General features: G+C 34.7%; 2 protein-coding genes across 2 annotated transcripts; both read left to right on the top strand.

The window, feature by feature from the left end:
* The first annotated feature begins 26302 nt into the window (after positions 1–26302).
* On the top strand, positions 26303–50338 carry Crisp1 (cysteine rich secretory protein 1). The gene is made up of 8 exons (XM_046427328.1): positions 26303–26368; positions 29071–29073; positions 31236–31364; positions 35210–35300; positions 36700–36848; positions 41923–42020; positions 44111–44199; positions 50271–50338. The coding sequence occupies exons 1-8, from the start codon at positions 26303–26305 to the stop codon at positions 50336–50338; spliced, it is 693 nt and encodes a 230-aa protein (XP_046283284.1).
* Positions 50339–68143: 17805 nt separating this feature from the next.
* LOC124081153 (phosphoglycerate kinase 1-like) lies at positions 68144–69417 on the top strand. Its single transcript, XM_046427329.2, has one exon. The coding sequence runs from the start codon at positions 68164–68166 to the stop codon at positions 69415–69417; it is 1254 nt and encodes a 417-aa protein (XP_046283285.1). The 5' UTR covers positions 68144–68163.
* The last annotated feature ends 2672 nt before the right edge of the window (positions 69418–72089 follow it).

Genomic DNA, 72089 nt, shown 5'->3' on the forward strand with positions numbered 1-72089 from the left:
TACATACATCAGGACCTAAAAGGGTGAGGGTATAAGAGAGAGAGAGAGAGAGAGAGAGAGAGAGAGAGAGAGAGAGAGTAGTTTAAGAAAATTTGAGATTTGACTATTCAGTGTACAATTTGTCAACAAAAGACACGTACTCGGAGTGCTATCAATGACTTTATCTTGCAAACTATTTTACTCCATAAAATTGCTTACTCCATTCTATATTTTTTTCACAATATTTCACAAAAATATTTAAAACTTCACCAACCAGTATTTGACACGCAAAAAAATTGAAGCCCTAAAAAAGATTATAATATCACATTTCATCACTTTATTGAATCAGTAAAAAATAAGCCTAAATTAGTAATATCAACATTCAGAACAAGCAGCAGAATGAATCATAATGGTTGCTGGTTTATTCAATTTAAAATTGCAGAAGTTGGATTAGAGGTGTAGCTCATTGGTAATAGTGTTGTTTACCATGCGTGAGATCCTGGGTTTGATCTATAACACTAAAAACTAAAAATAACAAATTAACTAATTTCAAAAATCAAACGAGAAAATAAACATGCCCTTCATTAATATGTAGAATAATTTCTGTCCTCCACTGGAAAATTCTATTTCTTTTGAGTATTTATGTGTTAATCTTATTAATGCTGATAATATCATATAATCCCAAACTCTTAAAATTTTCCATGCTATTTTTCTAATGTGACTATAGAGCTTTATTTAGCCAAGATAAATTTTCAGGCATCTGTACAGAGATTAGCCAAGTTTGAGTGCCAAGTGGCACTCAAAGTATGTCCTGCTATTTCCTACAGTGGCCTTTGTTATTTTGATTATGCAGCATTCTTTTTTCTATTTCACAATAACACCTGTATATCAACTTTCAATGAGAGTCAGGATATGCTTAAATGAAACAAGTTATTTCTGTATATGGAAGCCGGCAGTGAAAATTGTCATCCAATAAAAACTTGAATTAGTTTACTAGAGGAAACCCACATCATTCTGAGTTACTCCATTTTGGGGACCCTTGGCATTTTATTGTAGTGCTCTCAGGCACCAGGCCCTCACTTCTCTTGCTTTTTTTCCTTCAATTCCTGTCTTCTATCCTTAATAATGGCATGGGAATGTGTGGTAACTTAGAGATGCTTACTTTGTTCTTTGTCTTTGATCATATGGCATCTGCTATCATTCCATGAGTGTATTGTCCTTCCAAAATTGACTCTGACAGAAAGCATCATAAAGATTTTTATGTGGTGATATTTCTTTGATCCCAATTCTATCCAATTTCTGATGTACTTCCAATTTCCTTAATATCAATATTTAAGATTAAAAGATATTTTATAAGCATTGCGTTGAGTTTTCCAAACATCTTTTTTAAGTTCAATACCAAGGCTTCCATACCCAGAATAAGTTTTAAGCTCTTTGTTTTAGTTATCATCAACATTAATTTATCAACAAGTCTGAATTTTTACTTGAAGGGTAAAGTTGGGATGGTAAGAATGAAAGAGATAATTGAATCGACAGTAGTGACATTTTGTTGGTTACTGCACTGAAGACTACTCTGCTTCAGGTGTTATCTTAAAGAGGCAAAAGGAGGACTCAAAAGGTGGATTGAATCCATTTTCAGTTGCATTATAAATTATATCTTCTTATAGTTACTAATCTTTCACAAACAACACTGTGATAAGTACTTTCTGTACTCAAATCCTTACTAATTAATTATTCGGCATTTCATTCCCTTTTAGTTACTCTGTTGAAAAAAAAAGGATATAAAATTACATGCAAATATGTCACACTACATGAACCAAAATTCAAATACTTTGTTGGGAAATAATATGAGTTGATAAGTGCTCCATTAGTCAAAGCTCAAATCAAAGAGCAGCAAGATCTTCTGGTAAAAATCAGATGTACAAAATGATATGCATGTCAATATTCTCATAGTCACTGTGGCCACTCTTAATAACCAATGTCACTACACTATGAGAGGTGAAAGAGCTTAAATATTAAAGTGCTTTATAAATTTTCTATTAAACAAAAGGGTAAATCTCATGAGATGAAAGAAATTCAACATGCTGCAGTAAACGCAATTAACCATGAATCTCTAGTTTTATGTATTTTGGTTTATAATTGAATCCCTAAATCACTGACTAAAATTACAAGTATTTGACCTCCATCAAAATGTTGGTGACTAGACTGAAAATGTTTAATATTGAGGAAAAAAGTTCATAAGATGTTAGGAGTGTTGAGAATCATGGATGCATCATGAGCAAGAAGTAAGAAATTTTGGCTTCAAATCCTATCTCAAGAAGTTCACAGCTATTTGACTTTAGGTGGGTATTTAACTTCTTGATGTCTGTGAATTCAATGCAGTGTTGTTGTAAGAGTTAAAGTGATTGGATATTTAGCACCGAAATATATGCCATGATAGCTTATGTCACATTCATTGTTACTGTCTTGAAACTATTCCTTCAACCAAAGGACAGCCACTAATGCATTCTGGGTTTTTGTTTTGTTTTGTTTTGTTTTGTTTAAAGAGAGAGAGAGAGAGAGAGAGAGAGAGAGAGAGAGAGAGAGAGAATTTTTTTAATATTTATTTTTTAGTTTTCGGTGGACACATCTTTGTTTGTATGTGGTGCTGGCGATCGAACCCTGGCCACACACATGCCCGCACACATGCCAGGCGAGCGCGCTACCACTAGAGCCAAATCCCCAGCCCCTGCATTCTGAATATATACTTTGCTCAAAAAACTTTTTGCCAAGCTATTTCATATTCAAGACCAAAACCAAAACATTTACACTATAAGAATACTCATGAAGATAGGTCCCTAACATTCCTTATAAATTAGTTAGTCTTCCTCTTAGCACCTAAGTTTAGGTATAGTAAGCATAACTTTGTAAGTTATCTAAAATGAGGAGTGCAAAGCACATTAGAAACTTGGTGATTACAAAAATCCCTGTTGAGAAAAGCTCGGTTCATGAAAACAAGAGTGAAGGTTATATATATAATAGATTATTTATATTTAATATATTTAATATATATTTCCCTATAGTCTTCTTTTTTACTTTTTTAAATTTGTTTTAATTAGTTACATATGACAGAACAATGATCTTGACATGTCCTACATTTGAATCAGATGGGGTATAATTTCTCATTTTTCTAAGTGTACAGGTTGCAGAATCACATTGGTCATGCAGTCACGTATATACATACAGCAATAATAATGTCTGTTTTATTCTGCTGTCCTTCTTTCTCCCATCCATATAGTCTTCTTAAAAATAACTTTCCTGTATTCTATATGAGTACATTATCAGTGTAACTGCACACCTTGTACAACCACAAGAATGGGAAGTTATATCCATGTATGTATAATATGTCAAAATATCTTCTACTGTCATTTATATCTAAATATAACAAATAAAAAAGAAAAAGTAAATCTGCAATATCATTTTGGGGTTGCATTCTCACTACATAAGAGTAGATTAGCTTTAATTTCTTGATAGTCTTTGAAACTGCTATCTGTAAAGATCAAGTAACTGAGTGTTTTAAAATAATGAATGGAATTAATTTTGTGTTCATGAAAAAAATGCATCGTGTAGGAAAGGTATTTTTTGGGATTATTTCCCCTAAAATAAGTGGACTTTCTATAAGCATGCATATGTATCTACAATCAGAAAAAATTTAGAAACAAGGCTTATGTTAACTGGTCATAATAATCACCTAGATCCCCATAGGCATGATTAGCATCCTAAAAGGCATCCTAACTGAAGTATCTTTCTGTCCGAAATAAAGTTCACCTTCACCAAGTCCACTGGTCCTCTGACTATAATTCCTCTGAAGAGGCAGTTTATACATAACATGGGTGTGAAATACAACCTACTCTTTTGGGTATTTACTTTTAAGAAAAGATATGCTCATTAGTCAAGAATAGGGCTGCTTATGTGTTAATGAGGAAAAGTGATTTTTCAAGGGGTGTTCTAGCCCAAATCAAGGCTAACACGCGCTGGCTTCTATTACTTAAAGGACTGCCAAGTCTAGTTGGAAATATGACCTGCCACTGTGTCATCACCTCACATCTGCTGAATGCTGACAATAACCCATTTTGGGGCTAAGCATCCTGAAAAACAGCACTTTCTCATGATTTATTTTTGGCATACCTTCAAGTTTTCATGAACACTGCCAGAAAAATATCATTTGTTCCTATAGGAATTCTTAGAATGGAAAGTAATTATTTCCTTAGTTATGGTTATTATGTAGTGACAGAAGGTAATGAAGTAGGAAAATTTGCAGGCATAATAAGCTCTTATTAATTGAATATTTGTAAAATGTTAACCATAATTTCATAATGTACTCATGAAATCATCAGACAAGAAAAGCTCAGAAGAATTATCACATTAATAAGAGACAAGGGAAAAATTGCCATGCATGACTGTGTGTTATGGAGAAAGTTTTTAATTAATATAAATAAACATAACTGCTTTGTTATGCTTTATTTAGGCCTTGTATTTTAAAAGTGGGGGCTTTCTGGTAACATTTTGCTGTTTATGGAGTTATGTCGTGCCTTAAAACTGGTTCTTAAGAAAAAAAGAAGGCATAAACTTTTACCCTCTGGTTTGACCAGTTCGGTTGTTCGGCTTTAAAATTCAAGAATATAAAAATCTCACTATATTATGTGAAAAGACAGAGTAATTACAGATACCTATATAACATGGATGGATAAATGTCAGAATTCCAAAAATGTCTGTAAATAAGGACTATTTAAAAGATGAGAATTTTTTAAAAAAATTAAAACAGATTGTGAAGGATTGGATTACATAGTCTAAAATATCTGAAAAGTTGGATTGAGTCCCTCCACCAACTTAAATTCATTTCATTTATATCTGAGACAAAATTAAGATTTGTTCTATGGCAATCCTTTCTTGAAATAATTTTTAACGTAAATTTTTTATGTATATATGACATCAGAATGCATTACAATTCTTATTACATATATAGAGCACAATTTTTCATATCTGGTTGTATACATAGCATATTCACACAAATTTGTGTCTTCATACATGTACTTTGGATAGTAATGATGCTACTGAATGAACAATGGGTTACAGGAGACATCAAAGAAAAGATTAAAAAGTTTTTAGAGGGGAATGAGAACACAGATACAACATATTGAAATCTCTGGAACACTATGAAAGTAGTTCTAAGAGGAAAGTTCATCTCATGGAGTTCATTTATTGAAATAATTTTGAACTCAATTTTTTTGGTTCATATAAGATTGAGTGACACTGGTGCTCACCAAATATTCCATCAGTTACTCATCCCTCTTAGCACTCTGAGGTTAGTGGGACCATTGAATATCTCTGGACAGTATGCAAATGTGAAATGAGTTACTTCTAGGCTTACAAATAAAAAACAGACTGATAAGCAATACTACAGCCCTTTCTTCCAATGCTGTGGTGATTCTAGATCCCGCATGATCCAAATATGAGCCTAAATTATCACCTTATTCACTTTATATGTGTATTTTATTTAATACTCTTAGGTATGCTATGGGGGTACTGTCCTCACATCCATTGTATAAAATAGGAAGATAAGGATAAAGTTAGATCACAAGTGCTGTACCACTAAGACACATCCCCAGCACTCTACATTTCTTAACACATTTGTTAAGCAATCTTGGCCAGATTATTTAATTTCTTCAAGGATCATTTTTTACACTTATAGAATGGGAATTATTAAATTACATCTGAATAGTATTATTATAAGAATAAAGTAACAAACACATGTTGAACGCTTAGCATATTGTAAGCCTTTAATACCATAAAGCTATTTTTATTGTATTCTCACAAGTCCAAAAAGATGATATATTTTCATCTTTAATACTTTTTGAATAGTTAGGTCAAGAGATATAGAAAGTCACTTGTAAGTTGGGACATCTTCAGAGTACTAGCAGTTATAAACACATTTGCCAGCATGACACAAAGATATAAGTTTCTTGCATGAATAACATTTTACCCATGGCTTATTTTTTCCTTTCTAATATGGACAATACCCTTCAGCACTCTTTTTCTAAAAATGAAGTATTTCAGAATTATACATTTTAGGTCCTATAATAAATCATCTAATTTTTAATTCCTTTATCAATTTTAAAAGGGGTACATTTTGATGCAGAAAAGTGGAGATATGAGAGGAGTTCTATTGCTAAGAGTCCTTAAATTTCAGGGATCCTTTGAAAGGTATTCATACCTAAATATCAGAGGGATGATAAAGATAATCTTTCTATAATGATAGTATATAGCTACAAACTGCCTGAATAAATATTTCAATTTTTAAAAATTTTCTCAAGAAGAAAGTTTAAATCTTTTAACATATGAATATTTTCTCTGCCCTCCTATTTTTCATGTCCACCCTTACCTGTTCTAGCTGTATTCAATTTCCTACATTATACATATTCACTTACTCTTTAGTCATTATATTTGCTGATCTATAATAACAGTCTCCAAAGCAGACCTGGGGATTATTGTATCCTGGGGTGACAATGTAGACCAGTTTAGCATAGAGTTATGTTCAGAACTGAATAGAAGAGTTGTTTGGAAGGTAAACTTTCCTGGTCTCTAGAGAGAGGCTGAGAAAAGACAAGAAGACCTGAGAGATGGATAAGTCAAATTCATACCATCTGAATTCCCATATACATAAGTTCTAAATACAATTTCTTTTTCTTATAATTAACTATCCATAAAGATTTTTTGTTCAATTTCCCCCAAAATATCATTAGTTAGGAACTCTAAATTTAGTGTCCATGAGATTTCCTGGACAAGATTGTTAATAACATTTATGACTTCACTTCTAGAATTTCTGGCTTAATAGTTTTAGGAATGAACCTAGAATTTTGTATTTTTCTAGAAAATATCCCATTTGATTCTCATGCATGTGAAAGTTTTCATATGATAAGAAAAACTGGCAAGAAGGATTAAGACATAATATGTCTTGGTAAGGCTTGAAAAATCTCCACAATAATGCCTGATGCAAATATTACGTCTCCTTCTTATATATGCCAGTATGAAAAATTAAATAATGTTTGTTTACTCCATCAGATTGCTGAAAATATGAAATCAATGGCTATATTCTTCTAGTGACATTCTTCTGTTCAATAATCATTGGTTGTCTTTACCTAACCCTGAACACAAGTGCACACTATCAAATGATCACTGAAATTAATGACCTCATATTGTACTAGCTTCAGGACAGCTGTTCCAGAATCTTCGAACATGAACTTATTATACTCCTCACAGCTGAAGGCAGCCGTGGCCTATGCCATTGCACCATCTGCTCAGCTCTCACTCATCGGCAGCTGCTATTCTTGCCTTGGCACCATCTGCCTGGCTATCTCTGCATCCCATCTGTACTACTTACAGGCTCTTCTAAAATTACAACACATTTCACCCTCTACTCCTAAACTGAGGAATTCCTGAGTCATTTCTTCTTTTAGATTTAGGGAAGCCCTTTGTAGAAAATCTATAAGACTCATTTTAAAAATCCCTTTTCTTCTCACACTTAAAACATTTCAAACTATAAATAGTTATTTTTAAAAAATTGAAGGAAACTGTCTTGATTGCTGTAGTAGAAATACAGAGCTTCATAACTGCAATTATGATGATACTTGGAGTTAGATAAAGCTTTTCCTTTAAGAAATTTTACTGCATATAAAATATAGAACGAACTCTTAAGATATTTTGGCAATTTGGATTATAAACAAATCTGGTGACTGTTAGTTTATCATATATTTGGTTAGCAAATATAAAGAAAGTATTATGATACTCTCAGGGGAAAATTTAAAATTTAAAAAATATGAATTTATAGTCCAATTTGGGGAACAGAAATTCATATGAGGGCTGAAGTTATAGCTCAGTGTTAGAGGACTTACCTCACATGCGTGAGACTTGTGAGGTAAGTTAACATATTTGTGAGGTAAGTTAACATCTGGATTGGATCCTCAGCACCACATAAAAATAAATAAATAAATACATTGTGTCCATCTATAACTAAAAAAAAAAAAACATTAAAAAAGAGAAATACATATGAATGATAGAAATGTGAGACAAAGAATGATGGATTGAAAATTCCATTTAAACTCTCCCCATTCTCCCTTAATGCCCTCCTTTACTTATCCAGGCTAAAGACTCCTTCCCTGCAACAATTAGGAGACTCACATATTGTAGAAGTTAAACCAGAAGACCTTTGGATTCAGCAACCCAAAGTGAAGCCTGTCACAATGAAAATTAAGAAATAAAAAGAAGAGAGAGGTAGTTACATGTTGATCTTTACATGATGAATCAAAATTCTCTGCTTGTAGAAAATCAGCTGCTAAATATGTTAACTTTCCTATATCTTTTAAATTAGAATATTTTTCTCAGATCTGGGGAATTAGGGTGGGGGAGTCTCCACATTTTGCCATTTGAGATAATTCTTTTTAAAATCACAATTCTAAAATAAATATAAAATGAACTTGTGACATACATGTCAAATAAAAAGCAGATCCAGATTTAATGAAGACAGACATTTATTTGAAATTATTATTACAAGGGAGATAAAAGGGCTCTTGCAATAGGGAATGGAGACCAGAATTAAGTCTGAGCCAATTATCCTGTAGCAAAGGGTAATGGGGTCTTTGAAGGCTAGGGTGAAATAGTGTCAAAGTATAGAAGACACTATGGGATGGTCATAGGACATTTGTATTTGGTTAGTAGCTTTTTCCAAAGGAAAAATAAAATCCTCATGTCTTTCTGACAAGGGACAGTTCTACAATTTGGAGCAAGATTCCTACCAGAGACTGCTTCTCTTACAGAGAAATTAGAACATAGGGATGCATCTGTTGAAATAATTAAAAATAATTCTGGTATGACAGACAATCTTTGCCCTCTGAGCACTTACATGGAAGGTTAAGTATAATCTTTCTCATTGTAGGGGAAAGCATTAATTAATAAAACAAAGGAATAAGCCAATTGGAACTGAAAAAAATACTTGCAAAAGCATTAGTATATGTCTTGGTTTATTTATAGAGTCACCTAAAATAGAAAGAATTTATATAATAACTATTCTATATTCTTTCACATTCTAAAACAAACTCCTACTTTGAGAGAAATGAATTTGTTCATTGAAAATAAAGGACATAAGCACCTTCATTTCTGTCACTATTTTTCTATATATTGACTTCACTATCAATATTAACTATTAACTCTTAACCATAATTCTTTAGCATACTATACAGAAAAAAAATATGAACAGTAAAAAATGAGAATTGACTGTAACATACAAATATTTTGAAAGTTTAACCAAATGCACATAACTGAAAATGTTGAATTTTATCTGAGCCTTATGCTCATGGAAAGCAACAATTGAGAAACCCTCCCCTGTGGGGATGTGCACCAGTGCAGAGGCCAACCTGCCCTCACACAGTCAGAGACTTCTCTCTTCTAGCTTGCCGTTCTCATGCTTGTGTGTCTGGCTCCTTTGTTTACTTGCCCTTAGAAAAACCACACACTCCTCCTTTCCTTTAAGATGTTTCTCATTTACGAACATTCTTCTTTTTCACAATCAACTGAATAAAATGATACTCTTAATAATCTGACAATTTTTTTATGTTTCACATAACACAATTTCTAGAGTCATAATAATGTATTAATAAGTTCTGAAGGATGGAAAATATTTTATACTATAAAATGAAGGCCAGAGCATTTCTCCTCTGTTGTCTCCTTGAAATAGAGACTTCATAACATCGACCTGGAGTATAAAAGATGATGAGAAATTGGTAAGGAAACAGTAAAAAAGAGAATATAAAGAAAAATCTGCATACACCACTTGTTAAAGATGGTAAGGAAAATTTCATTCAAGATTATTGTAATACAGGTTTAAAATTCTATTGCTACAGAAAAGAGAGATTAAACTTAACTACATTGAGACAGAAGATAGGGAGGATTTTTAAATACTCGGGACAGCTCGAGGAAAAGCATTGGAGGGCTTCACCAGCTAGGTTGGTCAATGTAACTAGACCATCTGTGTTTACTCCTTTTTCATTGAAGTTAGGCTTCTTTCTTCCCAGAGAGTCTATAAGACAGGGCCTTTTTTTATGATGATATTTCAAAGTGATGATTTCAAGACCTTCTACATTTCAAAGAAGCAGAAAAAGAATTTACAATTGCAAGGTCTATAAAATAAATACTCTTAAGAAAAGTGAGGTATGGAGCCTCTAGTCAGAAAGAAATCTGTCTAAAGTTTAGAAAAACTGAGAGAAATGTTAAGGCAGTCTTGGTTAGTAGCTTGGTGAGTACTCTAGGTAAAATGAATTTAATTTTACCTACCAAGAGTCCTCAACATGTGTAAAACAAAATCAAATTATGTTAAAATCCTATGATCAGTGTGTTATAACAAAGGAAGTATAAACCAATTTTTCCTTTTCTTTCTCCCTCCCTCCCTCCCCTCCCTCCCTCCCTCGTTCCCTCCCTCCCTTCCTTCCTTCCTTCCTTCCTTCCTTCCTTCCTTCCTTCCTTCCTTCCTTCCTTCCTTCTTTTCTTCCTTCATTTTTGGTACCGAAGTTTGAGTTTGAATCCAGGGCACTAAACCACTGAGCCATATCCCCAAAACTTTTTAATCTTTTATTTTGAGACACGGTCTCACTAAATTGCTTAGGGCATCCCTAAGTTACTGAGGCTGGCTTTGAACTTTTGATCTCCCTGCCTCAGCAACCTGAGCTACTGGGATTACAAGGCAAGCTCTACCATGCCTAGCTATTTTTTTCCTTTCTTTAGTGTTTATTTACTAAACAAAACATTAGAGATTTGTTTGATAAGCAAAATGTTCTCTCATAAAAGAATGCACATTTTGAACAGCAGTATGAATTAAACATTAAAAATTAAAACTTTTGCTCAGATCTGTCAAATCCCAAGAAAAAATTTCACTAAGCTATGTTCAAGTGAACAATTAGAATGGTGGATTCTGTTCATAGGCAATGACCTGGGAATGGAGGTGTGTAGGATCTGTTATGTTAGATTTCACCAGCCTTACACTGGGTTTCAAGGAAAAACCTCATGCTTATTACTCTGTCATAGTCCCAGGCAAGAGAGTCTTACACCATTGTATGCTGATCAACATTGGGGTAGGGTTGGTGAGGGTAATCCCTTGTTCACTAAGGCTGACTCTAAGCTGGGCCACATTTAGTCTTACAGCTGTAAGGATCTGCACAGTCTCAGGGTTACACCTGGGCTCATACCAAAGCTAACAACAATGCAGATTGAAACATGAATCTGCTCCACCAGGACACAGGTCTATGGCTAGTGCCTGAGCAGGGTCAGAGGTTACAGAGCCAAACAGTGGTGAAGACAACCCTAATGTGGCAGATAAAGTATTATTTATAATGTTTGCAAAATGACAAAAATTTCTTAATGATTAATGTTCAACAATTTAGACTCTGAAGCTAAAGGGCCTACATTCCAGTTCTGCCATTACTATTCAGAGACTTTAGGTTATTCTTAGAACCATAATCAATTTATCTGTAAAAAGGAGATTATGATAGTCCCTATTACCTAGGAATATTGCCATTGTAAATAGGTTAAAAAGGCTGATATGCTTTTCTTGTTTTTCTCCTTAAATATAAAATATAAGTTGGCTTGTTTGCTATTTTTTTTTTTTTTTTTGGCAGTACTCTGGTTTGAACACAGGGCTTTGCACATGGTAAGCAGATGCTCTACCGCTGAGCTACTTTCCCAGCCCTTAGAGAGTTTTGTTTGCCTGTTTGTGCTTGAGATAGGGTTATATTAATTTCTTAGGCTTGGCTTGATCTCTGGGTCAAGCAATCTTGCCTCAGCCTCATGAATAGCTACAACTGCATACAGGCACATACCCCTCTAACTGGCTTAGGTAATATGTCATACCTTGACAAATTTATGCCTGATCTTAATTATTTGTGTAATCAAATTACTGGGAATCTATGCTTTTTGACTGTTGACAGATTATTGAGGTTTTTATAATGGAATTTATTTTAGAGTTATGTCATTCAGAACCCTGTCGTCCAGCTTTTGATCTGAATTAAAATGGCCCCAAATTTTATCCAAGGCATGATTCTTCATAAATATTGTTGATAAACACCTATTTTGGAGATGGTAATTTCTGAGGCTACTATAAGTCCAGTATCAAATGATTCACATTTGCCCATGTGCCATCTTGGCTTTTGAACTGCTTGAAATTTCTGAATCAGGAAAAACTAGTGGACATGTTGACTGTAATAGGACACCTTCTATTATAACATGAAAGTCAGGTTATACAAATTTTGTTTTTAAGTTAATCTTTGAAGATCTAAAGGCAAGAAATGAGTTTAAAGGGGGCTCAGATTTAGTTAAAATATAAAAACCTGATTTTTATCCTAACATATTCAGAATTAAATGTTGTTACTCTCTGCTGGTTAACAGTCATGATTTGAGTTTCTCTGGCAGGAGACAGGAAAAATATCAGATTTTCTAAGATTGTTTCCATTTACCTGAAATTAACTGGTCCATTAAAGAAACTTATAGCATTGGGCATTAGTACTTACCTGAAGAAACTGTATAGATAGATGAAGATAAATTATTGACAGATTGATAGATAGATAGAGCTTCTGAGGATTAAAAAGAGGGGTACTCTATCACGGAGCTATATCCCCAGCTGTTTTCTTGTTTTGTTTTGAGACAGGGTTTTCCTAAGTTACCTAGGCTGGCCTTGAACTTGCAACTGATCCTCCTGCCTCCGTCTTCCTTTTAACTGGGATTATAGGTGTGAGCCACTGTACCCATCCCTAGAAACTGTGTAAATTTTAACTCTAATATTATTCAAGATCACTCTATCTATTTTTAAATAACTACTTAAAGATAATCTGTCACTGGTAATTAAAAAGCTACATTAGTTTCGAATATGTTGAAGTTCTATCATTGATTAAAGTTGTTCCCCTTCATTTATTTATTTTTATTTTCCTAACAAGACATGGAAATGCATTAGAAAACTGAAAGCAGCTATGTATTAAAAGAAGGAGTAAGCCCAGAAAAATGTAAGTGTTCGTCCAAGAACATAGCACAAATTTTATTTTATTTTATTTTTTAATTTTGAAAATATATGTCTGGAAAGACTTAAACAAAGAAACAATGATAAATGTGACAGCACAGACATGTCTGGAGATAATACTTAATTTTTAAACTAGGAACCATTCACTGTATTGAAAGTTCACTACTGTGAATAATGTTAAACTTGGTCTTTATAAAATTTTGAGTTTACATTTTGGCAGTCAGACCCTGCTAGAAGGCAATCAAATTAACAGTGCTTTCCATGTTCTCCTTTTCAGGCTGTGTAGGGAACACAACCCTGAAAGGATTCCTCCAAGTGCAGGTTCAGACTTGATTATTCAGAATACGGTACATATTATTTTCCAACAAAATAAAGAAGATATTGTACAACAAGGTACATTAAATTTAAAAGACCACTATTCTTTATCTCTAAGATTATGTCTCATTTATGTTGGTAGTGTTAATGAAATCATAGTAATGGGAGACAGAAAATTTATTAAAGTTTTCCAAGTGTGTCTCTTAAGCATTAAAATCTTTAAATCTTCAGTCTCCCATTTTTGGCTAAAAAAAATGAGGTAAGTTGTGGTATATTCTTGAATAAATAATCACATTTTTCTGATTAATTCCTTCTTTTAATAGGCAACTTTTTATAGATTTCTGATCAATTTCTATACATTCCTCAAATATATGGTGTGTACAGCCCTGAATAATCAGGCTTTGATTTTGGCTGAATTTTTGTTATATTCAAAATCAAATGCTGTTACTTTCTGCTTATGTCCTGGGTAAACCTCTCCATTTTGTCACAAACTGCTGTCTTCTTTCCATTCATACTTGCAAGATTTCTTGCTAACCTATTTCCAGTTTGTGTTGTTCAACATGGGTGATCACCCTGTTCATTGACATTTTGGGAGCAGCCATCTCTTAGTCCTCATTGCTGTACCTATTTCCTTAAGCCCTACTATATATATATGGCATGTTTTCTGATGGATGGCAATTGATGATTGTTTTAAATTAAACTGTTCTGCACTGTTTTGGGGTCTTTTTTGAATTTTAAGTCCCTCTAACAGATATCAGACTTATAATAATGATGATAAAAATAACTCATGTTTCATGCTTGGAACAATCTACAAGCCTCAAATACATAAAAATCATGTAATCATTACTGCAATGCTGAGAGTTGGAATTGTTGTGACCCGTTCTTCATATGGGAACACAAAAACAGAGATGTGAAGTGTCAGTCATCCTGTAAGCAAAAGCCCCAGGATTCAGACCCCAGTGTTCTGATTTTGGAGCCTACTCATTAAGCCACTCTTCTCAGCACTTATAACTACTTCAGATGACCTTTTAATCCAAGCTTCTTCTTATGGTTTGGATGTGATATGTCACCCAACAGCTCATATTTGAGATAATGCATGGACAATCAGAGGTGAAATGATTGGTTTTTGAAAACCTTAACCTGATCAGTGAATTATTCTCCTTATGGGATTAACTGAGTGGTAACTGAAGGCAGGTAGGGTGTGGTGAAGGAGGTGGGCATTGGAGGTGTGGCTTTGGGCTATATACTTTGTGACTGGTGGGCAGAGCTTCTCTCTGCTTCCTGATCATCTTGTGAGCCACTTCCCTATGTCATCACCCTGCCATGTTGTTCTGTCTCACCTTGAGTCCTAAGGAATGCAGCTGTGAAATTGACTTGAGACTTCTGAAATTGCAAGCCCCCAAATAAACTTTTTGTTCTCTAAAATTGCTCTTGTCAGATATTTTAGTTATAGCAGAGAAAAAGCTGACTAAAATACTTGTGCTACAGTTTTTTACTCTTTCCTCAAACTCTTGGGCTTTGGCAGAATTAGGCTGTTTTCAACATGGGCCCTAAAAGTCTTCTAAGCCCTACACCACAAACCATTTTAAGCAACATTTGGAAATTGATTTCAAGCAGAAAACAACCTCTTTCATAATTTGTGGGCAAAAAAAAAATATAGCTCTGTCTCAAAGTAACTGAATTTGAGAAATTAGCACACATATATTTTTTACTAAATTATTTCTTCTAATTTGTTACACATGATGGCAGAATGAAATTCATTTCATATTAGACATATACAGCACAATTTTTCAAGTCACTGGTTGTACAAAAAGTATTTTCACACCATTTGTGTCTTCATACATATACTTAGGGTAATGATGTCTAACTCATTCCACCAACATTCCTACTCCCTTGCCTCCTCCTTTCCTCTTCCTCCCCTATGCCCTATGCCCCTTTCCTCCTGTGCTCCCTCCTCTGTCACCATTATGAGTCAGCATCCTCATGTCTTTTTTTTTTAATTTTTATTGTTGGTTGTTCAAAACATTACATAGTTCTTGATATATCATATTTCACACTTTGATTCAAGTGGGTTATGAACTCCCATTTTTACCCCGTATACAGATGGCAGAATCACATCAGTTACACATCCATTGATTTACATATTGCCATACTAGTGTCTGTTGTATTCTGCTGCCTTTCCTATCCTCTACTATCCCCCCTCCTCTCCCCTCCCCTCCCCTCTTCTCTCTCTACCCCTTCTACTGTAATTCATGTCTCCCCCTTGTATTTTTTTCCCTTTCCCCTCACTTCCTCTTGTATGTACTTTTGTATAACCCTGAGGGTCTCCTTCCATTTCCATGCAATTTCCCTTCTCTCTCCCTTTCCCTCCCACCTCTCATCCCTGTTTAATGTTAATCTTCTCATGCTCTTCGAATCCTCATGTCAAAGAAAACATTCAGCCTTTGGTTTTGGGGGATTGGCTTGCTTTGCATAGCATTATATTCTCCAACTTCATCCATTTACCTGCAAATGCCATGATTTTAGCACACATATATTTACATAATTGTATCAACATGATCTTTGCACCTTGGCTTTGGGATGAGTTTGGTCAAAGTCCCAGGTATTTTTTTTTCCTCATTTATTCTCTCTGAAGGACTCTCATGAGCTGGCTGTGTTTAGACACTTTAGATCCTAGTTCCCTTCAAGGCATCCCTTCCCACATAACTCTCCTGCATTCCAGATTTTAGTAATTCCTCCTTCCTCTCATCCACTCAGACAAGTGGATGACAAATTTACTTATTTTACTTTATTACTGGTAACTGCTTTGTCCATACTGGTTTCCTTACACTTTATCCACACCTTTGGAAATGATCTTTTTAAAATTCATCACTGTTTTAAACTATTAAACTTTAGGATTATTTATTACCAGAAGTAGAGAAGTGAAACAAAGTTGAATAGAAGGATTAATATGTATCGATTTTCATTACTAATTATAAAAGCTATAAGATTTAGCACAGAAGGGGAAAAAAGTTCAACATGTCATAAATCCCACACTTTCTTAAAATTAAACTTTAAAAAATGGCTTTAGTTCTCTTTCATATGTGAGATGCATTTGGATTTGAAGAGATCTAAAGGATTCTAAGATGTACTGGCCCAAGTTTCTAAGCAAGTCTACACTTCTTGAGTCCTTGCTACATGGAGGACTTTGAAAAATAAGCACAATTTTGCTAAATAATGTGAAGAAGCAACTACCCACAAATGGGACTCTCACAGGTAAGAGTTCAGCCGTAGAAAAAGAGAAGAGAGAGGATGTCTGGGGCCATGGAACATAAGTGTAAAGCCACTAAAATGAAAAGACAATAGAAAATTTTATACAGATATATCAGCATGAGTGGCTCACAGGGATGTTACTAGGTTGAATCTTGCTCTCCAGAGGTTGCAGCCAGAATATATGAAACTATTCTTATACACATAACATTTTCAAGTCATATTTAACATGTGGATACTGATTTCTTTTTCACTGTCTTGTATGTTTGTGTTTTCTAAAACTTTTAGTAGCTGATCCCTGAGTGAATGATTGATTTTTTTAAAGTTTTATAATGCATGTATTTTAACAAACATTATGTGCTTATAAACACATTAGTCTTCATTTATCTCCCAAGGGTTTTCTGGGATAGTTCCAAATTAAAATACTCTATCATGTTGTTATATCATATGTTAGACCAATGTGTCTCAATTTTTTGTTTTAGGGGAAAAAAAGTCATTGCAGATCATTTCCTACTATGCTAAAAAGCTCAAGCAGAAAGAGAACAATCTATGAAAATAGAAAAGAGATGAACAGAAGCAGCCAACTGACACCCATGTTTGGGGCTCACATGCAAATCAAGTTGTTCTCTGCTTTCCAACACTTCCCAAATTCTTTTAAAACCATATTTAAAGCTGGATAGCAACTCTATATGAAGTCATCAGTGATATAAATACAGACAGCATTGTGTTGGTTAGAGCAATGCCAGGAATTGACAGGACCAACAGATAAAACCAAAGCAATTAAGTTTCCATAAACACTTGACTTGGTGTTGAATCAACAGTCTTCCTTATAAACAGCAGTGTAGCAAGAAATAAATGACAATCATACATTTCCAATATAAAAACCATGCTGGTCTAGTGAAGAAACATTATTCTTTTCCAACTTTCTTCTTACAATGTAGGGAAAAAAGTCACTCAGTAATTTGTGACTTTTCCTTCAGAAATCCTGTAAAATTCTCTGTCTTCTTAATGTTAAAGAATATACAGAGAAGTTTGGTGTGTTTAAAGTTAACACTTAAAAGACATTTCCTAGGCACTCATTGTGAGCTTTTGGTCAAGACCAGAAAATTCTGTCTTAAGAGCCTCAATCATTTAGTTAATTTTTATATGCTAACTCCTACCACAGCACTAACACTAAACAACTCGTGACTACCTACTTCTTACCTCGTATTCTTCCCTTATAGATAATCAGTTGATCTCTCTCAGAAAAGATATGAGTAAAGTATTTTTTATTCAATAATGTCTTCCTTCTTCCCCAAAGCAAAATGCCAATCCAGATGGCCGGGGCGGGGCGGGGGGAACACCAGCAAACCATGTAGAGAGACATTTCAATATAAGTACACACACACACACACACACACAAAGACAGACATTTCCCAAGTTTTCAGAATAATAAAAAACATAAACATCTGATTCAACCATTGATTTTTCTACTCTCAAATCTGATTCCCCTTATATATGTGATACATTCTTTTCTTGAAAATTTCTATTCATTTTTATCCTTCTAACTCAATTTTACTCTTTCATATTTAGTATAATACTTCTCATGGTAGTTGTTTCTATATTTTTTGTTTGTTTATTTGTTTTTTGGTTTTTGTTTGTTTTTGCATAACTTTCTGTTAGAATGTTGCCTGCCGCAGACAGTTTTCCTGTTAAAACCCAAAGTTCCTTAGGAAATAGAACTATTTTATTTATTAGTCCCATAACCCTTCAAAGGATCTGACACATTATAGAACCATTCCCATAAATATACTGTATATACCAAATGCCAAGCACTAGACTTCAAACTCTGTGAGATTATGCAGATTATGTTTGGTTATTTTTTGTAGCTATAGTATCTACAAGAGGGTGTGGTACATATTAATATCTCAATAGTTACTGAATGAATAAATGAATCAATAAATGAATGAAATGAAGCCACTAAATTGCTCCCCTTTCCTTGATCATTAAGGGACTTTCCCTTTCAGTTTCCTTGCTGTCTGACTGAAGCTTCACTGAATCGTGCAGCTAATCTTTGCAACTTATTCTCACTGTAAAAGTTTAATATTGTCAAGGTCCCTTGAAGATGTTGAATAGGTTATAAACTAGAAATATATCCACAAAAAATCATGATTCACAATCATCAGACTCTAGATTGGTTTGAAATACCTTGTATGCACACTCTTTGTCTCCTGTGAATCCCTTGATCTATTATAAGCATTTCCCTTGTCCTGACTGCCTCATTAAACAAAGCTTCCCAGTGAAGTATCATTTAATGGCAAGAGTACATTAATAGCTAAAGACCTGATTCCTAGTAGGACACAGATTTACAAGCTGTGTGGATTGGGTAAGTTATATTGTGTCTTCTTAAGTTTCTTTAATGGAAATAGACATTAATAAGTGGCTAACTAATACCATTGTTGTGATGTTAAATGGAAGATTATATGCAAAGTCTTACCCTAACACCAATGTAATCTAAAAGCAAATGTCCACGGTTTCCAGTTTCAATAAATGGATATATATATATATATATATATATATATACATATAACATACTATACAAATCCAAAGTAATACAACTTGTTGAGTTCAGCTTCTTGTGGCAGGGCTTCAGAGAAACATTTTTTATGTGAGACCAATTACCATGTCGTTATATAATTCTGATAGTGCTAGGCTGACGTCTTTCATGAACTGTTTGGAGCTTCTTTCAAAAGAAACAGCCAGCTGAAGGGGACAATATTCAAATAGGAAGTACTCTGCATCTCTTTTTACAACTGAAGGCAAAACTGGTTATAAATGTTACCGTGGACAATCCATAGGCATTTCATGGAAAAGAGGAAGAAAATTTTTTACTTTACAAAGACTCTATGGTTGCATGTTCTGGAAAAATTGAGAATTCATAGGGGAGAGGACATTTTGAGCTATCTATATTTGTTCTGCAGCCCTTTTATATTCAGTCTCCAATCCTTCTTCAAGTCTCAAGTGTCTTCATGCTAGGACTGGGATTCCACAAAGCACAGACCATTGTACACATTTGATCTTAGCCTTTTTCAATAACTTCTTCTCTTTGGACATTTCCTTCCACCTAATTCCCTTTCCATTACCATCTCTAGTCCATTAATATTTTATTAAGTATTCTTCTGGGCTCTGCCCTTATAAAATCTTAATTTGAATGTATATAACAAGGCTATCAATAGCTGCCTCCCTCTCCTGTTTACAGGGACCTTTAATATGTAATGCAATGGAATAAATTCAAGAGGAATAGCCAACACAATAATTTCTTTAGAAGAGATGTAACTGCACACATCAAATAGTAGATCATCATAGAACTGAAATTCATGACTTAAAATATAACGCAGTTTTCACATTCAGATATTTAGTAAATAAGAAAGAAGTTGCTTTTAAGTCTATGGCTTATATCAAAATAATTTATACTTATAGTTGGTTATGGAAATCAAAATTCATCTTTTCCCTATTAAATATCTCACTGACCTTTCCCATTCAATTGCATTTGAACCTTTGTCATAAATCAGATAACTATATAAGTGAATCTGTTTCTGTATGCCATAACATTCCATTGATCCTTTGTTTTATACACATATGTAATTAGCACTGTCTTTGTTATGGAAGCATTATAGTAGGTCTTGATACCTGGTAACTTAAGTCCCCCCAGCCTTGTGATTCTCCAAAATTTTATCAATGGTGAATTTGTCTTCTGGAGGAAAATTCCTTCATGAAACATTAATTTAGAATAACCAGAATTTCTGAAATAGAACACACACACATATACATCACATATGTACATAAGTGAAGCATAAAGGAAAAAGACAAACTGAAACAGACCGAATTTGAGGAATCCTCTCCCTAAATTCAGAGCATGCTTCCTGTGAGAATGGGAACTAAATGGTTGGACTTCCCAAACCAACAGGCACGAAAGCAGTTGAAAATGGACATTGACCCCTACTCAGGCCTATGTAGGACTAGCAATCTAAATCTGCATATGAGTATTTCCTGCTTTTTGTTCTTTTTGCCCCCATTCGTCCTACCAAATAAACCTAGATATGCATGTCACCTGTTTTTTGTCTCTGTGAAATGTAACTGCTTCAGAGAGAGAGGCAGGAGAAGCAAATTGAATTGCTTCTCCCCAGTCTGATCAAACTGCATAAAGTTCATTATTCATTTTTTCATCTTTTGCCTATTTCTTATGAAAGTAGGCAGCTGAATCCAGCCAGCTAGAATCCAGGCATGGTCCCACATATGGAAATTACTAACTTTTATTTAAACAAAAGGTACAATTAATATAAGACACAGACTAAGAAAGGTATTTGCAACACATCTGGCTAATATCTCATATAAAGAACATTTAGCAATAAGAAAAAGATAGTCAACATAATCACAAAAACGGACATAAAAATTGAATAGAAACTGCAAAAATGATGGTATTAAGTGACTAATAGATATATTAAAATGTATTCAATATCATTAGTCATTAGAAAAATATAAATAATAGTACACAAACATGATGGATAATAGTGAAAGTAAAGAAGACTAAAAATACGAAGAGTTGGTGAGGACATAAAACTGGTAGAAATATGAATTGATAAAACAACTTTGGAAAAACATTTTACAATACCTTTTTAAAGAAAACATGTATACAATATGACTGGTTAATTATACTCTGGAGTATATAGCAGATACCAAAAAAACAGTCACAACAGTGTCTGCAGAGAAAATGTTTATAGAAATTTTTCATATCTCTAAACTAAAAACAATCACAATACGTATAAAAGATAATGGGCCAAAAAATTATATGGTATATATCCAGTGGATTATTATTGCAGAGTAAGAATGACCCACAGGGCTGAAGAAAAAACAGGGGTCTGCAACCAATTCTTTGGGACCTCACAGCAAGAATATCAATCTACTGGGGCATAGTAGCAGGCAGGAATTTATTAGAAGGGAAAGGCAAGGAGGGGGGGGAAATGAGACACTTTTAAGGGAGAAAGGAAGATAGTGGGTCTTCTCAGAGAGGAGAGAGATGGTGCACCCCCCTCTTGCTCCATTTTTATTGGGGGTCTGAGGGAATTTTCCAGAGAGTTCCACCCAGATCTACCTCTCAACTTTTGACTGATAGCAGGATTGTCTCAGACCTTTAAGTCCCCACTGCTTATGATTCTACCCCATGGATGAGAAACTTTTCTATTTTAATGACACACTAAAGATCCAAAGGCAACCCTGGTCACCTTAGCCTACACTGATTGTTTCTAATTGTAACTTGTTCTTAACAGATTTTATGGTTGGTGGGCTTTGCTTCTAATAATTGTCTTCCTGAGTCCTGAAATCTAGTTTGTATTAAAGTCATAAAGTACTCTCTCAGGGTAACTTGTGGGGTTTTTTTTATTGACTGAGAGAACTCTTTGGGCCAGCTGTGGATAATAGGTTGCTGCTGAAGAACATAGCGTATCCTATTGACTTAAGACATGGAAGGTCCAGAGTGGCCTCAGGCAAATTGCTTTTTAAAAGCAGTACAGTAGGTGTAGACTATAGAATTATCCGCTTAGCCTCATGTTCCCACTACTCAAGTGTGACTACTACCTATCAGTATTGCATAGCTATTAACACACAGAAACTTCCTTATAAGCAATATGTATCCAACTCCTAGCCACAATATTAAGTAAAAGAGATTTCTCACTAAAATATATATATTCTACTTATACAAAGTTTAAAAACTGATAAAATTAATCCATAATTATAAAAATCAGGATAGCTTTTACTCTTGGGGATTACACACTGGAGAGAGCACAATGACCTTCTTAGGTATTAAACATATTCTATGTTTGTACCTTGATTTTGGTAGTTTTTCCACAACTATAAACATACTTACGAATTTATCAACCTCTGCACTTTTGTGTAATAGATAATGGAGGTTAGCAGATTCACTGAATCAAAGATTTAAAAATAGAAAAAAAATATTCTTTGTATAGTTCATTCTTATCAGTTCTTTGATCAAGGAAAGAAAAAGACTGTTCTTCATGCAAGTGCTTTTGGAGAAGGTCGTGGTTGAACAGTTTAACACAGTAGAATGCATTCCCAGGGCATGCCAAGGGGCAGGATGCAATTCTCCTGTCTTTATCTTCATCCTTGGTCTTTATTTCTACAAAATATTTACTTTCAAGTGTTCATATTCTATTTGTCAATAAGAAACACAATGTTAAGCTAAAGGTAAGAAGATTTTAAATAGTTTCTTAAGTTTTGGGCAAGGATATTGGCTTAAAATTGCCTTTGGCATTTGAAATAATTGTGCTAAGAAGGAAACAATGCTAATAAAGGCTGTTGCTTCTGCTTCATCTTTAATACTTTTGTTCATAAGAACTGATTTTACCTGAGTTCAAGCAACTACATGATTCATTGGTCAAAATGTCTAAATAGTTTTCAGGTTTTCAGCCTCCACGCAAAAGAGAATCATTTAGCAAATGCTGCAGGTTTAGCCCTGGCCAGACTCTGGACATATCCTGTTCCAATGTTCTCATGAATAAACCTCAATCTTCTTCCACAGGATCTCTTACCTGGACCATTTACATTACTTACACCCACAATCTCTGTTCAACATGAGTCCTATTCTCCAATTCTAATTTACATATATGGATCTTTGTTACCTCTGCCTATTGTCTGCTCTTTGTTATTCCTCCTGTCCCATGCCCTGACTCCCAAACTTTTTAAGCTAACAAAACACTAATACTTGAACTTCAGAATACTTGATCTCCTATCCAAAAGACCAAAGTCTGTACTCTCATAATGTGGGGTCAACATGGATAACCTCATGATCACCTGGATTCAATCCTTATTCTTGAATGCTTAATATACTTCTTATGTCTGAGTATGAATTTCTTTCTTTCTTTCTTTCTTGTTTTGACCTAGTTGCTCCAAGTGGCTATTTGAAACTTTTGCAAACCAAGGATGTCCTTCTATTTTCCTTTTGATTTTGTTTTCTGAGGAGCTTTAGGTTGAGTACACACATTCTACCCAAGCCAAAACTTGAGCTAAAAAATCTAAGGGTGCTTTCTTAGCAATTTCCCTTCTGCATAGGTGTCCTCATCTTTGATCCACCCAAGTTCTTTGGATGAATCAAAAATTCTAGGTATAATCCCAGTTGATGCCAACTTTCCCATAATTACTTTCATGAGATCAGAGTGTTTTCTTGTATTTTCTTTCAATGCTTGCAGAGGTTATAAATTGTGGCATTAAATCATCTCTATGTAGTATTGAATCAAATTTCTTATGCATATATTATAAAACAATATTTTTTTCATCCATTTGTAACAAAAAATTTTATATTCATATCTAAAGAATCTGATATATATATATATATATATATATATATATATATATATATATATATATATATTTCCAATAATCTAAGTAATATTGTGTGTTTTCCAATGCCTTTTGTCAGAATTAGAGTCTTTTATAAAGCATAGTATGCTTTCAATTTGAAGTTATGAATGCATTAAGGATATTAATGTAATTTATAACAATATTAGTTAATGATAAAGAGGTTTTTTTATTTTCTTCTTGAAGTCTGATGAACTGGGATGATATCTGTATCTCCAGCATGTTGGATTTCATTTTAAACAAAAAATAGCTGATTTTCAGGGAACTGTGGATTTAAAGTGTCATGGAGAATAAAACAACGTAGCACAAAATGCTAATACTTGAACTTCGAATCAGTATGATTTTTATTTTATCACACAGTTTTAAATTAACAGATTGTGATGGAGGAGCATGTGTGTCAGTGAATTCTAACATTTGAAAATACAAAGTCATCTATCACATATTTACAAAGAATGTTAAATATTAGAAATAAGTTTAGGGTGTACTTAGAAGTAAAATAAGATTTACATTATTTATATAATTCCAGAAAAAAAAAGCTCACAGACTTCAATAAATTTTCAGTTCTGGGCTCCACTCCATGACAACTAATGAAAAAAAAATCCTAAAAATGGCAGGGGCCTGTGTGCAAAAATGTTGATAATGGCATTAATTATATTAGAAAAAAAAATCACTTAATCCAAAAATTGAAGTAAATTGCAACTTGTTCTACTTTTTTTTCAAAATAATGCTCATAATGAACATGTAATATCAATAGAAATTCTAGGAAAGTAAGGTGAAAAATTCATATTGATTATATTTTCATATGTAAATTCAACTAATTTATGAATTTTTACATGATTGTAAATCTCATAGTGTGAGGGTAGTGAAACTTTGGAGAAAGAAAAGAAGGGGGAAAAGTAGATGAAAATGAGAGCAAAGATGAGATTGTTTGCATCTGTGTGTTCCCTGAAAGAACCGATTTAAAGAGTATCCCTCTTATTAAATGTGCTCTTCAGTGGGCAGGGGAAGTTTGAAAAATGTGGCCAACCACATCATTAGATGAACAAACATGAATTCTCTTCACTATTTTATTCTACATAAATTATTGAACTTGCTCATTAAAAATGTGTACCCCATAAAATGAGAACCAAACTGCTAGGCTTTTCTGCTTCCCATTCAGCAGGATGGATGGATTCAGAAATAAATTTGATGTATTTTAAAAAGAAAGTGCCTATACTACTAGAGTTTGCTAACTATATCGTGTAAAAATAAAGGACAGTGTACTGATTTTTCTGACTCAAAGACAACCAACCATTCTTAGGAGAGTGTCAGATATATGAAACATCTCTAAATCACATACCCAAATTGCTAGCATCAAGATCACATCTCTTGGGCTGGGGATGTGGCTCAAGCGGTAGCGCGCTCACCTGGCATGCGCGGGGCGCTGAGTTCGATCCTCAGCACCACATAAAAATAAAATCAAGATGTTGTGTCCACCGAAAAAAACTAAAAATAAATATTAAAAAATCTCTCTCTCTCTCTCTCTCTCTCTCTCTCTCTCTCTCTTTAATAAAAAAAGAAAGATCACATCTCTTCTCTGTAAACAATGCTGAATTCAAATCTAATCTTGCTGCTTTTTGGTATTAGTTTCCCCTTGCCACTGTGACTAATTATCAGAGACTTAGGGTTTCAAAAATTTAACACAAAATTATTATCTTATCATTTTGGAAGTCAGAAGTCCAAATGGGTCTCACTGGACTAAAATCAAGGTATCAGTAAGAAAACCGTAGGGGACATTTGTTCCCTGGACTTTCCCTGCTTCTAGGCAAGATGAATTCCTTGATTGCCATCTCCCCTTCACTTTCAAAGCCAGCAATGACTGGTTGAGTCTCTCATACACTTTGTCACTAACAAAGACTCTCCTGGTTTCCCCTCCCACATGTAAGTAACTTTGCCATCACCTTGGACCCACCTGGGTAAAACAGCACAGTCTCCCCACTCTTAGTCAGTCTGTGGGTCAGCAATTTGAATTCCATCTGCTACCTTAATTCACTTTTGCCACCCAATAGAGCATATTCAAAGGTTCAGGAGATTGAGACATTTGCAATTTTGAGAATTTCATTATCTTTTCAACCACAATTCTATATTTCTTTCTGGGGTCCTGGTAACAAACACATATTTTGTTCTGTGGAAATTGCAAAAACATGTAAAAGTGGTTCGGAAATGCTTATTAAAAACATTGTTGCATGAGTTGAGAATAATCTTTTCTTTTCAGGAATGGCAACCAAATACTTCTTAATTTTGGCAGTTGCTGCTGGCTTCCTGCCTGTTTTGGAGGTAAGAGTATGTGAGGATGGTGAGTTACAAAGTTACTTTTTAGATGAGGATAAGCACTAACCCTTTAATATAACAGTGTTACAGTCTCTGTTATGAGGAGATGTCAACAATTACCCGCTTACTTCTCACAGTAATTCTATTAGACAAGTACAGCTTTTCATACCCTATTACTGATTAGAGATTCAAAGAACAATGAGATTAAGTACATGGTAAAGTTTCATGGCTAAGAAGGGGGTGGCACTAAGATTAACCTTGTTTTATTTAGCTCTGTGAGCCCAAGCCGATTTCTTTCTTTTTTTTTTTTTTTTTTTTTTTTTTTTGCAGTGTTACAAAACAAACAAAAACAATTGAGAATATGCAAAAGGAACAATTTATTTAAAATATATCCATTTTCCATGACTAAATGAAAAACAAAAACAGACAACACTGTTTTTGTTTATATTCCCAGACAAGTTATTACATCAATATACCAGTTGAGCTATATGATTTATTATTATAGTAAAAATTTAAGCCATTAAATCAAATATGAAACTGGAAAATACCAAGGACAAAGAGAGGTATGAGGGACTGCTAACCATGTTATCAATATCAGAGGACTAGCTCTTTACATGTTAAAAATAAGAACTTTGGACTAGGGATGTAGCTCAGTGGTAGAACACTTGCCTAGCATGTGGGAGGCCCTGAGTTTGATGTCAGTCCCACACACATAAATAAATTAATTACTATATAAATAAATAAATTTTAGAAAAGAACTTCAACAATCACAAAAAAGAAGCAGAACACTCAGTGATATGGTAAAGAACATGTCCCCAATAATTTATGATCTGTCAATAATATTCATCTTTAAATAACTCCAATGCTATAAAAATATTTTAATTTATCAAAATCCTTTCAAAATAAATAGCTTTGTCAAAGACAATGTGTGTGTGTGTGTGTGTGTGTGTGTGTGTGTTTCCACAGGCCAGGTAAGAGAAGTCACAAGTAGAAGGTATTTGATTAAAGAAAATCTGTATGCTTTAGGCTGTTGGGTATAGTTTAGTGCTGGGATCCTATCACTCACCCTGCTCTACAAAGACAGACCAAGTGTCTACTACTCAAAAGTCCTCTAGTAATAGGCTGGAAGTAGAGTGTTGAAGATGTTTTCTTCTCCCTTTGATTCTTTGATTCTTTTTTTTTTTTTAATACCAGGGATTGAACTCAGGGGCACTTGACCACTGAGCCACATCCCCAGCCCTCTGTTGTATTTTATTTTGAGATAGGATCTCACTGAGTTGCTTAGTGCCTTGCTTTTTCTGAAGCTGGCTTTGAACTCACCATCCTCTTGTCTCAGCCTCCTGAGCCACTGGGATTACAGGCATGTGCCACCATACCCAGTCTTCCTTTGATTCTTAACCCTTTTTAGTTCCCCGAAGGGGAAGGGCATACTTCACACTTTGCAATGAGGAAAAGCTAACTTGAAGCTGAGCCACAACACTGAAGAAAAAGATGAATGGCAGCGAGTCAGAAATCTCCCTTGAAGACCTAATATTAGGCTGTTCAAACCACTTAACCCAAACCCCAGGAGATGGGCTGGCCCAGGTTGCTATAGGAGAGAAGGAGTCAGTGTCACTATTTATAAGCCTAGAGCAAAATGTAGATAGGAAGATATCCTTCCATTCAAGGTAACCAGAACCTGATCTACTTACTGATCAAGAATCCACAAAGACAATGATAAGAGCAGAAGGCAATGATAAAATGAAATGTATACATTCCATAGGCAGAGTCTCATTGGAACACTTGCATATAATTTTATAGACAGTTTGCTCATAAAATTAAGACTTCAGAATTTTAAATTGAAACAGGAAGATTAGACAAATTAAACACAAACATAAATGTACTATATAAGCTTTAAACATGAATCTCAGTTAAAATAAATTATAAGATGTGCCAACTTGTAAACAAAGCATCTTAAGCTTTCTTTTTTTTTTAAGATTTTAAGTAGAAAGGCAATAGACTAAATATCAGGCCTGAATTTTATTTTTAAATTATCCTAGTATCAGTTTCCTGGGGTATTAGTCATCTAATGGGACAGAAATTGCTTGACTATGGAGATAAACAGTTTTCCAAGAGAATCTGGAAGACAACACATAAAAAGACCTTTGAAGGAAAAGTATAGGGAGTTGTGGTCAGTTATTAGGAAAATTCAATATTGTCTGAGGAATTTGGCATCTTCTCTGAGGACCTGGTAGACCTGAGATCTGAAGGTGAAGTTGGTCTTGCAAGCTATCAAACGAACAGGCACAGACCCATATTCTAAGGCAGGATGGGAAAAGGCACAGTAGGATCACTAAAGGGACATCACTGTTACTGAGGTAGATAAAAGTCAGGGTGCATAACCTAAATGGAAGCCAAGAAATAAGCAATACCTTGTTAAAGATTTCATCTTTCTGAGAATTGTAAACTGTTCATGAGTACAACAGGAAAGTGTCTCCGTGGTGCTTGTGCTTTTTATTTGGGTAGGTAAAAGAATAGCAAGAGGAGTGGAGAAAGAAAATAAAAGCAATACAGTACTGGGGGGCTCTGGGGGGCCAAGAGAAGGCCAACCTATATTGACAGTCAGTCCAGAAGGAAGAAGAGAAACCTAAGAGGTGGTAGAAGAACAAAAGGTGCTGGATGTGTCTTATACCAAAAGAAAGAGTATTCCCACACTGAAAGCTTAATCAAAGGAGCCAGTGGGCAATAGACTAAGTAAGATCAAGTTCTTAAACAATATTGGCTACACAAGTTGAACTTCTATGGAACCTTAACAGGAATTGATTCTATGTAGGGTTTCTCAGCTTCAGCAGTATTGACATATTATTATGGAATAATAATACTAGTTGTGGAGGGCTATCCTGGGCCTTGTGGTAAGTTTAGTAGCAGCATCCCTGGCCTCTATCCACAAGAGAGATGTCACCAAAAAAGGAAAGTGTGGTACAGATACAGAGGGTGGGTTGGTAGACTAGGCAAGAGAAGTGGAAGCAGCTCTCTCATCGCGTCTCTTTACTGGGGAAGTACAATATTTCACAATCCATTGAGAAAAGGTTGGTGTGAATAGAAGAAAATGCAAAAGTTTTTCAATAATGTTGTAGAGAGAGACCAAGTGAGTTAACCAGGTAATTAAGTAGAATCAATGAGAACAAATAAGGGATAATTTGAAATCATTTATATTGATTTGAAGGGACACCATTATTTGTTATTTCATAGAATTTTTTTTTTCTGTCAATACTGAACTGACAGTGCCATCAGAGGAAGTGTTACTCTTATCCAAATCTGTGGTATTCCTAGGTGGGATATTTGTAGGTGTGGGTGATAGATGAAGGATTTCAGATTCTAGAAAGTCAGTTATTGAAATGAAAGAATATGGATAGAAAAAGAGGAAAAGACAAAAGTTGACTAGCAGAGACATGTGTATGCTAAAAAGGCTAGATGACATTGAAGAACAGGGTGGTCAACCATAACAACTTGGAACTAGAAATCCTGACCAGGCAGGGAAACACACTTGATCAAGTAAGTTGGAAGGTATAGTATTTGAGGACAATATGAAATATGTTCTATGACCATCAAAGTGGGGAGATGAAAAGGATTGAAGGAGAGGTTTACAGCAGAAGAGTTCAAGTGCCTAAGACCGTAGAGATTTGGAGAATTACATGTGAATGTTAGAGTCCATTCAGGTAACTCAGAATTTGTTTTAGGAGGCACGATCTCTGCGAATGAGAGGAAATGACAGAAAAACCATAATAGGAAGTTACAAATATTCAAGGATGACATGGTAGCAAAAGTGTCATGTATTTTAGTAGAACTAGGGTTTCCAGAAGAGCAAGGTGTCTTCTAACCTTAACATAGTATGTGGATTCTTGTGACTCCCCAATGTCTCCCCTAGTTTAGACCAGAGCTTCATGTGATAAGAGAAGAAAATGGCACCACATGAGTCTACTTTCAATGAAAATGGTGTCTACAGGGACAGTCTCTAGAGGGGCATTCTGGCTTCCACATTTATGCCCTCTCCCCTTCCACAAACCTGGTAATATAAAATAATGACCATATCCCCCGTTTTTTAAGGTTACAAGTACATAGTGATATATGCCACCACCCCCCAAATACTCTTTATAACAATTAATACTAGCCTAGAATATTTTGGCCGTGTATTTTTTTTTTCTTAGTGAGTCGCAGAATAAAAGGTAGGAAAACTCAAAAAACAGTCATGTGACTCATTGAATTCTATTTTATACTTTCTTACATGTGTGCAGGCAGACATTGTATTTTCTCACATAAAAGAGAAAAAATACAGAATGTGAAAGGATAGCACTTAAGGCTTCACACTCAATAACGAATGTATACTTTTGAGTTCTCCCAGATATGTACCATTAGACAATTTAAGTGCAAGTGGTTTATTTGGAAAGCAAATAAAATAGTGGGGTGAAGTGTGGTGGACTAGACGCATAGAGAGTGAGCCTAGGAAGGGAAATAAGTTGTAAATGGAATAATTTCAAGATGAGTTCCATTGTGTTCCCTGTTGCCCAATAAAAAATGTACTTCAACATGTCCCAATATATAAGTCACATAGTAGAAAATATTTAAATCACAGAACAATCATGCACTATTCTGAAGACTAGTGAAATCTCAGCCTGACATTTAGAATTCCTTAAAACTCACACTGGAGAAATAGAACATACTAACTAAATATAACATAAACTAACATACTGAGGCACTGTAGATTCCAAAATGCCCTGGATCACTGTTTATTCAATATAAATTCTAAATTTACTCTGTGAACAGCTGTGCAAATAATGTGCCATGTGTAATAAGTTCCAGTTGAAAGAAGTAACATTAATAAATTATTTTCTGATAACAGACAAAGGTATCCAAAAACCTCTACACTAAACTCAACACAGAATTAACAGCTGTCCAAGAAGAAATCGTCAATATACATAATGCCATCAGGAGAAGAGTGGTTCCACCAGCTAGGAACATGCTGAAGATGGTAAGATCCAGCAGCAATATCCCCAGTGAGGGATTAATACTCATGGTGTTGACCAGGATCTTGTTAGGTTCTTGAACTTTCAATATACTAAATATACATTTGTCACAACAAACCTAGCACTTAGAAAAAGAAAGAGGTAAGTAACCTTATAACAGATTGTATAGTCAGAAATGATAGAGCAGCAATTTTGACTCAGACAGTTGAGCTTCAGTTTTATGTACCTTTGGACAGTGTTCCTCAAATGTTAGTGTGTTTGAGAATCACCAAAAGAACTTAGTAAAGTGTCACCTGAAGAACTTGCTAACACACAGGGTCCTACCTATCTGATGTTCTGATTCAGGATGTCTGACATGGAACTATTTCAAGCCCTCAGCTGAACTGATGCTGATAGTACATAATAACTTGGATTAAATAATTATTCAGGCATTGCATAGCTTTCTTCATCTGGAAGATGCCCGGAGGCTATTGGACACTTATTTGAGGATTAAGATGTCCAGATTCAACGCCAGTTGATGCTGCCAGTGAAGTACTGGCAAATCTATTTTCAGTTTTATTGTATTCTATAAAGGGTTAGAGGAATTGTGCTTCCACTATAAACCTGGTGTCTTCTGCAACAAGACAAACTTAGGGAAGTCTTGGGTATATGAAGTGAGTATTCTCAATTTTACTATCCAGAAGTATCCTCAGGTTTGTGGAAACCTCAGCCTGCTCCCTTGCGGTGCAGACTGTGGAGGGTGATTCTAACAGACAACTTTCTCTTGCAAATGAGGAAGAGGAAGAAGCAGAATAATACTGAAAGGATTTTGCAATTTATTTCCTGGACATCGTAATATTGAAAGTGTTATTTGAAGAAAACAAATTCTTAGCTTTTATAGGTATACTTGACTCGTATTGCAGCTACTAGGAGTATAATGTTGTTAATAAGCATTTTTTGGTACTTTATTACATTAACTTATCTAATTGTCACACTAAAATCATCTCCATTTAAAAAAAATTATAATACAGAGCCCCAGGAAAATTAAGTAGCTTATCCAAAATCCCAATTGCTGGAGCTCAGATTTTGTTGCCAGGGGGCTAGCTCCAGGGACCCTGCTCTTTATCACTTCCCTCTCTTATGAGAAACAGGATCCAAACTCCTTAGCAGTCAGATGAGCAAATAACTATGAAATCCAAAACACATTAAGGAATGAATGGAAGTTATAATCTCATATTACAGAGACCTTACTACTGAAAATTAAAGGTGAATACAAAGGAAACTTTAGAAAAGTAGGTAAGAACACACATATTTAAGTATTAAGGTTCATTTATTCAAAAGGTAGTAAATTAAATGTATTAGTAAAACTGATTCATGTTTTAAAGGAAATATGGGGGTTGAGATGTGCCTGAAACCATGAATAGGACATACACAGGAGAAAATGAATAGAATTAGCAGCAGCAAAATTAAGGAATGAAAGAAATAGAAAGAGTCAAATAAATGCCAGGAAGACATTTTCCAAAGAGAAAAGAAAAGTTGTTCAATTTAATCTTATGTTTAAACATAAGATTGTAGCGTTCATAGCTTTGGACAACAACCATGGGAACGTATTTGTGACACCATCATTAATCAGAGGTAATGTCCCAGACAGCTTCAAAGTGATCTGGACTGAAGAATGGGCAAGGAGTTTTGGAGGTAGTTTTCCCAGATAAGATAAAGAGATTATAAAATTGGGTATTATCATGTAGGATGCTCATGGAAACAATATCCAGATTTACACCTGCCTGTGGCAGTAGGGAGAGATTCTGCATAGGGAGGATTTTATTGGTGATGTCATTACAACATAAGCCTCAGCTTATTTCATGGGAAGCTGAAACACTAGGAGGTTTCATTGAGTTGTCCCAAGTTGGAGAAAGGTAGCCTGGTATTGGCATCTACCAGCTTTTGGAAGTGTGCTTCCCCAGAATGGGAATATGTTCACAGATAAGGACAATTTACAGAATCAGAAAATAGAGCTCCTATCAGAAAGATTCCTACCTGCTGAGCATTTGAGTCCTTAAGGTTGGAAAGGAACCTCTGTAGAGCATCACAGCATTCACTACAAAGAGTTACGTATGATTTTAGTCAGATGAGATCCATTTCTAGGCATTTATCAAAATGATCCCAATAGACAAGTTGTTTTTTTTTTCTTTTCTAGTCGGTAAAATGGCATTCCCAGTGCCTAAAGATACTATGTTATGCACTGGTCATATCTGTGGTCACCTCTGTTCCTTCAATGAGACAATATCTCCTCCTCCTCCTCCTCCTCCTCCTCCTCCTCCTCCTCCTCCTCTCTTCTTCTTCTCTCTCTCTCTCTCTCTCTCTCTCTCTCTCTCTCTCTCCCCCTCCCTCCCTCCCTCCCTCCCTCTCTCCCTCTTTGCATGAAATAATTAAACCCAGCAAAACCATGTTTTCCCACAGTGCCAGTCCGAAGTTACTCTGTGAAGTAGTAAATTCAACCTGAAGAGTAATTCTAGAAAAGTACCACGAGGTGGCAGCATATACTCATATAATAATAAACTTCTTCCCATTCCCAGGACAGTGCTGCAAATGAGAATGTCATCTGAAGAATAACTGAATGAAATATTCCATTCAGTTATTCTTCAGGGTGGAGGATGGGAAAGGCAGCGGAGCACAACAGACACTAGTATGGCAATATGTAAATCAATGGATGTGTAACTGATGTGATTCTGCAATCTGTGTATGGGGTGAAGGTGGGAGTTCATAACCCACTTGAATCAAAGTGTGGAATATGATATGTCAAGAAATTTGTAATGTTTTGAACAACCAACAATAAAAAAAAAAGAATAACTGAATGATTACAAAGAAGTACATTAGGGGGTGGGGGTGGGGGGAACCTTACACCTTTTGTTGGTAATGTATTACATGTGATATAAGGACAGTCTTAAATGGATGTATATCAGTAAGGATGTGTTAAGGACCTCAGTTGTTATAGTGTCACACCTACTGACAGCTCCTGCTTTAAGCCTTATTTGGAGAATAGCTGTTCCTGAGCTTCAGCCAACAAAATGTCTTGATTCTACACACCTGACCTACATTGATATCTCAGAGGGCACACTGTAACCAGACTAGTTGATACAAATTCCTTGTCACTTGCTGGTAGTGTGATCCTTAAGAGTTATTCAAAATTTCTGTGCCTCAATTACTTTATTTACTTACAGGGAAAATAACAGTACCTCATTTGTAAAGTTGCATCAAGATAAAGTGAGATAAAACACATGCAAAATTGGTAAGAGATTCTAGCATGTGATGTTATCTACTGTTCTGAGATTACTTATAATTTCAGGTAGAGATGTATGAATGTATATGTTTCTAATCATATCTATAATTTGTTTATGGAACACACAGCATAAAATTTATAATATTACAATTGTATTGCACAGATTATCACACTAAACTTTTAAAACAAGTCTTAGGACATGAATGATGGGTCACATTTACAAATACAGAAACTGAGATGCAAAGAGGTAAAATAACATGTCGAGGTGAAACTTTCAATAAATTATTGGGCTAGATTTTTAATTCTTGTCTGTTTTCCTGAAAGTGTTCACTTAATTTTTTTTATTGCTTCTGAGATAGAAGCTGCTGCTGTGTGTTATTCTTAATTTTGAACTTGTGAATTCAAGGGCCAATATATTGAATTGTAATTTTTCCCTTTTCCCTATTAGAATATTTAAGAGTAATGTAATTATTTAAGCTTTAATTTACACAAAGATATTACAAGTCTTAGATTCTTAGAAACAATAAATAAGCATCTTATGATGGAAATGTGAATGACATCGTGTGCTTGTTTTTTTTCTTGCCACTTTAGAAATGGAGTGAAGAAGCTGCAGGAAATGCTAGAATTTTTTCAAAGTATTGTGATATGACAGACAGCAACCCACTAGAGAGGCGAATTAAAAGTACGTATATATGACCCAGCATCTTACAAAAACCGTAAAGTAATCTCACCAAGCATGTGGATTCTTCTGTCACCTGACAAGAATAACTTACATCATCCAGGCTCGGTGGCGCACGCCTGTCATTTCAGCAGCTCAGGAGGCTGAGGCAGGAGGATTGTGAGTTTAAAGCCAGCCTCAGCAAAAGTCAGGCATTAAGCAACTCAGTGAGACCCTGTCTCTAAGTAAAATACAAAATAGGGCTGGAGATGTGGCTCAGTGGTGGATGTATATCAGTAAGAATGTGTTAGGGACCTCAGTTGTCATAGCGTCATACCTACTGAGAGCTCCTGCCTTAAGCCTTACTTGAGTTCAATCCCTGGTGCCACCCAACACCCCCAGCCCCGGTAAATAAACAAACAAACAAAGAATAAGTTACATCATCTACTCTGTATCTGTACTTGCCCATACATGGAAGTAAACTCTAACCTAGTGTAATGTTTTATTTTTATTATTTTTTTTAATGTGCATATTCTGATTTCCAAATGTTGAGTTCTATCCATAAGTAGAAAAGAACCAAAGCCATCATTATTACAGAAGACTAAGTGCAGCTAGGTACCCAGAAGGTTTGCACCTTAAGAGGTACCTCAGCTACCCAAATGTCACCCTGGGAATTTCCTTAGCAATAGAACCCTAACACAGCTGAGAAATGAGTTCTGTGAACTCTGTTGAGCCACAGAACACCTTTAGGTGATCAACAAGGAGCCTATGTTTAGGCATATCAATTAGATGATTCCTACACAGTTATTAGTACTTCCTACATAACTAGACATTCATGAGAATATTTTTAATACTAAATAGTAAAATATATATATATATATATATGAGTGCAACTTTACATCTACAGATTATTAGGATTTTTAGCCCAAATTCTATTGAGCAGTGAAATAGCAACATGGGTCTTTCTTTCCCTGAAAAAAACAGATTATCCTTCAGTAGTATGTCTAGTCAATAGATATGCCTTAAGTAGGTGGCTAAATAAACAAATATTCGTGTCAAGATCCTACACAACCTAGGTCCTGTATGTGGCTGCTTTGGAGCCAAGGCCCTTTTATAACTCACAGGCTTTTCTTTGGTTTCACCCTCTCCCTCAGATTGGAAGTAGCAGAGACTGCAGTGTTGATGGATTTGATTTCAGAGCTCATTATCTCGTATTCTCAACTTTTCACCAAACCTGACACCACATGCCCAGTGATCTATGAGAAGGAAGATTGACAGAAAGGATACAATTGCCTTTACCTTCTCTTACAAGATGCTGCCTAGATCATCAGTGAACCAATTACCAAATAAAAATGAGGGAAATCTCCTTATATGACGTTCTCAAAATTTAAGAGTGTAACTCAGCCCTGTTTCCTCTTTTCAGATACCTTTTGTGGAGAAAATACACATTGGGAATCTCATCCTATCTCCTGGTCTCACATAATTAAAATCTGGTACAATGAGTCTAAAAATTTTGTATATGGAGAATGGACACCAATAGATGAGGAATCAAGAACTGATCATTACACTCAGGTAATCTGTGTTCTGGAAGATACACATAGTGTTTAAATGCCTTTAAACACGTATGAATAAAAGTCAGGTAGGAAACAAATGAAAATCATCATACCTGCTTGCTAGACTATTAACTCAATCTCCTGAGTTCCTTTTATAATTGAGAACAGAAGGAAGTGCAATGCGCTCCATACCTGGTTTATAAAAAGACGTTGCTTACCCTCTTGGTTTCCATCTTCATTCATTTGATTTTTCAGGAAGTTGCAACATCCTAAAATATGAATATCCTTTTAAAATTATTTGTAATTTAAAAGGTGTAAATAATAGCACCTTGTAATAAGAGAATCCCCTTATTTCCAACGTTAAGCTTTGTGGTGAAATATTTAAAACTAAAATATCACCACTTTAACCATTTTCATGCTCTGCAGCATTAATGTCCAGCAACATGGAGTACATTCAAATTTCTGGGCTTGCATCACTGGAACATTCCATCTTCCATACTGGAACTCTATACTCATTAACTCTCCTCTCTCCCACAAGCCTCTGGCAACCACCATTCTCCTTCCTGTTTGTCTGGATTTGACTCCTCAAAATTGTTCTTGTATTGGAATGATTCAATATTTGTCCTTCTGTGGCTATTACTCAATATAATATCTTAAATCCATGTTCATCCATGCTGCAGCATGTGTCAGATTTTTTTTCATGATGTATATATCACATTTGGTTTGCCCATTCATTTATTTGGTTTATTTACAACTTTGGGGTATTGTGAACAATGCTGTTATGAACATTAGTATACAAATGTCTGTTCAACTCCCTGGGGTCAATTCTTTTGGGCTTATAAGAGGAACTGGTAGTTTATATGCTAACTGTATGTTCACTTATTTGAGAAATGAGCATACTATTTTCTATAGCAGTTGTACCATTTTACATAACTATTGTAATAGCCTATTTGGAATGCCATAATAAAATACCACAGGATTATGGATTGAAAAATAGCAATTAATTTTCCCACATTGAGGACACTTAAAGACTGAGATCTAAAAAAGCAGAGTTTCCGGTGAAATCTCTCTTTCTGGATTATAAACAATCACTATACCCTGACATGGTCTTTCCCCAGTGATGAAGAGAGAGAAACAAAAATCAAGGATCAAGGCGAAAAGAGAGAGAGATCGATCTAGTGTCTTTGCAAGAGGGTCCAACTCTTATGATTTCATTTAAGTTCTTCCTAAGCAACCACATCCCCAAATACAGCTATCACGCTGGATATTAGGACTTCATAATGTGAATTTGGGGACCAGGGGACACAAACATTCAGTTCATCACATTGCATCACTGCCCTTCTCATAATTCATGTATTCCTCAAATGTGAAGCTCCATCCTAACAGCCCCCAAAGTGCTAACTTATCTAGAATCAATATGAAAGTTTAAAATTGAGTCTCATTTAAATCTTATCTAAATCAGATATTCATAAGAGTAAGGCAAGATTCATCCTGAGGCAAAATTTCTCTCCAGCAATGAATCTATGAAATAAGATTATCTACTAACAAAATACATAATAAAATAACAGGAAAAAAAGAGATACTTCCATTTTAAAAGGGAGAAATGGAAAAGAGGAATGGATGATGGATCCGATCCCAAGCACATCCAAAACTATGCAAGGATTCCAGACCAAGCTGCCTTCCAGACCCACTTGGGTGGCAGCACCTCCTCTTGGGACCTTTCATTCTAGTAGGGCAGCCTCATTGCATGCATCTCAGTAGAAGGTCCTGCTGAAGTGGCTGTTATCAGAAGTCCCTTGAGGAGACCCACCCCCTAAAACCAAGCAGGAAGCATCCTTGTCTCCCTGACCTGTAGTGGGGATGGCAGCCCTGGTGATCTTGGAATCATTTTGGGGGATCATTCTTCCTCTCCTTTGAAGGATAAAGCATGTCTGTGACTATACCATCCCTTGGTGGGAGCTCATATCAGAGCAAGTACTCACAACAAAATCCAGGAAGCTGAGAGAGAGGGAGAGAGACAGGGATCTCAACATCTCCTCTGGGGCATGTCGTATGCCCCAGCACTTAAAGTTCCACAGCACCTCCCAACCTCCACCCAGGGCACCAAGCCTTCAACACAGGGCATATTGGAAAAAGCTAGTCTTTTTCAAATGACAGTTATTTTATTCCTTTCAGTCAAGGATTCTAGTTCTCAGTGTACACACACCTCATGTCCTTGGTTAAAGGTTTCTAAGTGTTTCTGACTTTTGATGTTTTTAAAATCAAAATCACTTTCTTAGTTTCCTGTTCATAAAATTTATCCTTAGTGTTATGAAAGGCTAGGACAGCATTAACAGGAGAGTGGAAGGAGTTCAGAACATGAAGGAAGGGGGGCTATAACAACTGAGGCTGTTAGTTAGCTACTGCACAGTTTATATTTTACTTTAAATGAAGTGACAAATAATTAGATGGTCAATGGAGGGGGAGGATTAATCTGATTCATGTTTTTAAAAGATCATTTGGCTGCCATGTAGAAAACAAGTTCATGTCTAGAAATAATTTTAAATACCTGAATTTTCCAATAACATATAAATCAACAAAATAATCCCCAAAGAGATGATTTAAACATTAAAATGAAAAAATAAAATTCTAAAATCATTATTATTCTAAAAGCAAGGAACTTTAGATGTATCCATTGCTAAGTTTCATAAAATATGAAGTAAAATCTGTTTAAAATAAGTCCAAATTAAAATTAATGTTGAACACTGATTAAGTTAAAACATTTAAAAATAATAGACTTAATCACATATGAATATCAATGTCTACATTCCTACAACATCTACATTCCTATCAATATCTGCAATACTAAAGAAAACATTAGCTAATAGCATTGCTCTTTGCAAATTGATAGCCTGGACATAAAATAAATATCTCAATAATCCAAGAGTATCCTAACTTATGGCTATTTAGTCATATAATTTTTGTCATTGAAGGATTAGCAGATGCCAATAGAATGGATTGCTAAAAGTTGACAAATTTGAAACATCAGTTTTTACCTTTCAATTCTTTCCTATGACAGTCAACTTGACCCACTAATTCTGTAAGGAAAACGTAATCCCTGCCGCTCTGATAGAGCAACTTAAATTCATCAACTCCAAATAATCTTGCTTTACTTTTGTCAAACTCATTCAACACCCTTTAAAAATATGTTTTATTAAAATTATTTCTCTCATTGTTTTTTTTTGAAGAAATTAAGAAAACAAATCAAAGAAATTTGCCTTCTTTTGCTTAAAATTTTAAACAATAGAAAACAGTAACATTTTTCAATTGTATGTGGCCCTGTAGAATGTATTAATGTAATCATAGAACATGAAAACCTAATGAAAAAAGTTACATCTTCACTTTTTTCTTAAAATGGGTGGAAGGAATGAATAAGTTAAATTCAGTCATCTTACCGATAATTAATGTGTGATGAGAACATGAGAAAAATAGACATTCTACTCTATTTTCATTATCAAATTACTTCTCTAATTAACCCATTAGATTCATAGTTCAGAATTTCTTAAGAAACACAGACATGTGTTAGAATGAGAGGAGAAAACTGCACACATTGAATCTGCATCATGAAAGTTTTGTATCTAAGATAGAGCAATAGTTTGGGTGAAGGCTTGTCCTCACTAGCAGTAGATAATTCAAAGCAATATGGTGGAGAGAGATGGACAACCATAAAAGCTTTTTCTTAGGGGAAGAAAAAATAATACTTTATCAAAATATGTCATAGAAAGTCATTCTGACCCAGAACAGGAAAAAGGAAACATAAGCAAATTGTTCAGGACTTGCTGAGTGAAATCCTATCAGGGTCACATGGACACAGTCAACAGGGAGTGGAAGCAATCATATTTTTAAAAACATCTCCTCCAACAACCTAAACATTTGTTTCTGGTTTTGTGTTGTTTCTTTTTTGCGGTGCTGAGCATTGAATGCAGGGTCTTGCACATGCAGAGGAAGTCCTGTACCACTGAGCTGCCTTCCCAGCCCAAGGATAGCATTAATATACACTTTTTAAAAATGGTGAAAGGGAACTTTGAGAGAAAGCAAACTGCCAAATATCACCCAGCAAAGAAGTGATAGAGATGAAATTTAAACCTAGTCACTTTGCCTTAAAAAGCTAAGTCAGTATTCTACATTATGCCTGCTCTCTGACCAATAAGAAAATGTCCTTCCCTTGATGATTATTTATATAACCACCAAGAAGAATGAACCATAGTTGATGGTAGCCACTCATGTTGATGATAGTCCAGTCATGGACTCGTTAGTCCCAACAAAAATAAATGAGAGAGGGCTGACATAGAGTCATGTACTGGAATATACTGGATAATATGATGAGTGTCATGCTCAGCCATACACAGCCCATGTACACAATGACATCTATGTCCCTTTTGAAGAACAACCTATTCACTGCAAAATGAGTAACATCACTTCTCCTTTACCTATACCCCTGCTCTACCCATTTCATTTCCCAGAGAAAATGAACATCAAGGGATTTTTTTTTAATTAGAAAGAATATTCAGAAATGCAGAATACTTCTAAAGAAAACTGCCAAAAAATAGAGAAAATGCCAACAATCAAGTTACCCTTGCTTGCCTATCAGATGTGATTTCCTCTGCTTCCATTGTCTATAGCCATGTGTGTACCTGTGTATGTGTTACTAGAAACAGGGGACCATGTTTCTATGGCTTCTGAATAAGCCATGCTCAGAGCAAACCTAAAGCAAGCATGTTGATTTTTGTTTGTTTGTTTGTTGTTGTATTTGTTTTTGTTTTATGATATTGAAGAATAAACCCAAGAGCCATTTACTACTGAGCCACATTCCCAGCCCTTTTTATTTTTTTATTTTGAGACAGGATCTCAGTAAGTTATTTAGGGCTTTGCTAAACTGCTGGGGCTGGCCTCAAAATGGTAATCCTCCTGCCTTAGCCTCCTCAACTGCTGGGATCATAGGCATGGGCGGTGGCATCCAGCACTTGTTCACTTTTTAACCATGGATAATAGCACTGCTATTGTAGTCATTTAGCTGAATGTCAAATTTGTAATAAAATACTCTATTTTTGCAGGTTATTTGGGCCTCTTCTTACCTCATTGGTTGTGCTGTTTCATTATGCCGCAAACAAGGTGTACCTCAGTATCTCTACACTTGTCATTATTGCCATGAGTATGTATCACTGCTTCCCACCACTTTTAAAAATGTATCTTTCTTTACAAAATATAACTGAGTTTTTCAAACATTATGAAAGAAAACCTATTTTTTTCCAGTTAGACCTTCACAGACACAGCCAAAAAACTCACAAACACATCTATATTTTTACATCATATTTTTAATAAATAAGTTTATATTTCATTAAGAGAATATAAAAATTAAAAACAATTGAGCAGTAGTCTCCCTATGTGTCAGTGACACCTAGGGTAAGTATTATGTTAGGGAAACAGATTTGAAGTAGCTCAGGTAGTTTTAGAATTCAAGGGCAGAAATGGCAGTGGAATCTCAATAAAGTAACAAAGAAAAAAGCCAAGTGTTATTCTGCGTTCTTAATTGAATACTATTGTGTGTTTTCTCTTCAGAAATTAAGTTTATATATCATAGAATCACAGGTACTAAGCACAAATCCTAGAAAAGTTAATCTAATTGCTTCAGCGAGAGGCAGGTGTACTTCTTTGCCTTATCAACTTTGGTTGTGGAGTTCAATCTGATAAGAAAAGAATGACTGTAGGGGCTCACCTGAGTGAATCAAGGGACAGCTATCAGAATAGGGAACGTTATTCACAGAAGCATATAGCCCTCTGATACTTGACCATAAATAACACCTTGTATCACTTCTGTTGATGGAGTTGAAAACAAATCTGCAAGATTCCTTCAGCCACTTGCATTTTCTGGGTCAACACACTTGATACTGTGAGCTCAAACATAGCCTTTAATCACTGTCTCCCACTTGTGGACCACCACAAAGGATTGTTCAACGTGAATCAATGGATGTGAGTTGGTTGATAACATGTTCCATACTTAAATTCAAATAGGATTTCTAATATCATTTATATTCACCAGAATGTAATATATAATAAGCTAAAATATATTCATATAATAGGTCTATATGAATTACTGTGTCTTCCATGCCTTGATTTCATTAGTTAAAATGTGTTGGGATTTTTTCTAATAATTTGGTCTGAAGACCATAAGATCTATTTATACCTACAGCATATCATTTGTACTACTTCTTTGCAGGGGTTAGTGGTCTATGATGAATTTCCAACAATGTAAAAGAGAAAAGTATAATATGTGAATAGCTATAATGGGGAAATTTTCTCAATAAAACATTAGTCCATATTGCCGACTAAATCCTTTATTGAATTTAGTAATAACTTTCTTTAATAAAGTGGAAGTTTAATAGTTAAGATATTAAAGAAATAATTATAAATTAAATAAGGTTTTTAAACCAGAACACACAACTTTTTTTTCCACGTTGTATTAATTAAGAACCAGACATTATCTACATTTTAAGTTTTTAGACATCTACAGGTAAGAGTTGAGTTTTTTTGAAATTTCAAATATCTCAGAACTGGAGGGTTTTTTTATCTCCTTTTTCTTTCCTTACCCAAACACTTTATTAACACCCCCACACATTTTTATTGGTGCATTATAGTTGTACATAATGATGGGGTTTGTTGTTACATATTCATACATACACAGAATATTACAATATAATATGTGCTAGTGCACTTTCCTCCTTTAATATCTCAGGCATTTCTACCAAAGTCACTAACATGTTTCATATTTATAATAATATAGTGCAAGCTAAAATTCAAACACCTCTCATTCAAATTAAGTGAGTTTTTTTTTCCTTAATAGTGTTAAGGACCATGCCCTTTTCCATGATGGGTTCCTACTTTCTCATGGTTATTAATAAAAAATAGTATTTTATTGCAATTAACTCCAAAGTCATACTGTTTGTTAGTATTTAACCATTCACAGGTCCCAGGTACTGTTAGGACTAGAATATCAAAAGAGAGATGCACATTGCCTGAAAAATATTCTTGTGATCCTCAGAATTGCTAAGTGGTATATGCTAAAAACATACTCCTATCTGTAAGTCTAGAAATATCATACCCATCTTAAAAATTATTGCTCATTGCTTAAAAGAATGTTTACAAAATTTGTTTCTAAAATTGGTTGTATTCACTTAGTAAAATTTTATGTACATTGTACAATGATGTATTTTACTAAACAATATTTACTTTCTCTTCTTTCAGGGGAAATGATCCTAACACAATTAATGTACCTTATAAGAAGGGCAGCCCATGTGAAGACTGTCCAAATAACTGTGAAGACAGACTTTGCAGTAAGTTTTGCAAATGCTGATTGCTTAAAGTTGACCCACTGGTTCAGGAACCATGTGCTCCACTTTTGTACAACTTTTGTACCTGCTTTCTGACTTTCCTATTTTCTTGACTGCTTATTATGGCATGCAGATTTTTATTGAGTAATTCTTGTTCTGCACCTGCTCTGAAACATCTAAGAGTATTTGTTTTGTACCCAGTGGTGAACTTTTCCCACTTATCTCTCCTCTTTCTTTCCCTAGTCTCTGGTAAAAGCACTCTACTCTCAATTACTTTAAGAACAATCTTTTTATTCTATATATGAGGAAGATCATATAGGATTTGCCTTTCTGTTCCTGGCATGTTTCACTTAGCATAGAGAACTCAATTCCATCCACATCATGTTGCAAAGAACAGGATTTCACTCTCTTTTAAGGCTAAGTAATATTCCCTTGTATATGTGTACCATATTTCCTTTATTCATTGATCAGTTGATTCTTGGTTATTGTGAATAATACTGCAATGAACATGGAAGTCCAGGTGTCTCTTCAACACACTCATTTCATTTCTATTGGATATGTACCCAATAGTGGAATTGCTGCATTATAAAGTACTTTAAAAAAATAAAAAGAAATGAGGAACCTCCATACTCTTTTGATTAATGGTTACCTTAATCTACATTCTTTCCAGTGCATAAAGTTTCCCCTTTCTCCACATCCTTATCAGCACTTTTTTTGCTGTTGGAGCATCAAATAATTTTTCTGCATTTTCTTCACATTCATTCAGTTTCTTTAAAATAGCTGTTTTAACTTCTTTATCCAAAAGTTTTCCCATACTGATTACTGCCTGTTCAGTTTCTGCTACCTTATTTTTGACTGTTAGGTAAGATTGGTTTCCTAAAAGTCCTTCATGTTTACTGGCGTATGACATTTTCTTGACATTGAAGGAGTGGATATTTATCCATCTTCCTCATCTGACTTTATGCCTGTCCTTCCAGAAAGTCTAAGCATATTGTTCATTTTTGCTATAGTTTCTGTTACATCAGCCCTGGGTAGTGCACAGATTCAGGTTGCCAAGATTCTGCTACTGCTACATGATCACTGTTTCAGTGCTAGAGGGTTTGTCCCAAATCCACGTGTTGTTCTGAACCAGTCTGGGGAGTACCTACAAAAGCAGTCAGTCCCCACAGGCATCTCCCTGTCTAAGGTAGACTCAGATTACTCTACAGTTACTGGCCCTCAAGTGTCATGGGAGGCTGCTTGTCACTTGACCTCATCATGGAGGCACTGGCCACAGGCTCCTGAGTCATGACATGGTGCCTATATTTCCTGTCTTTTCTCAAACAAAAGTATAGTATAGTTCTTCTCCAAGTCACTGAAAGATGAATCAATTATGTGACTTGCTGGGTTTCTGTTCTCACGACTAAAAAAAGGCTCAGGGGTTACTCCAGTTGAACTGCGCTAACTGGGCTGTGCAAAATAACCATGCAAGAGACACAAATACCTTTTTCTTTGGAGTCACTGTGGTGGCTCCTGTGACCTTAGGGGTCCGGGGAGAGAAAGAGAGAGAGAACACACACTGACCCCTTTTATTGAGGAGAAGCTATTCAAATGAGGCAAGGGGGTCAGGTTTCAGGGGTCTGAGTCTATCTTCATGATGTCCACTGTCAGCAGGTTAACTGACATCTAGGTAGCCACACCCAAGGGCACAGTAAGAGAAGGGGACACACACTAGGTACTTCCATGGATCATTCTATCCTTAACAGGGCAAGGGGTAAAAGTACAAAGGAACAGGTGAGCATAGCTCTACCCATGGGGCTGTAGAAAGACACGCCCAGGCACAAAGACACAGTCACTGGAACCCTAGGAGAGGGGCAGTCTAGCAGCATGGGTGCCTGATGCCACATCGCCCAGCAGGGGAGTTAACTCAGTCACATGCGAGGTTAGTCTCTCACAGTGACTTAGAAAAGAAAAAAATGACACATAAAAGTAAGCATAAAATTAAAGAAATATATGCATATACTAATAGGCATTATTTGTCAAAAACAATGCTAAGAATTTAAGACCTGGACATGCAGACATATTGTTTAATTTTTACCAATAAAATTTATGAAAATAGCAATTTCTATTTATTAAATTGGGATGATTATATATATTAAAAATTAAAGAAAAAGATGCATTAAAACTTAACTAAGCAAGAAACATGTTACTTATAAATTTTTAAAAAATCTCTGATACTATATTTCCCGAAGTGTATTACATTTAGAACATACTAGAATAATGAAAGGTAGCTAATTTAAAGGGTAATTAGTAATAATCTTGGCAAATTATTGGTCATAAGAAAAAGAAGCAGAAATACACTGCCAAATACACAATGGTTTGGGCTATAAAATGACATCTACATCTCCCTGTGGCACTTCCATAAGTCTACTGTAGTCCTTCTCCAAGACACTGAAAGATGAATCAATTATGTGACTTAGGAAAGAGAAAGCATATGACACATAAAAGTAAGCAAAACATTTTACAACATCCTTATAATCTTAATGCAACAATCTCATCTTTGAAAGAGATGCAAAATCAGTATTTTAACAAGAATGAGTGATGGATTTTGATGAAGGCATTTTCTGCATCTATTTGGATGATCAAGTGATTTCTTTCCTTAGTTCTATTTATGCGATGAATTACCTTTATTGATTTGTGTATGTTGATCTAATGTTGTAGCCCTGGAATGAAACCAATTTGATCATGTTGTATAATCTTCTTAATATATTTTTGAACAGAGATCACTAGTATTTTATGGAGGGATTTTTGCATCTCTGTTCAACAGGGATATTGGTCTGAGATTTTCTTTCCTTAATGTGTCTTTATTTGGTTTTGGTAGCAGGGTGATATGGGCTTAATAGAATGAATTTATCAGTGTCTCCTCCCTTTCTACTTCATTGAGTAATTTGGAGAGGACTGGCATTTGTTCTTTAAAGGACCGGTAGAACTCAGCTGAGTATATATCTCATCCTGGGCTTTTATTGGTTGGTAGACTTTTTTAGTGCTTCAATATTGATATATTTAGCTTTTCTATATCCTATTAAGTCAAATGGGTAGGTCATATGTATCTAGAAATTTATCAATATCATCTAGATTTTCAAATTCATTGGAATATAACTTTTCAAAATATTCCCTAATAATCCACCGGATTTCAGAAATATCTGTGGTGGTACCTTCTTTTCATCTCTGATTTTGTTGATTTTACTCATCTATTTTTTTTTTTAATTTTGGTTAGTTTGGCTATGGGTTTTTAAATCCTGTATATCTTTGAAAAGAACCAAGTGGTTATTGCATTGATTATTTTTGTAATTTTTAAAATTTTCTATTTCTTTAATTTTGGCTCTGATTTTAATGATTTCCTATCTTCTACTTGTTTTGATATTAGTTTGTTTCTACTTTTCTAGGTTTTTGGGATATATCATTAGATTGTTTTTTTTTGGTGGCTTTTTATTTTTTTAAGTGTGGACACTTAATGCAATAAACATTCCTCCTAAAACCTGCCTTCATAGTGTCTCAGAAATTTTGGCGTGTTGTATCACTATTGTCATTTAATTCTAGGATTTTTTTTTAAATTCTCCTCTCATTTCTTCTATTATCAATTCCTCATTCAAAGGATTATTATTCAGTTTTCATATGTTTATGTGGCTTCTATTATTTCTTGTTGTTGATTGCTAATTTCATTTTATTATGTTCTGGTAAGATATAAAAAGTGATTCTATTGTTTTAAATTTTCTAAGATTTACACTGTCAGCTCAGATATTATCTATTTTGGAGAAGGTTCCATGTGCTACTGAAAGAAAAGTGAATTCAAATTTTGTTAAATGAAATATTCTATAGATGTCGTAGATTCATTTGGTTTGTAATATTTAGGTGAGAAGTATCATTATTGATTATACATCTAGATGACATATTGATGACAGGAGTGTTGAAATCACCCAGTGTTATTGTATTGGTGACTACCTGAAACTTAATGTTGAAGAGGGCTTGTTTTCTTAATTGTGTGTACCAAATTGGGGCATAAATATTTACCATTATACTTTTTGTTGAATTGTTACCTTTACCAGTGTATAGTGATCTTTGTTGTCTCTTCTGAATAATTATTGCCCAAAATCTATTTTTTTTGGATATCTGTATATTACTCCTTCCTGTTTTTAAACTCTATTTTCAAGAAATATCAGTTTTCTTTCCTTTTACTTTCAGTGTATGAATGTCTTTGTCTAGAAGATGAGTCTCTTGAAAACAGCATATTTTCAGAGCTTAATTTTAATTCACTATGGCAGCCTATGTCTTTTAATTTCAATATTGAAACCATTTATACTTAGTGTTTCTATGGATAGAGGTCTATTATTTTCTGCCATTTTAATTTGCTTTTAATTAACTCCTAATTTTTATTTGCTTGACACCTCTTCTAGTGGTTTCATTCATTTGAGAGCTCTTAAGTTTGTTTTTAAGTTCTTCTTTGGGTAGAAATACTTTCAGTATTTTCTATAGTGTTGGCTCAGTGGTCATGCCTTCTATTAGTTATCTTGGAAAATCTTTACTTGTCCTTTAATTTTTAATGACTGCTGTTCTGGATATAAAAATTTTGTTTGGCAATTGTTTTCTTTCAGAGCTTTGGCTATCTTTTTGTAGGTCTTCCTGGATTTTAAAGTCTGAGTTGAGAATTCAGAAATGAGCCTTTAAATATTTACATTTAAATGTGCTCTGTCATTTTTTTATGCAGAGCATAAAAATATTATGTATTATATAATATATATAATTATATCTATATAGACAGCATATCTATATTAGATATTTTGATTATAATGTGTCTTGGATAAGTTCTTTTCTGATTCTACTTGAGGTTTTATATGTTTCCTATATGTGGATGCCAATCTAATTCTTAAACCTTGGAAACTTTTCTGCTATTATTTCATTGAAAAGTTTCTGAACACCACTATCCTATATCTCCATGCTCTCTTCAATTCCAATGAACTTTTAAGTTTGACCCATTACTGTTGTCCCTGAATTCTTGTATATTCTGATCATGGTCTTTTATTGTATTTTATTTCTCTTTACTCTTCACTGAGTGTTCAAATTCTTGTACCCTGTCTTCAGAGACTGAAGTTGTGTTTTTTATCTAACTAAACAGTTAGTGATACTTCCAAGTGAACTTTCAATTTAATTTATTGTATCTCACTTCTTTCCAGGAGTTCTGATTGGTTTGTTTTCTGAATCCCTATCTCTTTATTGGAATCATCTTTCATCTTCTGTGTTTGCTTCAATTCATTTCTGAGATATTCTTTAAACTTATTAATCATTTTAATATTCTATAGTCTTTCTCTGAAATTTCATCCAGTTCCACATCTGTGGGGTCCTTTGAGGACTGAAACATTTGGGAAGACTTGTTTGCCTGATTGCTCATGTTTTCAGAGGTTTGGGATTTGCATATCTGTTTAGATAGAGTCCTCTTCCTCTTTCAGTGTATCTTAGTTTCAATGCATAGGTTCAGTATAGTACAAGTATTAATTTTTAACTTTCAATGCTTCTAAGTTTGCCACTGCAGAACTGTTGATTAAATTCATACTTGCCAAGCTGCTCCAGCACTGTGGATTTATCTAAGTTGCCATCTTCTTTTATTGCTCTTTATTCAGTTTTTAGATACATTGTATGTTATCTTTAATAATACAAAGCAAATCCATAATCGTTAAGAAATATAGTATAAATTAATAAGAATGAATTAAACTTTTATCATTTATTTTATATTGTTAATACTATTGGTACTTTCAAAATGACAGGGTAACTGGAAAATTACTCATCTCTGATGTCTTTGAAGGTAAATGTATCAAAAAATCTGTCATGGAAAAAACTCGTTTTAGATTAAGACAAGAATTTTATATTTTACTTCATGGAGATCTCATTTAAGTCATTGCTTGTTTTCTATTCAGAATTAATTATTCTTGCTTATCAAATTTAATTAGTTACTATTAATAAAATTTATCTACGTCTTTAAAAGAATGATCTCTTTCTTCAGTGACTGTGATTTTTTTAAAGACGATACTATTTTCTTTCAGCTAATCCCTGCCTCTACTATGATGAATACAACGATTGCGAGGCAAAAGTAAAACATCCTTGGATGTAAACACCCATCTGTTAAATTATTCTGCAAAGCTACTTGTCTGTGTAAGACTGAGATAAAATAACCCTTTGTTATGTGCAACTATTCTGTGTTGCGAAAATGAGATGTCTTCTGGATCATCTCTCTCTCTCTCTCTCTCTCTCTCTCTCTCTCTCTCTCTCTCTCTCTCTCTCTCTTTTCTTTTTGAGATAGATATCTTAATATGTGGCCCTAGCTGATCTCAAAGCCTCAAATCCCTGGAGTCAAGTAATAGTCCTGTCTCAACCTCCAAAGTTGCACCATCATACATTTTTACCCTATTTACTCCAGTGATGCTTGCTGAATTTAATTTGTTTTTAATTGCACTCAAGGTCCTAATTTTTAAGATTTGTTTATAGATATTAGTATATTTTCATCAATGCCACACTCCTATTCTGATACATCGGGAAACAAAGCTAGTCTAAAATTTCTTATTACTTAAGTGAAAGGTCAAGTATAACATGTTTTTCAAATTTTAAAATGCGATTTACATTTCTTACATTGACATAATTCAACTAATGACATAACTTCATCTCTTAACAATTATCTGTGTTAAAGCTGTGTATTACTTTTTGAGCATCCTTCTGTTTTATCCACTGATATCAACCAACCTGATGCTTGTCTTCCTTACAGAATTAACTTAATTCTTTACTTTTAAATTTTACCTCTATTTTAAATCAATCATTAAAACAAATCCCACAAAGTAAAAAGAGTCAAGTCTCAAATTGCAGGGAAAACATCACTGTTATGGTTTAGATATGAGGTGTCCACTGAAAATTCATGTGTGAGATAATAACAAACATGTTCAGAAGGGAAATTATTAGATTATGCGAGTTGTAAACTATCAATGGATTAATCCACTAATATGCATTAATTGAGTGGTAGTTCTAGGCAGATAGGATGTGTCTGGAGAAGACAGATCAGTGGGGTCATGCTTTGTGGTTTATATTTTGTCCCTGGTGATCAGAATTTTTCTCTGCTTCCTGGTGCTTTGCCTGAGTCCCTCTTTTTCTCCATTACCTTCCATCATGATTTGGCCTAGCCTGTGTCCCCGAGCTATAGAGTCAGTGAACCATGAGCTGGGATTCTGAAACCATGAACCAAAAATAAACTTTTCCTCCTCTGTGCTGTTCTGGTCAACAAAACTGACTAAAACAATTGCTTACCTGGAAGTGTATTAAATGTTTCATTGCCATTCCTGGGTAAACATTTGTGAAGCATGGAGAAAGAAAAGGTTTATGGGCCATTAATTTAACAACATATGTATTTGGCAATGATTAATTACAAGGTGTACTACATATGTAGGGGATAATATTTTCCTCATTTAAAAAAATTGGAAAAGATATGCAAAACATTATGTAGTATTTTCAGGTAGATAGTCATCCATGAACAGGTGCATAGAGTGAGGACAATGAAGAGAGGTAATTTACAGAGAGGACATTAAACATATACATCAAAGTGAGTCTGTATGTTATGGAACTGGGAATAACAGGGAACTTTATCAATGAAGACAAGCATCTGGAAAGTGGAGATTGGTTTGTCAAATCTCTCCCATAGTTTATTATATCCCTTTAAAGAAACTATTTGTTTCAAATGTCAAGTCATAGCTATATCATATGATCAGTCTTCATGACCCATATAGAGAAAATTTGCTAAGGGTTATACAAACACTCAAACAAAGGGCAATAAGCCACTAATTAAGCAAAAGCATGTATGAGAAGTAAGACAACAATGAAGGGACTCAAACTGCTTAAAAACCCAGACTGTGTGAGACCTATGCCCTTCTCCCTGGAGACAATTAACTCAGTGCCTAAGCTGTGGGAACTCACCTTCACCTTTTCCAATAAACCCCTGCCTCTTACTCTGTGTAACTTACTTGAAAGCCTTCCTGTAAGATCAGAAGGACCAATCACTGTGGACCATTGTGGTTGCTTCAGATGTGCACGACCCCTCTATAAAAGTACTGGAAATAAATAAGTCCCTGAAGAAACATGAATAATAGATTGTTAGTGCCAGATGAACACGAGCAGGTTCTGTTTGTAAAATTAGGGAAGACTCGGGTTAGAGTGATGAATTATTGTTGAATAAACAAAGTTGTAAAACTATGTTGAAGGTTTAAGGTTTTTTTTTTAATGTTTTTATTAGTGCTTGTAGTTACATATAATAGCGGGGCATTCATTTTGACATAATGTTTGGCATTTAAATTGCCCCATTTCAATCCCCAATGTTATACTTCCCCTCCCCTCCCCACTCCCCATATTCCTCCTTTGTCTACTCTACTGCTGTTTCCTCTATTTATTTAGTTTTTAATTGGTGCTTTATGGGTATATCTAAATGTGAAATTCACCTAGTATATTCGTATATGTACATAGTATGATTTTATAAAATTCATCCTGTATTTCTTCCCTTTTCTCATTCCTTCCCCCTTTCCTCAATATCCTTTCTCTGTTTCACTGATATTCCTTCTATTTTCATGATATCCTCCTCTCCTTTTTTTTTACTTTGTTCTAGCTTCCTCATATAAAACATTTGACATTTGACTTTCTGAGTCTAGCTTGTTTTACTTAACACAATGTTCTCCAGTTTCATCCATTTACTAGCAAATGCCCTTAAAGGTTGTGTAAGACTCCATTATGTGTGTGTGTGTATATATATATATATATATATATATATATATATTATATATATATATATATATATATATATATATATATATATATATATATATATATCACATTTTCTTATCCCCTTCATCTGTTGACAGGCACATGGACTGGTTCTATAACTTGGCTATTATGAATTGTGCTGCTATCAACTTTGATGCGCCTGTATCACTGTAGTATGCTGATTTTAGTTATTCTGGACAAATAGTAAGGAGTGGGATAACTGGGTAATATGGTAGGTCAATTCCTAGTCTCCTGAAGAATTTCCATCTTTCTTTCCAGTTGTTGTACTGATTTTCAGTCCAACTCATACCAACAATGTATAGCTTGTTCCCAGCATCCTCATCAACATTTATTGTTATTTGTTCCCAGCATCCTCACCAACATCTATTGTTATTTGTATTCTTGATAATTGCCATGCTGACTAGAATGAAATGAAATCTCAGTGCCGTTTTGATTTGCATTTCCCTGATTCCCAGGGATAATGAACATTTTTTTCATATATTTATTGATCGTTTGTACATCTTTTTTTTGAGAAATAACTAAATTATTTTACCTATTTATTGTTTGAAATATTTTTGTTATTGTTAAATTTTATGAGTTCTTTATGTATTCTGGATATTAATCCCCTAGTGCAGGAGTAGCTGGAAAAAAATTATGCTTTTGTTTCCTTTGTTGGGCAGAAGCTTTTTTTATTTGATGCCATTCCTCTTATTGATACTTGCTTTATTTCTTGAGCTTTAAGGGTACTGTTAAGGTAGTTTGTGCCTATATCAATATGTTGGAGTTTTGATCTATTTTCTTCTAGCAGTTGAAAAATTTCTGGTCTCATTCCTAGGTCTCTAATCCACTTTGAGTTAACTTTTGTGCAGGGTGAGAGTTGGGATCAAGGTTTGTTAGTCTACATATGGATATCTAGTTTTCACAGCACATTTGTTAAAAAAGGCTATTTTTTTCTCCAACATATATCTTTGTCACCTCTGTCAAGGGTCAGATGATTGTAAGTATGTGGGTTTTTCTCTGTGTCTTGTACTCTGTTCTTTAGGTCCTCATGTCTATTTTGATGCTGTTTTTGTTAGTATAACCTGTAGTGCAATTTGAGTTCACATATTGTGATATCTCTAGTGTAATTTTTCTTGTTTATGATTGCATTTACTATTCTGGGTCTTATATTTTTCCAAATACGTATTTAAGACTCTTTATCCTAGTTTTGTGAAAAATGTCACTGGTGTTTTCATGTGGATACCACTGAGTCTGTATAGCACTTTTGATAAGACGGCCATTTTGACACTATTAATTCTGCTTATTCGAGAACATAGATGTTCTTTTCATTTTCCAAAGTTTTTGTCATTTTTTCTTCAGTTTTTTTCTATAGTTTTCCTTGTTCCATAGTCTTTCACCTCCTTAATTATATTAATTCTCAGGTATTGTTTGTTTGTTTCACTTTTTTTTTTGTACAAAGGATTGAATCCAGGGGTGCTTGACCACTGAGCCATATCCCTTTATTTATTTATTTTTATTTTGAGATAGAGTCTTGCTACATTGCTTAGGGCTTTGCTAATTGCTTTGAACTTGCAATCCTTCTGCCTCAGCCTTCCAAATCTCTGGGATTACAGGCATGAACCACTGCATCTGGCTTGTATTTTTGTTGTTGTTGTTGTTGAGACTGTTGTGAAGGATATAGTTTTCCTGATTTCTTTCTCAATAGATTCACTATTGGAATATAGAAAATCTATTGATTTTGTATATTGAAATTATATCCTGTTACTTTGCTGAATTTGTTTATCAGCTCTAGAAGTCTTCTGGTGGAGTTTTATCAGTTTTCTAGATATAGATAGGATCATGTTATCTGCAAATAGATAATTTGACTTCTCATTTTCCTTGTTGTATCCCTTTGATTTCATGATAAAGTTTCAGAGGATATGTTGAATAGGAGTAGTGAAAATGGGCATCCTTGTCGTGTTCTTGTTTTTAGAGGAAATGCTTTCAGTTTATCTCCATTCAGTATGTCATTGGCCTTGGGTTTGTCATATATAGTCTTCATATATTGAGGTTAAGTTCCTTAGTTTCTCCAGCATTTTAAACATGAGTTATACTAGATTTTGTCAAAGGCATTTTCTGCATCTATTGAGATAAATCATAATTTTTGTGTTTTATTTATGTATTTTGTGTTTATTTATTTATTTTGTGTTTGTATTTATGTATATTTATTGATTTGCAGTTGTTGGACCAAACTTATCTCCCTGGATGAGCCCTCTTGATCATAGTGTACTATCTTTTTAATGTGTTTTGAAAGTGGTTTGCTACAATTTTATTAAGGATATATTTTTTTCATCTGAGTTCATCAGGGATATTGGTCTGTAATTTTCTTTCTTTCAGGTGTCTTTGTTATTAGTATCAGGGTTATACTGCATTCATAAAATTTACTGGAAGTGTTCCTTCCCTTCTATTTCATGGAATGATTTGAGAAAAACTGACATTAATTCTTCTTTTAAGGTCTGATAGAAGTTGGCTGAGAATCTATCTGGTCCTGGGATTTTCTTTGTTGAAAGAATTTTAATTGCTTCTTCAATTTCATTGCTTGATATTGGTCTGTTTAGGTTTTATATGTCTTCCTGGTTCAACTTGGACAATTCATATGTGTCTACAAAGTTGTCAATGTCTTCTAGATTTCTAATTCATTGAAAAATAAATTTTCAAAATAGTTTCTAATGATCCTCTGGATTTCATACATGTATGTTTCTGTGATGATATATCTCTTTTTCCTTCTATTGTTTTGTTGGTTTGGTTCTTCTCTCTTCTTTTAATTAGTATGGCCAAGGGTTTCAAAGTAAGGAGTCTTTGTTGCATTGATTCTTTGCATTTTTTTTTTATTCTCTATTTCTTAATTTTGGTTCTAATGTTAATTATTTTCTGTGTTCTACTGATTTTTGAATTAGTTTATCCTTCTTTTTCTAGGGACTTGAGGTATAGCAGTAGAATAATTATTTGGGATCTTTCTTTTTTTCTAATGTAGGCACTTAATTCTATAAATATTCCTTTTAGTACTATTTAGTATTTTCCTTTTAGTGTTATCCTTTAAGGTTTGATATGTTAAGTGAAGGCTAAATATATTTGTTAAAATTTTAATAATTAGTTTAGATTAGTACAAAATTATATTTTTATAATTTTGTACTAATTTATAATTTTATAATTTTATATTACCATTTCCATTCAATATTTTGGAAAAAAGTACAATTTAGGCACTTTATGAAAGCAAGCCATACCAGTGACTCCTTCTGTATCATACAATTGTGTCTAGCCCAGATCCATAGATTCTATTTAGTTACAAGACAAGAAAAGAAAGTATTAGCAAATGATTTTGAAGCAGAAACAATACTGCTTCAAACAATGTTGGAGTCTGCTATTTCACAGTTGTAAACTGATTCTAGGTTTATAATGAAGAAGTTCATGGCTGGGCAGTAATATCACCCAGTGGTGTGAAATCCGGAAACACCATGTACTTATGTTAGAGGAGGTAGCTAGGTAGACATGAGCAAGAGAGATAGGAAAAGAAAATTCAGGGTCTGCTCCTGAGCAGCACACAACTGGCCATTTCATTGCTCAGACACTACCTTTCTTGTGGCCAGAGAGCTCCCTGTCAATCTAGAAAAAGTGGGCAAATTCTATTTGGGAAAATTTCCAACAAGGCAAAATTGGTGAAGGTGCAGTAAGTCTTGGCAGTAAACCTCATCCTTTCTTGGAGATAGTCCACTCCACACACTTCAGTGTCATTTATATTTCACTAAATAAACCCCTCATGTTTTTTTTCTGTCTCCAGACTGAAATATTTTCAGGGAAGATGTGTCAGTAAACTTTGCATCCCTGTGGCCAAAATACCTGACCAGAATAACTTATAGGAGGAAAAGTTTATTTTGTCTCACAGTTTTAGAGGTATCAGTCCATAGATGATCAACTTCATTGTTCAGGGTCCAAGGGGGTGCAGTATATCATGGCCAAAGTGATCAGAAGAGGAAAGCTGCTCACTTCTTGGAAGCCAAGAAGCAGAGGGGAGGAAGGGAACAAAGAGCACAGGAGCTTATGGGGGGGGGGGCACCTCACACCAAACTATCACAGAAAACAAGAACCAAGGAACCCGTTCATCTCTTGGGAATTTCCCATGACTATAAGCAAGACAATTCTTTATTCTCATCTGTAGTCCAGATATAATTATAGAATCTACTGTATAGATTTTTGGTAATGGGTAAGTGAATTGAAGTGTATAAAGCTTAAGAAAATATCTGGTGTTTAAAAGGTGCTGTTTTTGTCCAGCTAGTAATTAGTTAAATAAATGGTTAAGACCCACCATCACAGAAGTACAGAGAAACAAACATTTGCATACTCCACTGGTGTACCTACAATTTTTAAAAAACTTGCATAAATACAATTTAATAATATCAAGTTTTGTAATTTTATATGAGAAAAAAGGGCAGTAGAAGAAAAGTTTAAAATTATGAATTTTTAGTGCTGTAAAGTATCAATATATTCAGTGATCAAGAAGCACAAACTCTTGCCTTTTTCAAATGAGGACATAAATATTTATGAATGTGAGAATTAGTGAAACATTGTAATTAGTGTAAGTACACTAAAACCTAATACATGATCTCATGATCTTTGCTGTGTCAGTGGGATTGTTTTTCTTCCATAAATTCACTCTTTCCTTCTGAAAGTATATATAAAAAAAAAGTTCTTTAGGTTTCTGTAATGTCCTTCCCTTAGAAATAACATGAAACAGAAACTACAGTTTGCTTCAAAGATGAAAATTGGGTGACCTTAAATGTGCTTTATTGACTAAAGATCTTCAAGAAAAGATGAGACAGATGATGCAATTATTTTAATGTTCCCCAATACCACTCCTGTGACCACAGCTTATCATGAGTGTTTATAGATCCGCAGCACATGGAGAATCCTATAACATATCTCAGGATCACTATTGGGTGGAGATAATGTGATCATGGGACAGGTGCCCAAAACTGGTGTGTGTGTGTGTGTGTGTGTGTGTGTGTGATGTGTATACATGAATTAATCAAGGCCAACAAGACCTGTGGAGAAAACGTAGAAAAAAACAGCAGTTGGGATCAAAAATTGATTAGGTTGTTGGCTCACAGTGGGTAGCAGCAAGACATGAAAATGGACCTATATCACAAAGAATGGTGAATGAATGCCAACATGATTCCCTGAGAAGACAATACACTTTTAACTTTGTTCTAAGAGCACTATCATATAGTGCTATATTATGATCTATGATACACTATTATATATTGGTATTTTATAATCTATGTAGCTTCATACGGAGACAAAATAATGGGATCTTCCAAGATGTCCACACTGACAAGTGCCTATAGTAGGGTTAATAATGAATTTTCAAAATGTACTCAAAGCCTAAATATTTGGGGCATCATCAAAAGCACTTTATTTCCCTTAATGTAAAATGGCACAACTGTCCCCTCATTGCCAAGGGAATGGAGGTATGAGATCATTTCTGGGCTCATACATGCCAGAGTATGCACAGTGGTGCAACCTCTACATTTAGATCAGCCCAGAGGTCTAAATGCTGGCTTCCTCATTGCCACACAGAATGAAATAGAGTTTTCACCAAGGACATCTCCTACATTTATATCTGCTTATTTTTATGGGAAGAAAGTGACAAAGCAGCATAGAAATTTTACTACTGTGGAGCCAACAGTCTCACATAGAAATGGGATAAATTTTCATTCGTATTTTCTTGAATTTAAAAATCAGAATTCATTACCCCTTAAACACAGAAAAGTGACTCCACAAGACCACAAGATGGCAGGATATACACACTGCATTTAGTAAGGCTCAACAGAATCATCTGGTGGTTTACTTAATCGGTATGGTGCCTTATTTGTTTTGTTTTGTTTTGTACAGGAGATTGAACCTAGGGTGGCTTTACCACTGAGTAACATCCCCACTCCTTTTTATTTATTGAGACAGGTTTGACACAAGTTGCTGAAAATCTCTCTAAATATCTGAGACTGGCCTCAAAGTTGAAATGCTCCTCCCCAGACACTAGGATTACTGGCATGAGCCACTGTGCCTGGTTTAACCCATGAAATGTTGATGAGTCATATACATAATTGCCTTTTGTGTATTAACAACTCTACAATTATTTGTAAAATTTTACAAATACTGGAGCTTCCCTAAATGCAAAATGAACGAAAATCTTGGATATTATCCAGTGGAGAATGTCTTTTAAAAATGTATATACTTTAAATAAAGCCCAATAATCTCTGAAAGGTATGAAAATTATTTAACACCAGCAAATATCAACTATATTTAAGTTTCTGGCTTGAAATTGTGCATGGTGAAAATCACTGTTTCAAATACTTGCTGCCTTTAGGTGTTTAGACATTTTCAGTATCTGAGGTGGGGACACTGACACCCAACAATTTCAGATGACTTCCTCATTGCCACACAGAATGAAATAGATTTTTCACCAAGGCCTCTACTTCTGAACTTCAGTGGCAATGAAATAATGGGCCACTAGAGGGAGTAATAATTACATGTTTAAAATATTCTGACACTAGCCTGTAGTTGTTTTCTTTTTCATTTCTTCTTATCATTCTACAAGCAGGATTTGTTGTGGGCCAATCGCTCAGAAAACACTCTCAGTCCAAATTTTGTCCAAATTGGAGTCTTTATTAGCCAGCTGGCATTGCTCCTCAGCAAGATGCTGTTCAGGGTGCAGTGCCCCACTCTGTGCACATAAGCCTTTTAAAGATAAAAACCACTTCCCCCTGTGCAGGGATCTGCAAAGCAGAGTTGGTTACAGAGGCTAAAGTTAGCAGTTATGTGGGCAGCTACAAGGTTGCAAGGGTCTGTCTGCAGTCACTGGGGATTTTTTGTTGGCAGTGGTGTTGACATTTGTGGTTGGGTAGAGGTTGTAACAATCAAAGTTTCTTAATTGTGTTAACTGCCCATTCTAATTAAGATATTTTCTTTTAAGATGGAGTCACTGAGACTAAGTTCTTAACAACTACTTTTAACTTATCTTAAGTGACTTATAACTAGAATAGCTTAACACTACTTATCCTATAATTCTACCTTATCTTATTGATATCTTATAGTCTGTATGGTGCTTACTGATTAGGCTAGGCTATTGTTATGCACTTTTTAAGATGGCGAACACACAGAGCTGTCCACTGGCCTGTAGTTACTTGTCTCTAGTGTTGCTTCTGTTTCAGTAGAGAAACTATCAGTATGTGCACAGAGTCCCGGGATCCATTCTACTCCTTTTTTTTTTTTTTAATGAAAATTTCTTGAAAATGTATCCCTGTGATATTGTCCAAGATTCAAACTCAATTTACTGAACTATGGCATTAATCTTCCCCTTCCTCGTTCTAAAACTATTAATATTTAAACCTAAGTGTGCTGTTATATTTGTTTTTTATTTGTATCATCAGTTTCATGTTCCTCTGCTCTTTTTCCTTGCCTTCCTCTGAAGTAGTTGAATATTTTTGATGATTTCTTTTCAATTTGTTTTCTAAAGTTTATGAATATATACCCTGGTGTAATTTCCTTAGTAGTTTCTCTCCTTATTTCTATACATAGGCATGTAACATATGAAATAGAAAATTATACATCAATCTAGTGCTAATGAGGTTTTAATACTTAAATGTAGTATAGAAAGTTCCCTTTCTTGGAATTCTAACAATGATTATTATTTGCTCTATTGACACTAAACACCTCTCTAAAAATTCTTACAAGTTTTCTTTCAACCAACCAAATTTAATAAACTCATGAGAAGTATACTCTAGTATACTTTACCTTATTTTAAAATCTATTTTTTTGCTGTTCTTTCTTTTGTGGGATTCCAAGCCACCTTCTGTTAGAATTATTTTTCTTTATAGAGAACTTCCTTTAGCCATTATTTTAGAGCAGGTTTGCTATTAGCAAACTATAGTAGTTTCCCTTCATCTGAGAATATCTTTTTTTATCCTCATTTCTGAAGGATATTTTCATTGCGTATAGAATAGAGTGATGGTTTCTTTGTATTATTAGCATAGGAAAAAGGTTGTTTCTTCTCTCTTGCCTTTGTAATTTCAGAATGTAAGTCTCCTTCGTTGAATTAATGTTTCCATATAATTAATGTCTCACTTTTGATGCTTTCAAAGCTCCTCTTTGCCATTGTTTTCTAGAAATTTAATTGTGATGTGTTGGGGGCTCTCAATTGGACCCCAGAGAAACCATAAGTAAGTGGGGAGGTCTTCTCTCTGTGTAAGACTAGGTTTGGGCAAGTGTTGACCAAAATGTTTCCCATTCTATAATTCCATGCTTTTTTCCCTCTACTTCAGAGAGTGTACTATGCTTGGTAATTTTGTTTGTTTGTTTGTTTTGTACCTATTAAAGATTGAGGTAGAGGCTTCCGCTGTGCCAGTTGTGTATAGATACAGGACTCAAATGTTATGTTCTTCCTCGAGTTTCAGCATTCACAGGCACCTCTTCTTATACCTTCAGGAGTATTCTGTAATTGTATTTGAGTTATATTTGGTATTTTCTTTTTTAAGAGAGAGAACCTGGAAGAAATGGACCCATCTGGTTCACTATTCTGCAAATAAGTCAACATTTTTTAACTTTCTGCAGACATGAATAGAGATTTTTTCCTGAATTCACTCTGGAAATGGGTCATTTATCAGCTCACGAAAAAGGATAGATGTTTGATAATCTTCTGTTTATATGATTTTTTTAAAAATCTCCAATCTCATTAGTTGATTAAGACTGGATACTTAAGTTGAGAATATCTTCTCTTTGGTTGTGCGTGATATCCTTCATCTTATAATACATCTTATATATTTGGAGATGATTTAAACATGTTTATGAAGGAACAAACCATGATGGCATGTGATATGCATAAAATCTTCCAGTGGAAAGAATTTTAGCAAACAGTTGTTTTCTTCTGAACAATGAAATATGAATTGTCTGAAAACTTTATTGGTTTTACCTACTTTCATTTATTGTGATTATTTGTTAACTTTTTAAAATAATATTAATACCTTGCATAATATATTTGCATATACCTGGCATGGAATGTTATAGTCCAGATATTCTAAATTGCAGATATTCTAAGAGGAAGTTCTTACAGTATGTGATCATTTATAAATTAATCTATTTTCTCCTTTGTAGTAACTTTAGAAAAAAATTCTAAACACCAAAGCTTGGTACCCATGGCATAAACACAGACAGACAGGATTGGAAAACATAAGGCACAAAGTGACACAACACCACAGAACAACAAGGGATTTCTTCCTTAGAGCATGAGAAGAAGATTTTTTACCATTAAATAGGGATGAGAGGTGCATGTGAATGGGAGAGAGAAGGGGAATTGCACAGAAGATGGTAGGAGACCCTCATTGTTATGCAAAATTACATATAAGATGGTGTGAGGGGGAAGAAAAAAGAAAGAAACATGTCACAGTAGATTGGGTAGAAAGAGGTGATGGGAGGGGAGGAGAGAGGAGGGGGGGATAGGAAGGGCAGCACAATACAATAGACACTAGTATGGCCCTATGTATAAACTTGGCTGTATAACCAATGTGATCCTGCAATCTGTACACGTGGAAAAATAAGATTACGTACCCCATTTGAATCAAATGTATGATATGTCAAGATCATTGTAATGTTTTGAGAAACTAATAAAACAAATAAAAAATAACACCAAGGTATTATTTTTTATAAACAATAGCACAACAAACAATATGTAATCATAACTGAATCACATCGACAGGACTACACTTAGATAATTTTGAATTTTTCTATTGTGAAAAAAATGGCCATTTACTACCATTAGTTGCATAATAATCTTCATCTCCCTTAGCAGGTACCATCTACTTGTTAGAATTTTTAAAATCTTCCCTGAAACTCCTTACAATAATGGGCTGAAAGAAATTCAGGACCCCTAGACTCAACTGATGCTAATTTTTCAATAAAATATTTCCACATCATGAACTTCTTAAAATAATTCTTTTATACTTAGATAAAGTAAAATTTAATGTAATTTTACTTAGAGTAAATGAAATTACCAAAATACTGTCTACTAAATAAACTCTTGTTGATTTGTGTTGCCAATTCTATCATAACTCAAGTCATTAAATACACTTGTATCGTTCATAACATTTTTTTCTGCCCCTCTGGTCTGTTCAGCTTGTCCCTTGTCTATGCCTCAATAATTTTATTAATTAGGCCTGGCGTTTGTCTTTATATCTGATGGGTAAATGGCACTTATTTTATTTTCATTTTGAAAAACTCCGCTATTAAAAAAATAATTTTTAAATTGATACCTTCCACCTTCTAAAAATTCCATCTTATTGGATTTCAGTTGCTATTAGATTACACTTGCAGATTACTTGGGGAGAAAATTTTTGTTTTAATTGTAAGTGATTCTTCCTATGAACATGGTGTTTGGACTAATCCCCCAACCCCCAGATTTTCTTTTAGACTCTTTAAAAGAGAGAGGGTAGTATCTTTTCCTCACCCATCACAAAAGTTCTGAGGAAAACACCTATAACAAAAGTCAGGTTAAGAAGAGGCAACAGTATACATTTATTTTAAAAGTAAGACATTTGATATGGGAGCCTTCAGAAGTGAAGAACCAAAGAACAAGAAACCTTGTGTTTTTATGCTGAGGTTTGATGACAAGGGTACAGTCCTACAGAAGTATTGGGCAGAAGGCAGGATCTATGGATAATAAATTGGGGAGAACTTATTGCCATCCGTGTTTGGATTCTTTGTGTTCCTGCTTTCTTTCGAGATCAGGGCATTCTTTCTCCTGTATATATACAGTGGACATCCCACACATGAGGTCTTCCTACTTCATAGAACAAAGGCAGGGGATGAAAGTTGCTTTCCTGCTTATGCTGCTTTTTCAATTACCAAGATTCCATAATCCAAAAATTCCCAAATGTTTTCCATAATAGCCAATGAATTCTAGTTTGCATAATTCCTCAATATTTTGTAATATATTAAGAATTGAATTAAATTAATTGTGGTAAATAAATCCTATAAATAAATTGAAAAAGAATGCAAAATTGCAACAATATTACATATAATGTAAAAATTAAAATATTTGTGATATTAGTTTAAGTGTTAAAAAGTGTTTCTAGAAATACTTTCCAAGCAGTTTAAAAAGGAGAGGAGAGGAGAATTAAGGTTAAAAAGTAAAAAAGAAAGAAAGGAAGGAAGGAAGGAAGGAAGGAAGGAAGGAAGGAAGGAAGGAAGGAAGAAAAAATAGCATGATTATTTGCAGGAAAAAATGATCATGCAAGTCATTTGTATATTTTTCCTATTAAGAGTTTTGTATAAACTCATTGGTTAGTTTATATCATTTTTATACAAATTCTATTAGAAAGTTTTATGCCAAATAAAAAGTAAGGCTGTCAAAATAAGTAATTTGAATATCCAGGCATTCATTACTATAAAATATTATAAAAATTACTATTTACAATTGCAATAAAAACTAAACACAGTCTTCAGTGCTTCCCTATACATTGGTATATGCTTAGATTTCAGTTCTTGGTTTACATAACTCAGTGATCTGTTTCTAAATTTCAATTTGTCCAAGTATTTCTACCTAGAGTTTGTTATTCAAGATAGCCTGTGTCACATAAATGTTCTGACATTTCTGTGAACACAAATATTTTTATTTCATCTTCTCATTTTAATTGCAAGCCATCACTGGATAAAATTTTTGTTGAAAAAGTAATTTTTCTTTAATGTTTTTAAGATATTTCTCCATTTTATTTTACTTGCCAGGTTTATTTTGGAAAATCAGACTTATTTCTTAATCTTTTCTTTTGGAAAGGGTATGATTTCTCTTTATGAAAAACATTTAATTTTTTTGGTTTTATTTTTTTTATTTTTTATTTTTTGAATTTTTTAATATTTATTTTTTTAGTTATCGGCGGACACAACATCTTTGTTTGTATGTGGTGCTAAGGATGGAACCCAGGCCGCATGCATGCCAGGTGAGCGCGCTACCGCTTGAGCCACATCCCCAGCCACCCCTCCCCTTTTTTTTTTTTTTTTTGGTTTTAATGTTCAAGTTCACTATCAATTTTCTTGGCATATATGTGTTTGTTTTAAATTTGACCGTTCTATATTATGTTATGCAGACATTTTTATAAATCGGCTGTCATTTATGAAAGGTATTCAAAGTTTTCTCACATATTTTATCTCTTTCATTTATATTTTCACTCTAATCATCTTTGTATGACAAATATAGGCAACTTCTTTTTAATTTCCATACAGCCTGACTGTATTCTCATTTTCTCTCTTTGTCACTTATCAGTGATTCTAAAGGAGTTTCTTTAGGAATATTTCCATTCATTAATTCATTCTTTAGCTACTTTTATATGTGCTTTTTTTCTGAAGTTCATTCATTTTATTTATTTTACCATTTAAAACAGTTTTAATATTTTCCAATTGTTAATTCACAAATCCTTGATGATCATTCAGATTTGTAGTTTGTTTATTTCTCTAAGGAATTTTGTTTGTTACTTTAAAATAGTTCTGCTTCCTTTAGAATATGGTGTCCTATTTTTTGATATTTTCACATTCTGCTGGAGCTCCTCAGATACTTTTTTTTTCAATCAATATGTTTGCTGACTAGTTATGTCTGCAGAGATCAGGCAAGAATATATGTTAGCTTTACTTTTTTTTTTTTTTTTTTTTTTTTGGTGTGTTGGGTGAAAAATAAAGACATAATAAGTCCTTTCTTTATAGTTGATAGCCCCATACCCCCTATTCTCTTTTCCAACAGACAGATATTTTCTATCTCCAGTGAAACTACTCAACCAATCTAACAACATCTCTTCTTTCTGGTTGGTGACATCCTTTTTAATTGAGAAAAGCTAGAAGCTTCCAGATGTAAGTGTGTTTGTGTTTGGTTAGCATTTTCTCAATGTTGGCTCAAATTGGCAAAGTAAGAGAAAAAAAAAAAATGAAACTTACTCCTAGGAAACACTTTTCATGATTTTGGTACAATTTCTCTTTCCATCTATTATTATTTTAAAATCTTTTCTGTATCCTTATATAGAGGCCATTTTTGCTGAGCTTTGACACCATAATTCCAAGCTTGCCAAGCATTTGACTCCTAAAGTTTTTTAAGATGTACTCTTCAAACTGCCACTCCTATTAATCCATCCTGATTGCATTCTTGTTCAGAATTTTGAAAGAATATAGGTTTTGATGTACTTGAATAAATATCTAGTAATTATATAGATGATTCCTATAGTAGACCTAAGTTTACTAGAAATTCCCAACATATTGCCTAGTGTGACTATAGCATACTTCATCCACAATAGCAACAAGAAAAAACATCAGGAGAATTTAAAAAGAATGTTAAGGAGTATTTAATAGTTATTATTTTTCTTAGATTTTAAAATTTTATCCTTTTAATAATGAGTGCAGCACCATCAGTACAGTAAATGCTTAGTATTAAAATTGCTGGGTAATATACTATTTTCTTGTTTAATATTTTGAGGGAATACCAAAATGTTTTCTAAACTGCCTGCATTACTTCTTATTCTTACCAGCAATATATGAGAATTTCAGTTTGCCCACATTGTTATCAACACTTGTTTTCTCATTTTTTTGTTTGTTCGCTTTTTGGTTTATGGTTTTAAATTTAAGTCTGGTGGTAGCACATTGAATATGTACCTTTCAAAACCTCCAAGAGATACATTTAAATCACCTAAATTATTTAACTTATAGAAAATATCAAATTGGAGAGCATGGGAGGAAGATTATTTCTAGATAGGGAAGATGGGTGAGAGAGAAAGGGAGATGGGAAGGAGAATAGCAAGGATGGGAGAATGTGATAGTCATCATTATACAAAATACATGTATGAAGATTTGAATTTGGTGTCAGCATACCTTATATACAGAGATATGAAAAATTGTGGTATATATGTGTATTAAGAATTCTAATGCAAAAAAATAGAGTACATGTACAATGGCAAAATTTGGCATGAACATACTTTGTATACAGAGTTACGAAAAAATTGTGCTGTATATGGGTAATAATGAGTGTAATGCATTCCACTATTGTCATGTATTAAAAAATAAATTAAAAAAAGAAAATATCAAATGAAAAATAGTGAAGACAGTTTTCATTAGTAAATGAATCACCAAAATACATTTTCTTCTGGAGGTAAACTTCTCACTCATTTTCATTTCTAATGAAAGTTTTCATTATCAAGAAAGGCATGACTCTTTCAGCTCAATTTGTGTTATATAGCTCCTGCAGCAAAAAGGGAGCAGAAAAGAGGTCCAGACCTCCATCAAAATTTTGTGGCCTATGAAATGTTGCCATTACTTTCAAAGATTTTTGCTGTTGTTGCTATGATACTCTGGAATTCTTCTTACCGAGCCCATTAGCACATTAGTCTGAAATTAGAAATAACCAAGGTAATGAAAAATAACATGATTTCCATCTCACTCTAGATTGTGTCTAAACTCAAATCTAAAACCAAGGTATGCCCTTTACAGAAATACAAAGCAAGACAAGGAAAAAACACAACCATACTCTGTTGTCTTAAATAAAGAAGATTTCATTGACTCCTTATTTCATATTTTCCCTTTATTAGCCACTGCAGAGAGGTTTACACATGAATGTAATTTAGGTTTAACAAGTAGCAGGGTAACGAAGGCTTTGGGGGGGGGGGTATTGTTTAGTTCATTCTGTTTATTATTAGTTATTATTTAGTTCATTCTGTTTCTTTAAGAACAAGAGCAATTGTCAAAGGGAATTTGAAAAGACCTTAAGTCTTCTAGACCATTCTTACGTGATTTTCTTCACTTCCCCAACTGGGACTACACCTCTACTACATCTTCACTACCTTTTCCAATCATTTCTAAGGGGCAACTAGCAACACATTCCAAACGCGGATTGGCAGGACTCTGGACCAATGGGCAGGCCGCATTGCCTTCCCCGGGCCCACAGCTGCCACGTGGGAGACTCAGGACCCAGGAAGGGGCGGGCCTAGGGGAGGCGTTAGGCAGCCCCACCAACAAGCCTCCCAGCCGCCCACCTAAGACCATCCTTCAGCACCCACATCCAGGTGTCCACTAGCCCTTCCTGCTGCCAAGATGTCCCTTTCTAAGAAGCTGACTTTGGACAAACTGGATGTCAAAGGCAAGCGCGTCATCATGAGAGTGGACTTCAACGTTCCCATGAAGAAGAACCAGATTACCAACAACCAGAGAATCAAGGCCGCCATCCCCAGCATCAAGTTCTGCCTGGACAATGGAGCCCAGTCGGTGGTGCTGATGAGCCACCTGGGCCGGCCCGATGGCGTCCCCATGCCCGAGAAGTACTCCCTGGAGCCTGTCGCTGGCGAGCTGAAATCCTTGCTGGGCAGGGATGTGACATTCCTCAAGGACTGTGTGGGCCCAGAAGTGGAGAAGGCCTGCGCCAGCCCCGAAGCCAGCTCAGTGATCCTGCTGGAGAACCTGCGCTTTCACCTGGAGGAGGAAGGCAAGGGCCAGGATGCCTCTGGGAACAAGGTGAAGGCAGAGCCCGAGAAGGTGGAAGCCTTTCGCCAGTCACTGTCCAAGCTAGGGGACATCTATGTCAATGATGCTTTTGGCACTGCACACAGGGCTCACAGCTCCATGGTGGGAGTGAATCTGCCCCAGAAGGCAGCCGGGTTCCTCATGAAGAAGGAGCTGGAGTACTTTGCCAAAGCCTTGGAAAACCCAGAGAGACCCTTTCTGGCTATCCTGGGTGGAGCCAAAGTGGCAGACAAGATCCAGCTCATCAAAAATATGCTGGACAAGGTCAACCAGATGATCATCGGGGGCGGGATGGCCTTTACCTTCCTGAAGGTACTGCACAACATGGAGATTGGTGCCTCCCTCTTCGAGGAACAGGGAGCCAAGATTGTCAAGGAGATCATGGCCAAAGCAGAAAAGAATGGTGTGAAGATTACCTTTCCCGTGGACTTTATCACGGCTGACAAGTTCGATGAGCATGCCAACACTGGAAGTGCCACCGTAGAATCTGGCATCCCCGATGGCTGGATGGGTTTGGACTGTGGCCCTGAGAGCATTAAAAAGAATGCTCAAGTTGTGTCTGAAGCCAAGCTCATCATTTGGAATGGTCCTTTGGGAGTCTTTGAATGGGAAGCCTTTGCCAAGGGAACCAAGGCCCTCATGGATGAAATCGTGAAAGCCACCTCCCAGGGTAGTGTCACCATTATAGGGGGCGGGGACACTGCTACTTGCTGTGCCAAATGGAACACTGAAGACAAAGTCAGCCATGTGAGCACTGGAGGGGGTGCCAGTCTGGAGCTCCTGGAAAGTAAAAGCCTCCCAGGAGTAGAGGCCCTCAGCAATGTGTAACTGACAAGAGTCCCCTCCTCCTGTTTTCTGTCCTCAGCCTTTAGGTTAACTCAGTGCTCTAACATCTCAGCTTGACTTTGGTTAAAAACTACCAGATATCAAGACCCAGGAAATGGGAAGGCAGTGTGTTATCCACTTCTCCTTACATCAGTGAAAGCACTTGTTCACTTTAGCTGTGTCCTGCCTTTGCCTACCCTCTTCAAGATCTCCTTTGAACCATTGGACTTCACTGCTGTGCCTTATAGGGAGGATATATTCTTAAGTTGCCCATTAAAGTGAGTTGAATATGCTGAATGACTACTTTTTTTTTTTTTTTGTATCAGTACAAACTTTATTTTTGCATGTTGTGGTAGCACCCACCTGTAATCCCAGAAGGTTGGGAAGCTGAGGAGAAGGATCATGAATTTAAAGCTAGCCTCAGCAACTTAGCAAGGCCCTAAGCAATTCAGTGAGACCCTCTCAATAAAATAATAATAAAAAAAGAAGCTCTAGGGATATGACTTGGTGGTTAAAGGTACCTAGGTTCAATGCCTGGTACCCACCAAGAAAACAAACTTTATTCTTAAAAATAATACTTACCTAGAAATTCCATTTTCTAAGTTTTATCCTAAGTTAATAAAATTAAACTATAAATCTATCTGTAGTAGATTTATCTATCATAGCACTATTTATAATAGCAAAACACAGAGGGAAATTCAAGTATCTAAATAAAGATTGGTTAAAAAAATCACAAAATGCCCTTTCAGACTTTTGCAGATATTAAAAATTATGTGGTAGAACAATGTGAAGATGTGGAAATTGTTTTATGATATATTAAGTGAAAAACCGCAATTTATACAATATCACATACAAAGTGATCACATTTTAAATCTCTTAAATTATATATTTTATTCAGGGTCACTGTTGAGAAATACAAGGCCCCAGCTAAAATTTTTATGGGATGTATATCTTTATATATAATCAGTCAACAAAATTAGAATGTCAGCATCATACCAGTAGTCCAATCTTTTCCCTTTGTTTCTTTTAAAATTTTATTTTAAATTTTTATTTGTTCTTTTTAGTAATACTTAACAGCTGAATCTAGTTTGATATGTTTATACAAACATGGGATATATCTTATTCTACTTAGGATCCCAGTGTTGTGAATGTACATGATGGTGAGATTCACAGTGTTGTGTTCATATATGTTGTAGGAAAGGTATGTCACATGCATTTCATTTTGTCTCCTATTCTTATCCCTTCTCTTCCCTTAATTGTCTTTTGTTTAATCCATTGAACTTCTGTTCTGTCCCCTTTGTTGGGAGTTAGCATCCACATATCAGAGAGAGCATCCAACCTTTGTATTTTGGGGATTGGCTTATTTCACTTACCATAATGGTCTCCAGATCCATCCATTTACAGACAAATGTCATAACGTCATTCTTATTTATGGCTGAGTAATACTCCATTGTGTATGTAAACCACAATTTCTTTATCCATTTATCTGTTGATGGGTTGCTTCCATAGTTTAGCTATTGTGAATTGTGCTGCTATAAAGATTGATGTGGCTACATCACTATAGTATTTTTATTTTAACTCCTTTAGATATATACTGAGGAGTGGAATAAGTGGGTCGATTGGTGATTCCATTCCAGGTTTTTGAGGAATCTCCATACTGCTTTCCACAGTGGTTGCACCAATTTGTGGTCCCACCAAAATATATGAGTATACCCTTTTCCCCACATTCTTGCCAACATTTATTTTTACTTTTATTCTTGTTAATTGCCATTCTGATTGGAGTGAGGTGAAATCTCAGTACACTGAGAGTAGTACTAATTTGCATTTTTCTAATTTGGTATAGATATTAAACATTTTTTCATGAATTTGTTAGCCACTCATATTTCTTCTTTTGAGGAGTGTCTATTTAATATTTATTGATTGGATTATTTGTTTTTGTTGTTGGTGGTGGTGGTAGTGGTTTTATTTATTTATTTATTTTTTGGTGTTAAGCTTTTTGAGTTCGTTGAATATTTTAGAAATTAATACTGTATTTAAGGGGCAGGTGGCAAAGATTTTCTAGCATTCTGTAGTCTCTGTGTTCATGCTCTTGAGTGTTTCCATTGCTGTGAAGAAAGTTTTTTGTTTTATACTATCCCATTTATTAATTTTTGGTGTTACTTTTTGCACTTGTTGAGGAAGTTGCTTCCCAAGCCCACGTGGTGAAGTTGGGCCTACATTTTCTTCTAGTAGGTGCTCAGTTTCTGGTCTAAAAGCATGGATTTTCAGTTTCTCTGGCCCCATTTGTTGAAGAGATTATCTTTTTTTTTCCAATGTGTGTTTCTGGCACCTTTGTCTAATATGAGAAAACTATATTTTTCTGGTTTCTGTTTTTTTTTAATATTCTATTCCATTAATCTTCATACTTGTTTTGGTGCAGTACCATGATGTTTATGTTATTATAGCTCTGTAACATAATTTAAGGTTTGGTGCTGTGATGTTTTTCTTTTCTCATTAAGGATTGCTTTGACTATTCTGGGCCTCTTATTTTTCCAAATAAAGTTCATATAAATCATTGAAATTTTAATAGTAATTGCATTAAATCTGTGTAGTGTTTTTGGTAGCATGGCCATTTTGACAATATTAATTCTACTTATCCAAAAAAATGGGACATCTTTTGACCTTCTTAGGACTTC

Source organism: Marmota monax, unplaced genomic scaffold, assembly GCF_021218885.2.
Source record: "Marmota monax isolate L192 unplaced genomic scaffold, Marmota_monax_Labrador192_F-V1.1 WCK01_AAM20220418_F8-fsc00737, whole genome shotgun sequence".
Classification (NCBI taxonomy): domain Eukaryota; kingdom Metazoa; phylum Chordata; class Mammalia; order Rodentia; family Sciuridae; genus Marmota; species Marmota monax.

Excerpts from the sequence above, each read along its gene's own strand:
- LOC124081153 (XM_046427329.2), top strand. The coding sequence starts at position 68,164 with ATGTCCCTTTCTAAGAAGCTGACTTTGGACAAACTGGATGTCAAAGGC.
- Crisp1 (XM_046427328.1), top strand. The coding sequence starts at position 26,303 with ATGGCAACCAAATACTTCTTAATTTTGGCAGTTGCTGCTGGCTTCCTG. Across the intron at positions 35,301-36,699 it reads ACTAGAGAGGCGAATTAAAA|ATACCTTTTGTGGAGAAAAT; the intron begins GTACGTATATAT and ends TCCTCTTTTCAG. Across the intron at positions 42,021-44,110 it reads ACTTGTCATTATTGCCATGA|GGGAAATGATCCTAACACAA; the intron begins GTATGTATCACT and ends CTCTTCTTTCAG.